The sequence below is a fragment of the Odocoileus virginianus genome, chromosome 3 (genome assembly GCF_023699985.2).
Source record: "Odocoileus virginianus isolate 20LAN1187 ecotype Illinois chromosome 3, Ovbor_1.2, whole genome shotgun sequence".
NCBI classification, from domain to species: Eukaryota; Metazoa; Chordata; class Mammalia; order Artiodactyla; family Cervidae; genus Odocoileus; species Odocoileus virginianus.
The window spans coordinates 64,932,383-65,004,471 of NC_069676.1; the positions used below are offsets into that span (position 1 = coordinate 64,932,383).

Below are 72,089 nucleotides of genomic sequence, written 5' to 3' on the forward strand. Positions count from 1 at the left end.
GGAATGATGTGTTCTTTTTCAGTAAGGATCATCTCAATGTGGCAGGGAGAGTTCATGTAGGGGTTGATCCGACCGTGAGCTCTGTAAGTCCTGCGCCGCATCTTGGGGGCTTTGTTCACTTGGATGTGCTCAATGACCAGAGAATCTACATCTAAGCCCTTAAGTTCAGCATTACTCTCTGCATTTTTGAGCATATGTAGTAAAAATTCAGCACTCTTTTTGGGCCACCGACCCTGCGTCCAGCCCCACTGTTTGGCCTGTGCACACCTACCAACTCCACGATTGTAACGACGGAATGGCACACATTGCTTCTTTAAAGTGACATCCTTCAGATACTTGGTGGCTTTTCGGATATGCATACCCTTTATGGCCTGGGCAGTCTCATGAGTGTTCTTAAAGTGAACATGAAGATTTGAACCTCTTGATTTGCATGATCTTGTGGGGTTTTCTGGGTCGAGTGAACAGCGCACCGTTTTCAAGGGTCAGCTCAGGCCACTTACCGGAAAAAGCCAGATGCCAGTCTTAAGCCAAGGTTACCACTTGTGCTTCTGACTGACCAGCTATGGACCGAAACTTTCCAGTTACCCTCTCCTAAGGTTCAGCCAATTTGCTAGAGTGGCTCACTGAACTCAGAGAAACATTCTACTTATTAGATTACCAGTTTATTATAAAATGATACATCAGGACCATCCAGATGAAGACATGCAACAAGGCAAGTTATGGGGGAAAGAGGATAGAACTCCAACATCCTCTCAAGGCATGCTACTCTCCAAGAAGCTCCACATATTCACCAACCTGGAAGCTCTCTAAACATCATGCTTTGGGGATTTTTTATGGAGGCTTTATCACAGAGGCATGATAGATCAATAACTCCATTTTCAGCCCTTCTCACTTCTCAAGACAATCAGGGGTAGGGCTGAAAACTCCAAGCCTCTAATCGTGGCTTGGTCTTTCTGGTTGACCAGCCCTCACCCAGGAATCATCCAGGAACCCACACAGAGTCACGTTAACAGAGCAAAGATACTCCTATCACTCAGGAAACTACAAGGGTTTCAGGAACCAGGGTCAAAGACCAACTACTAGACCAAAAGATATTCCTAGTGCTCTGATCACTTTGGAAACTCCAAGAGTTTTATAAGCTCTGTGCCAGAGACAAAAACAAACTCTGTATTTTTGATATAAATCATAATATTACAGACATTTCAAGAAAATGCTTGAATACATCATAACTACCAATTTATGTACTCTATCTCTGTATGAGGTTGAACCATTCCCTGGTAGACTTGATTTCTGCTCTTGAATGGAGCTCCTTGATGTGGGACAAGTCAATTGCTCCTCACTGAGTCTCAGTTTCTTCAGCTTTAACTTATGTTTTTCATGTGTTCAAAGGAGAGATCCAAGTGTACTGAAAGGCTTTATACAAATATGAGGAGGTGGTAAGTGGCTGGTCCCCTCCTAACAATTATATCATCACATCTTAAGGAAAAAAAAAAGCTAAACACTGAGGGCAGGTGAACACTTGAGTAAGATAAAACTAATTTCTCTCCCAGTCATTTTTTCCAAGTTGGCCTCATGACAGTAATTTGGAGGTTTTAAGATGGATGTCCCAGAGACATGATAGAATGGGGAGGGGGTGCTGTGTGTTGTTGCTAAAAACACAAGAGGGAAACATCAAGACACAACTGCTGCTATTAATATGCACCCAGCACTGTATATGGGCTTCCCAGGTGGCATAGTGGTAAAGAATCTGCCTGCCAATGCAGGAGACATGGGTTCAATCCCTGAGTCAGGAAGATCCCCTGAAGGAGGAAATGGTAATCCACTCCAGTATTCTTGCCTGGAAAATCCCATGGACAGAGAAGCCTGATGTGCTACAGTCCATGGGGTCATAAAGAATTGGACATGACTGATTGAGCATGTACAACACTGAGTATAGTCATTAATCCTCAACAATAATCCTATGGGACAATTATTATTTTATTGTTATTATTTAAGAAACAATTATTATTTTTATTGTTCAGAAAACTGAGGTTTCAAAGAGGTGAAGTTACTTGCCCAATGTAACAGAGCTCCAAAGTGACAAACCCAGGCCTCTTCCCCAATTATGCCTGATCCCAAAATGGATAGCAATTCTTAAACACTAGTCTCTATGGCATCACTAGAGGTAAAAACTGTGCAATGTCAAAAGTATTCCCTGGGTTTCAAGATGTTAGATGGCTCCTTGCATCCCACAAAGGTGCCTTTTTATATGTCCCCAAGTTTGTGCAGACTAATTTGCAAAATGTAGAAACCTACTACCACAGAGGGGAAAAAAAAAAAAGCTTGAACTAGCTAACTGGCTCAAGGAGCAGTGCAGGTGTGAGGTTGTGCTCTGTAGTGAAGGGAACCAAAAACTGAGTGTGGGTTCTCTCTATGTCATCCTGTCTCTACTTCCCTGTTGGCATCATGTGCTTCTACAAAAGATGGGCTTTACCCAAACAAAGAGAACATGGCCACGGTGGCTCCACAGCTACATTCTTAGAGAAACACTTTCTACAAAAAAAGTAAGGTTGCTCTATCATGTCCACTTAGAAGAATGCTTGCATGAATACAAAGCTGTGAATACAGGACTGTGTTTGTTATACTATTGGCCATCATGTATTTATTTTTCTAGTTTCTAGAATATTTGCTCTCGTTGGCTCTCAAGGAACTTAGAATATAGTGGGAGATATAAATAAAGGCGTCGTATAAAGCAGGAACAACTAACGTAGTCTTTGAGGATTAGAGAAAGCTTTCTGGAGTGGAAGTATTCTGAATGAGCTAGAATTTGGTCCAGCAGCATGTGATACAAAACACAAAATTACAGTGGATTAAACTAGCTAATATTTACTTTTACCTCACATAAAAGCCTTGAGGAAAGTAATTACCTGCTGGTATGGTGTTTTTACTTCTCTCTTGTTTTTCTACCAACCTCAGCATGAGGTCTCTGTGGTCCAAAATGGCTACTCAGATTCCAGCCATCACTTGCATATTCCTGCCAGTAGAAAGGAAAAAGGGACAAAGGAAGGGCTAACCTCTCTGAGGGTATTTTATGGAAGTTGCATATGAAAGTTCCACTGACATCTTATAGTCAAGAACCTTAGGTACTTGACACCACACCTTGCTTCAAGAGATGAAACATAGCTAAAACTACAGGGTTCTATTACTTTAAAAGAAAAGAAAAGCGGTCATTAGGAGAAAATTGACGGATATCTAAACTGAGATATGAAGAATGATTAGCAATTAAAACGGGAGGCTGCAAAAATTGTCCAGAAAGAGGTACTGTTGTGTTTCCTTTGTGGGAAGGGTCATAGTGCAGCACTTTTCTTTCCATGTGCTCTGTTCAATATCTTTTGCATTGTGACCTAAAGTCCAATCTAGGAATGAGACTGCTTGCTTTAGCCATTCAATCCTCTGATGTAAGATGACCTCTAAAATGACATAAAAACCCAACATATCACTGAAATTATGGCTGCTCAGAGTACCGGTTCCGTGAGTCTGTAAGAGTGCTCACTCTGAAATCTTATCATTGAACCTTACTAGGACAAATTACTGAAACCAATTTGGAAGAAACTGCAATCCTAACCCTTTCATGTGATTATGGCATATCTGTCTGAAGCAATATTATGCAAACATGAAAGGTCATCATTTATGAAGCTATACAGTATGAAAAACAGCTCATGATAAAATATTGAGGAAATGCAAATTTGTGCATATGCAAAATTGTGTATGTGTTGTGATTACAATTGTGTGAAAATGTGTGTATATGGGCAAATATAGAAAGACCATCATAAAATAAAAACAATTATTGGATGGATCACAGATGTTTTCTTCTCTGAAAATTCCCTTTAGCAGTTACATTGTTTTCATGGCAAAATTTTAAATGCCTTGCAAACTTTACATGGTGTCAAAGATAAGAGTGCTTAAGAATAACTTGAAGAGCTTATTAAAAATGAATATTCCCAGGTTCTAGCCAGAGAAATTCTGATTCTATAGATACAGGGAATGGCTGCAATTTTAACAAGGATCCCAGATTATTTTGTTGGAAGCAGCGTACTGACCACATCTGTAAAACACCATCATAGCTAGTATCTCAGAGATACTTTAAAAAACGATAGAGTTAGAATATTAGGTGTGCCCAAACAGCCCATATTTGCATTGTACTAAAGACTCTGGCGGGTGCTTTCCTGCTAGCTTAGATGGTAAAGAATCTGCATGCAATGCAGGAGACCTGGGTTCAATCCCTGGGTCAGGAAGATCCCCTGGAGAAGGGAATGGCTACTCACTCCAGTATTATTGTCTGCAGAATTTCATGGACAGAGGAGCAAAAGTTCCTTACGCTGGGAAAGATTGAAGGCAGGAGGAGAAGGGAACGACAGAGGATGAGACGGTTGGATGGCATCACTGACTCAATGGACATGAGTTTGAGCAAGCTCCGGGAGACGGTGAAGGACAGGGAAGCTTGGCGTGCTGCAGTCCATGGGGTCACCAAGAGTCATACACAACTGAGCAACTGAGCAACAACAAAAGACTCTGGCCAACATTCCACTATCATTCTTGGGGAAATGGTAAAAAACTTTAAAACTCCATATTCACAAAAATGCTTTCACTCTCTGGTTTATAAAGTGAAATATCACTAAAAGGTACAGCTTTGATCATTTTTGTCTTCCTGTAAGGTTGAAGCTGTCTGATAAAAGCACCCCAGGTACTAATAGCTATGTGTCTCCAGTTCTCTTACAGGCTGTATGCATCCTGGCACTTACCCCACGCCTTTCGAATAGGACTGACACAAGTTCAGCTATAATCTGCTTTTGTGAGTGAAGCTCAGTGATTTCAAACTCTACAACTGCGTAGCACAACAGGCGTTAAGTGTAGATCTACATAGATCCAGATGATCCAATATTCACTTTAATCATTAGAATGATCAGCTTATCTCAATTTGCTCAGGAATTCCCTGGTTTTAGCACTGGTCCTAGATCCTCCCCTCCCCCTCAAACTTGCCCCTCAGTTCTGAACAAACCAGGACCGTTGGTCATCCTATACATTTCCACTGCTGTGACCCAAGTGATTATGCACAACTTAAAAGAAAAGATCCTTTCCAGGAGAGGTTATCAGCCTCCACAGACGTGTCCAATGTAATACAGGCGAAAACATAGCTTTTGGAAGCTCTTCCTTTGAAAAAACAATACATATAAGATGCTGTTCATTATTTTTTAGAAACAAAACATTTCCTGAAGTGGTTTCAGAGGAGCCAGAGGTATAAAAGTATACCAAACAGTTCTCCTTCTACATCTCCATCTCCCCACTTTTCCTGCAAGCATTCATCATTTAGTGAAAAGTTAACTAAGATTCCTATGTGTTATGCATCAGAAAGAAAACATGTAGGGTTAGGTCAGGCAGTTAGAAGGAAGAAGGTAGAGATAAAGGGTGAATCTGTCTAGAGGATGTGGAACTTCTCATTAAGTAGAAGTAGAAAGTAACTTGCTTACAAGAAAAGTAGTTTTATACTTGAAGCCCTTGGAATCTAAAATCCTAAACAGATGATTCAGAACACTGGAAAGGGATGTTCCTCAGTAGAATCAATCCTAACACAAGAGGCCAGATTTTTTCAGACTAACACTGTTCACCCCAAAATTATATCTCTTTAAGATACTGCAAGTTGTGCATAGAATCCCCAGAACTTCATTTTGAAATCAAATGATAAAAGTTCCAAACTAGTACTTTCAAAAGTACTTGTATTTTTGGCTCAGAAATAATCCTTCTGACAGCTGGTTTTCACTGTGAAAAGTATACTTATATGGGAATTTAATACATTTGTCCACTTGAAGCTTTGGATGCAGTATCAACTTTCATTAAAAAGCCAGTTTAGTGGACAATCGAAATTTAAAACAACTCTAAGTTTCAGCTCTTCAATCTTTTAAGACCATCAGACACTTAATGCAGAAAACAGTTTAATGAGCCACAACCTTCTTTCAGTAAAGAACTTAAGGATTTTTCCAGTTTATGCAGAAAACCAAATTGGAAGCCAGCAATTGAAAACTGAAGCAAACAACTATAAGTAGCATTTTCCAGAGTGGATTCTGTTAGTAGACATTATGTTAAAAAAAACAAATAGAAAAAAGTATACTTAAGCTAAGGTAGAAAAGCACAAAATAAACTGAGGTCAACGTATTTCTTCATGGCAAGATTTTTGAGAAGCAGGCAGGGGCTACTCTCTAGTTGTGATGCATGGGCTTCTCACTGCAGTGGCTTCTCTGTGGCAGAGAACGAGCTCTAGGTGTGCAGGCTTCAGTAGGTTGGTGCATGGGCTTGGTTGCTCCATGGAATGTGGGATCCTCCTGGACCAGGATCGAACCAGTGCCCCTTGCATTGCACAGTGGATTTTTAATCTCTCGAACACCAGAGAAGCCCCTCCAATTTATAATAGGAATGAACAAGGCATCGAAATCTATTAGAATGCGCTTGTGGTTTCCAGCTTAGAGAATTTCACTCTGACAACTTGGAGAGGCAAATGAATTCATTCCAGAGGCAGCACTCCATTTAGTTTAGAGGGTCTCTAGTCAGAGCTAACAATGGTTTGAAGAGCTATAAATGAACAGCTATGGGCATTTGTATCCAGACATGCTTAACTGCTACTGGATATTGTTTCACCTAAGAGATACCCATATTTCCCAGCCCAAATTATACTGTAGATCTATAAACCATCTGACTGACTTCTGTTCCCAGCATTAAGGAAGAGGAGGGAGAAGATTAAAAAAGGGTTGCCCTGACTCAACAGTCATTAAAATGAAGATTGGGGGGTTAGAATTTGCAGTGCAGGACTAACCTAAAGACAGACAGTTTGGAAATACTGAACCATGTTCTATATTATTCCACTGCCTTACAAAGGCATTCCCTCAACCAATTTGTAATAACAAGTTCTGTTGGAAATACTGTTCCACACCTCTCAGAATGGCTATCACCAAAAAGTTTACAAATAACAAATGTTAGCACAGATGTGCAGAAAAGGAAACCCTAGTCAGGTGGCGCTAGTGGTAAAGAAACTGCCTACCAATGCAGGAGACATAAGAAATGCGGGTTTGATCCCTGGGTCGGGGAGATCCTCTGGAGAAGGAAATGGCAACCTACTCCAGTATTCTTGCCTGGAGAATCCCATGGTCAGAATCCATGGGGTCACAAAGAGTCAGACATGACTGAAAGCAATTTAGCACATACTACATTATTGGTAGAAATGTAAACTGGTAAAGCCACTGTGGAAAACAGTATGAAGGTTCCTCAAAAAACTAAATACAGAGGCACCGTATGACCCAGCAATTCCACTCCTGGGTATATACCCAAAGAGAATGAAAACATTAATTTGAAAAGAAACATGTACCACAATGTTCACAGCAACACTATTTACAATAACCAAGATACGGATGCAACCTAAGTGTCTATCAATACATGAATGGATAAGGATATACAAGCACACACAAAATGGAATATTACTCAGCCATAAAAAAGAATGAAATTTAGCCATTTGCAACAACATGGATGGAGCTGGAGAGTATTATGCTTTTTTTTTTTTTTTTTTTTGGGCTGTGCCATGCAGCATGCAGGATCTTAGTTCCCTGATCAGGGATCAAATCCATGCCCTCTGTAGTGGAAGCCCACACTCCTAACTACTGGAGTGTCAGGTAATTCCTTACTATGCTTAATGAAGTTAGTCAAATAGAGAAAGACAAATACTGTATGTTTTCACTTACATGAGGGATCTAAAATATAAAACAAATGAATATAGCAAAACAGAAGCAGACTCATAAATATTGAGAACAAACTAGTGGTTACCAGTGAGGAGAAGGATTGGCAGAGGGGCAAAATAGGGATGGGGGTTAAGAGGTACAAACTACCATGTATAAAATAAGCTACTGGATGTAGTGTACAGAACAAAGAATATACCCAGTATTTTATAATAACTTTAAATGGAGCATGATCTATAAAAACACTGAATCACTATGTTGTACATCTAATACTAATTAGTATAATATTGTAAATGAGCTATACTTCAGTAAAAAAGAGTAAGTTACTCTAAACCCAGTTAGATATCTAAGGTGTTATTAAAATGAGATGGGATAAAATGGCTCAAACTCACATACAATGGTGTAGACATCTGTCAGGCGTAGACATTAAATGTGCTGCAGTTCCAACATGAAGTTACATGTTCATTCTCTACCAAGAAATTCAAGTTTTGGTCTTTAACCACATTCACGTAACACTGCACAGAGTAATAATGAATATAAAATATGAAAATAAAAATTTTATTGGGAAAAGGAAATGCTATATACAATAAATCTATGGTTGATGAAATATATTACATTAACAGCCTTTGCTTAAGGGACAAATACAGGTTGAGTAAAGGAAGAAGTCGGAAGCTTAAAACAGGTTTCCATACACAACTTCCAAGCAGTTTTAAGTAAAAAAAAAAAATCTCAATTTGCATAAATCATACAGATCACTGAGGGAAAGGTGTATTGGTTTGTGGTTACATCTGATCATCAATTCACTTTGTGTCTTGTATTAATAGATCTTTTCTACCCTGATCCCAACTTTGGTGGTTCTGATCCAGTTCTAATATGGTTCTCTCTGTTCATAAATGGGTATTTACCAAGAGGTCACACTGCAAACAGAATTCTTTTGCTCATTGTGAATTAAACAAATCCCACGTGCTCTTAAATAAACTCTATGGTTTTAAAGACAACTGCCTGAACCAAATTTGGAAGAGCTCTTCCACTGAGGGGAGTGCTTAAGTCATAGTACAATCTGTAAAGAGTTTGGAAACGGCATCAGAATATGTGCACACCATCTTCGCTGATGCAGCTTCAAGTAAGCTAACAGGATCTGTACGATTCTAGAGACTATTAAGTAAAAATAAATATATGCATATGGTATGGACACCATTCTCATTTGAAAAACACTCATTTGGCTTATTTCTATCCCCTAAACAGAAAATATCTAACAAGAACAGTTTTCTCTATGTTTATTTAATTATAACAAAAGTAGAACAATGCACAGCAAATGGAAATATATCCAAAAAAGATGATAAAAATGTTTAGGAACAGAAATGACTAATTTAGCTGAAGGAATTACTCAGGTTCCATTAAAACACATTTGCAACTTATAATTGGTTATTAGTGCAAATTAAATTTAGTAACTGAGTCCCGATTTACTACTAAAAGTTATCAAAATATTTTCAAAATGTTACACAAAAACTGAAATATCCATAAGTATTACATGAACACCAAACAAAAAAAATCATATAAAGAAAAATAAAGGCGTCCTGAGATAAACTACAAATCACACTTATGACAGATTATACACTCCCTTTCCTCTCACATATAGTTGTGAGGATTTGGTATTTTTCACATTCCAAGATAAAGTAATGATAATATATGCTGATGCAAATTTCAGCCATAAAAATAAACTACTTCATATCTTAAATATTCCTATGATGAAACATCAGACTCCAGTTTCACTAATCAAAACTTTATAAAGGCATAAACTGCATTTGGTTTTGACTCCTCAAATCATGGCTGAAAACTCTCAGCAAAGCATTCTAGGCTTTTTTTTCTCACATCAAGTGACCCAGAATATATTTTAAGAAATGTTTATTTTCTGTGCATATTTGTTTTAAAATTATAAATTCCTGAGCACTTTTTCTTCTTCCTCCTCATCACTGTCAGTGACATTGACTTGCTGGATACTAGAGGGAGTTGATGTCGGAGCTGTGAAGACATTCTCCAAGGCTCCAACGTCCAGCTGAGGCATGGGATTTAAGTATTCTTCTCCACTGTGGCTATGACTCTTATAGTAAGAAGTCCCATCCATGTTCTCGCAACTTCGAGAATCTTCGCTGTGAGTGCGTTCATCTGGGTAGTCTCTAAAAGGATAGTCTCTATTTAAAGCTGAAAACATAGCCTCATGTTTTTGGTACCTGTCTTCATAATAACCAAGGCATTCTGGCATTGAACTTGGAAAATTTCCATAGCCAAAGGGAGGCCGACTATAAGGGCACGTGCTGTAGCAGAAAGACAAAAAAGGAATTATATCATACACTGCCCACATGTTGTCTTGTGTGCAGATTAACTGAGCAAGTTTAACTACATCATCTTTGGAGCCTACAGAGCTCCCAAGGTAACTTTTTGCAACCACTTCATGTATTCATCCACATGTTGCCTAGTCCTAACATGAAATAATTGGCAAAGTAAGCTTGTAACTATTATCTCTCATCAGCCTCAGACTTGTTATCTTTTGGTAGACTGGATAAAAGAAAAATTATTAACAGTTATCTGTTCCTTTCTCTCACAATGCTTTATGCCATGTAAGGTTTTAGAAATGCAGGCACCTGTTGTGCTTGCTTAAAAACTGACACTTGGTAAGCAGTGTAACAATTGTTCTTACTACCATCTGAAACAAACCTTATGGTGGGGGAAATGCGAAACTGGTTGAAACCAAGAATTCTTGGGGGTGGAGGGAGGGCACTCAGAGGATAACAATTTAACTTTTAAATTCACATTCAGTAATGAATTATATTAAAAACACTCTTAATACTAGAATGACTTAGAACTGATATTAAACTAATTTTTCAGACTGTTTCCCCCCCAAAAAAAATTTGGAGAATAAGGATATGAAGAATTGAAAAGATTATTTTGCTTTTAAAAACCAATGGTTATTCTTTTAAGGCAAATCTAAAATTCTGCCATTCAAGCTTACTTGTCAATCTTTTTTAAAAAGTATTACTCTCCACTTCAAAGGCACAAAACAGGAATCATAGGAAGAGATATACAGAAAGTCTATCCAAAATTTGCCTGTACTCATGGACTCCATCTAGTGACAGATAAGCATAATTCGCGCAGTAGTGTCTGACTGTGACATCATGCACTATATATATATAGCCCACCAGGCTCCTCTCTCTATGAATTCTCCAGGCAAGGATACTGGAGTGGGCTGCCATTTCCTCCTCCAGGAGTGACAGATAATATAAGTATAATTACCATGCTCATTAACAAAACCCAAGACAAGCTGGGTGTTTCATTTCATGCTCCCACTTCTCTTTTAAAGGTTAACTGTTTCCTTCCCTTTAAAAATGTAAGTACAACTAATAGACTGCAATCTCAAATTCTTTGGAAGTACAGGGTTTCTTCAGTGGTGGTGTTTTAACCCAAATCTTCAAGTGCTAGAGACTTTACCCAGGATCAGTATTACAAATATGAAGCATAGCTTCTGAAATGTTTCACGTTTCCATTCCTACTACCACATCCTCATTCAGGCATTTTAATTTAATATATATGTACTGAATGCATAGCACTGGAAGTTATTAATACTATGACTTAGCTCCTTAGTAAGTTCTTCCACCTTTATGTCCTCCATCTGTTGGATTCCACAAATACTTCATATTCCACAAATATTCCACAATATTTGTCCCTCAGTCGTGTCTGACTCTCTGCAACCCCATGGACTGCAGCATGCCAGGCCTCCCTGTGCATCACTAACTCCCAGAGTTTACTCAAACTCATGTCCATTGAGACGGTGATGCCATCCAACCATCTCATCCTTTATTGTCCTCTTCTCCTCCTGCCTTCATTCTTTCCCAGTATCAGAGTCTTTTCAAATGAGTCAGTTCTTCACATCAGGGAGCCAAAGTATTGGAGTTTCAGCTTCAGCATCAGTCCTTCCAATGAATAATCAGGACTGATTTCCTTTAGGATGGACTGGTTGGACCTCCTTGATGTCTAAGAGACTCACAAGAGTCTTCTCCAACACCACAGTTCAAAAGCATCAATTCTTTGGTGCTCAGCTTTCTTTATAGTCCAAGTCTCACATACATACATGACTAGTGGAAAAACTATAGCTTTGACTAGATGGACATTCGTTGACAAAGTAATGTCTCTGCTTTTTAATATGCTATCTAGGTTGGTCATAACATTTCTTCCAAGTAAGCATCTTTTAATTTCATGGCTGCAGTTACCATCTGCAGTGATTTTGGAGCCCAAGAAAATAAAGTCTGTCACTGTTTTCACTGCTTCCCCATCTATCTGCCATGAAGTGATGGGACTGGATGCCATGATCTTAGTTTTCTGAATGTTGAGTTTTAAGCCAACTTCTTCACTCTTCTCTTTCCCTTTCATCAAGAGGCTCTTTAGTTCTTCTTTGCTTTCTGCCATAACGGTGGTATCTGCATATTTGAGGTTATTGATATTTCTCCCGGCAATCTTGATTCCAGCTTGTGCTTCTTCCAGCCTAGCATTTCTCATGATGTACTCTGCATATAAGTCAAATGAGCAGGGTGACAATATACAGCCTTGACGTACTACTTTCCAGATTTGGAACCAGTTTGTTGTCCCATGTCCAGTTTTAACTGTGGCCTCTTGACCTGCATGCAGATTTCTCAGGAGGCAGGTCAGGTGGTCTGGTATTCTCATCTCTTAAAGAATTTTCCACAGTTTGTTGTGATCCACACTGTTAAAGGCTTTGGGGTAGTCAATAAAGCAGAAGTAGATGTTTTTATGGAACTTTCTTGCTTTTTCAATGATCCAACGATGTTGACAATTTGATCTCTGGTTCCTCTACCTTTTCTAAATCCAACTTGAACATCTGGAAGTTCATGGTTCACGAACTGTGAAGCCTGGCTTGGAGAATTTCTAGCATTACTTTGCTAGCGTGTGAGACGAGTGCAACTGTGCGGTAGTTTGAGCATTCTTTGGCATTGCCCTTCTTTGGGGTTGGAATGAAAACTGACCTTTTCCAGTCCTGTGGCCACTACTGAGTTTTCCAAATTTGCTGGTATATTGAGTGTAGCACTTTCACAGCATCATCTTTTAAGATTTGAAATATCTCAACTGAAATTCCATCACCTCCGCTAGCTTCGTTCATAGTGATGCTTCCTAAGGCCCACTTGACTTCAAATTTCAGGTGAGTGAGTGATCACAGCATTGTGATCATCTGGGTCATGAAGAATTTTTTTGTACAGATTTTCTGTGTATTTTTGCCACCTCTTCTTATGTTCTTCTTCTGTTAGTTCCATACCATTTCTGTCCTTTATTGAGTCCATCTTTGCATGAAAAGTTCCCTTGGTATCTCTAATTTTCTCGAAGAGATCTCTAGTCTTTCCCACTATATTGTTTTCCTCTATTTCTTTGCATTGATCACTGAGGAAGGCTTTCTTATCTCTCCTTGCTATTCTTTGGAACTCTGCATTCAAATGGGTGTATCTTTCCTTTTCTCCTTTGCTTTTCGCTTCTCTTCTTTTCTCAGCTATTTGTAAGGCCTTGTCAGACAACCATTTTGCCTTTTTGCATTTCTTTTTCTTAAGGATGGTCTTGATGACTGCCTCCTGCACATGTCACAAACCTCTGGGCTTCCCTTGTGGCACAGACAGTAAAGAATCTTTCCACAATGCAGGATACCCAGGTTCAATCCCTGGGTCAGGAAGATCCCCTGGAGAAGGAAATGGCAACCCACTCCAGTTTCCTTACCTGAAGAATTTCATGGACAGAGAAGTCCGACAGGCTATAGTCTATGGGGGTCTCAAAGAATCAGACACAACTGAACAACTAACAGATACTGCAAGGGGGGACTCAAATCAACTTCCTCCACAAAGCCTTCTTCTCTTCAGCTAGAAACAATTCACCAACTAAATAGTCTTTCAGGACTCAGTATAGGCAAGACACCAAATCACAAGATTTAGTGGACAATTTAATTTAAAAAAATCTAAAATCCAAGTAGTATATACTTGACATGTGCTAAAATGTGCTGTAATGCAAACATCACATGGCTATATTGGTGTGGTAAAACAAGTTAGTATTATATCTGGAGAACAAAGATAAGAATAATCCTAAAAGGTTACATAGATGAAAATGAATAACTGCAGAAGCATCTGCATCGTGGTGCAGTGGGAAAAGCACTACCATAGTGATAACTCAGTGTTGTTTAAATTTGCAATTCCCTAATGATACATGATGTGGAGCATCTTTTCTATGCTTGACATCTTTTTATGTTCTCTGCTGAGGTACCTGATGAGGTCTTTTGTCCATTTTTAATTGGGTTGTTCATTTTCTTATTATTGAGTTTTCAGAGTTCTTTGTATATTTATATAACAGTCCTTTATCAGATACATCTTTCAGAAATATTTTCTCCTAGTCTGTGGCTTGTCCCCTCATCCTATTGATAACACATTTTTTGACACTAAGTATTAATAGCATTGTGGAATTTGAAGCAAAGAACTGTGAATCCTCCATCTTTGCTTTCCTTTTTTAAGATGGTTTTTTACTATTCCAGATCCCTTAAAATTCCATATAAATTTTAGAATCAGCTTTTCCATTTCTGCAAAAAAGTAGTTGGGATTTTGAAAAGGATTGTATTGATTTTGCAAATCCTTTCGGGAAGTATTGTCATCTTAATAATAAGTCTGTCAATGCATATACATTAATACCTTCCCATTTACTTCAGTCTAATTTATTTCAGTGTTTTAAGGATTTCAGTTTACAAGTTTTGTACTTCCTTGGTGAGATTTATTCCTCTATATTTTACTCTTTTTGATGCTACTATAAAAAGTAATTGCATTCTCAATTTCTTTTTTGGTTTGCTTACTGCTAATGTACAAAAATACAACTGCATTTTGTAAATTGATTTTACCCCCGGCAACTTTGCTGAATTCATTCATTCACTCTAATAAATTTTTGAGGATTTTTTAGGACTTTCTATTTATAAGATTATCCATATATAGGATCATGTGTGAAAAGAGGTAATTTTGAATTAATGTCTTTAATTTGAATTTTTTTTTTTCTTGCCTAATTGTTCTGGCTAGAACTTCCAGTACCACATTGAACAGCAGTGGTAAAAGCAGACATCCTTATCTTGTTCCCCAAATTATAGAGGGAAAGCTTTGGGGCCTTCATCATTGAGTATAATGTTAGTTGTCGGGTTTTTGATAAATATCTTTTATCATATAGAACTTCTATTCCTATTTCGCTGAGTAAGTTTTGAAATCAGGAATTAATTTTTATCATGAAAAGGTGTTGGATTTTATCAGATGCTTTTTCAGCACCAATTGAGATGATCAGGTGGTTTTGCTCATTCATTGTTCTAATGAAGTGTATTGAATATGACACTGATTGATTTTCTGATATTAAACAACACTTAGAATTCTTGAGGGAAATCCCACTTGGTCATGGCATATAATCCTTTTAATACACTGTTGGATTTAGCTTACTAGTATTTTGTTGGTCATATGTATATATTCAAAAAGCATTTTGACCTGCAATATTCTTTCTTGTGATGTCTTTTCCTGGCTTTGGTAACAGGGTAATGTTGGCCTTAGAATCGTTCCCTTTTATATATTTTGGAGGACTATGAGCATGATTAGTGTTAATTCTTCTTTAAAACTTTAGTAGAATTCACCAGTGAAGATATCTAGTCCAGGGTTTTTCTTTGTGGGGAGATTTTTAATTACTGATTCAATCTCTTGATATATTCAATCTCTTGATATATTTGGTCAAGACTTATTTCTTGATAAGACTGGTTCAGATTTTCTATCTCTTCTTGAGGCAGTTTTGGTAATTCATGTGCTTGTCCATTTCATCTAGGTCATCTAACTTGGTGTACAATTATTCTATAATTGTTATCCTATAATCATTTTTATTTCTATGAGATCAGGATAATGTACCTGATTTCATTTCTATAGATTTCATTACTATAGACTTAGTAACTTATGTCTTCTCTCTTTTTTTCTTAGCTTAGCTATAAAAGTTTGTCAATATTGTTATCATTTCTAAAAGGTAATTTTTTTGACTTTTTTTCTCTATTTCATTAAGCTCTCTATTGTTTTTCTACTCTTTATTCCATTTATCTCTAATCTTTATTACGTCCTTCCTTCTACTAGCTTTGGGTTTTATCTGCTCTTCTGTTTCTAGTTCCTTAAGGCATAAAATTAGGTTGTTAATTTGAGATCTTCCTTTTTAAATGTAGGCTAGGGCAGCTATGAATTTCTCTATCAGCACTGCTTCTGTATATAATTCCTTAAGTTTGGGTATGTTCTGTTTTCATTCATCTCAATGTATTTCCTAATTTTTCTTATGCTGTCTTATATGACCAATTGGCTGTTTAAGAGTGTGCTGTTTAATTTCCAATATTTGTCAATTTTCCAGTTTTTCTTTCTGTTATTGATGACTAGTTTCATTCCATCATAGCTGGAAAAGAAACTCTGTATGGTTTCAAACTTCAAAAAATGTCTGAGACTCGTTTTGTGATCTAACATATGGCATATCCTACAGAATATACCATTTTCACTTGTTAAGAATCTATAGCCTGTTGTTGGGTGCAGACCATATATATCTGTTAGATCTAGTTGATTCATAGAGTCTTCTATTTCCTTTTTGCCCTTCATCTATTTTTAGATGAATGATCTTCCATTATTATATAAAGTATTCATAGCTAACATCATACTCAATGGTTAATAGTTTAAAGTTTTTCCTCTAAAATCAGGAACAAAACAAGGATGCCTACTCTTCATACTTTTATTCAACATAGCACCAAAAGCCCTAGCCTGGGCAGTTAGGTAAGTAAAAGAAATACAAAGAATTCATACTGGAAACAAGGAAGTAAGACTGTCTCTATCTGCAAATGGCATAATAATATATCAAGGAAATCCTAAAAACTCAACCAAAAAAAAAAAAAAAACCACCTGTTAGAATTAATTAGTGAACTCAGTAAAGCTGCAGGATACAAAATCAATATGCAAAAATCAGTGGCATTCCTATACACTAACAACAGCCAGAAAAAGAAATTAAGAAAATCAAGCCCATTTACAATTGCAACAAAATGAATAAAATACCTAGAAATAAATTTAACCAAGGGTGTGAAAGACCTATACACTGAAAACTATAAGACACTGATGAAAAAAATTGAAAAAAGCACAAATAAATGAAAAATTATTCTGTGCTCATGAATTAGAAAAAATAATATTGTTAAAATGTCTGTATTATCCAAAGCAATCTACAGATTCAATGAAATAACCTATTAAAATCCAGTGCATTTTTCACAGAAATAGAACAAATCATCTCAATTTTTTTGTGGAAACACAAAAGACAGTAAATAGTCAAAACAATCTTGAGAAAGAAGAACAAAGCTAGAGGCATTACAATCTCTGATTTCAAACTGTAGTAACCGAAACAGTATGTACTGGCATAAAAATAAATGCATAAGCTCAACAGAGCAGAAAAGAGAGCTATAAATAAACCCATGCCTACATGGCTAATTAATTCATAGCTATTAATTAACAAAAGTAGACAATGGGGAAAAGACAGTAACTTCAATAAATGGTGTTGGAAAATTAAGATAGCCAAATGCAAAAGAATGAAACTGGACCTCTATCTTGTATCATACACAAAACTCAAGTCAAAATCGATTAAAGACTTTAACATAAGGCCTGGAGCCTTAAAACTCCTAGAAGAAAACATAGGCAATAAGCTCCTGACATCAAATTGGCGATGCTTTTTCGGATTTAACAGCAAAGGCAACAAAAGCAAAAATTAACAAGTGGACTACATCAAACTGAAAAGCTTTCATACTAAAAATCAAAAATGAAAATCAACAAAATGAAAAGACAACCTACCAAATGAGAGAAAACATTTGCAAACTATACAAAACATCTGATACAAAATTAATATCCAAAATATATGAAGAATTCATTAACTCAATAGCAAAAAAAACCCCAAACAAACCTCATTTAAAAATGGGCAGAGGATCTAAACAGACAATTTTTTTCCCCACAAAGAAGTCATATAGGTAGCCAACAGGTCCAAGAAAAGGTGCTCAATATCACTATTATCAGGGAAGTACAAATTAACACCACAATGCTATCAGGAAATGCTGCCATTTGCCACAAAATGGATGGACCTTGAGGACATTATGCTAAGTGAAGTAAGTCAGAGAAAGACAAAAACCATTTGGTCTCACTTAAAAGAGCAATATAAAAACAAAAACCAAACAAACAAAAAAACCCATCTCATAGATACAGAACAGTTGGGTGGTTGCCACAGATTGGGAGTGAAAGGTGAGCAAGATGGATAAAGGTGGTCCCATTAGGCAAACTTTTTATTTAAAGAGTAAGTAAGCCCTTGGGATGTTATGTAGAGCATAGTGACTACAGTTAATAATACTGAATTCTATTTTTGAAAGTTTCCAAGTGATTAAATCTTAAAATTCTCATCACAAGAAAAAAAAAATTTACATTGTACACCTGAAACTAATATGTCAATTATATCTCAATAAAAAATAAAGTAGTAAGTCTTCAACAATTATTACATAACTGTATTTTTCCCTTCAATCCTGTCAATTTTTGCTTCATATATTTTAGAGTACTGTTATCATATATGTATTAATTATAATTGCTATATCTTTTTAATGTTTTAAAGTAAATATATGGGAGTTCCCTGGTGACCTAGCGCTTAGGTTTCCAGGTTTTCACTGCTGTGGCCTGGGTTCAATCCCTGGTCAAGGAACTGAGACCTTGCATAACCAAAATAAAGAGATAAACAAAATATGTAATGACTTTGTCTCTTGTAACAATTTTTGAAGTAAAGTTTATTTTGTTTAATATCATTGTAACCATCTCAGCTCTCTTTTGGTTACTATTTGCCTGGAATATCTGTTCCTGTTTTTTTCACTTTCAACCTATTTGTGTCATTGGTCTAAAGTGAGTCTCTTTGTGGGAATTCCTTGGCAGTCCAGTGGTTAGGATTCTGCACATTCACTGCAGGGTGCACAGGCTCAATCTCTGGTCAGGAAACTAAGATTCCACATGCCACATGGTATGGCCAAAAACAAAAAAAGTTAAAATCTGCTCCGTGAATACCATGTTTATTTAGCGTATGTGATGCCGAAGTGAGCACTACCATGTTTATTTAAATAAACAAAGTGAGTTTCTTACAGATAAGATTTTCTCCCCAATTTCTTCTAGGCTTTTACAGTCTGTCTGCTGTTTCTCCTGTCTGTTGTCCCTTAACACAGGCAGCAATGGATAGTATACACCTTTAAACATTTTCCACAGACACAAGCTAGGAGGCAACCCCAGCCCTAAGGGAGTTCTTCAGTTCAGTTCAGTTGCTCAGTCATGTCTGACTCTTTGTGACCCCATGAATCGCAGCATGCCAGGCCTCCCTGTCCATCACCAACTACTGGAGTTTACTCAAACTCATGCCCATCGAGTTGGTGATGCCATCCAGCCATCTCATCCTCTGTCGTCCCCTTCTCCTCCTGCCCTCAATCCCTCCCAGCATCAGGGTCTTTTCCAGTGAGTCAACTATTCGCATGAGGTGGCCAAAGTATTGGAGTTTCAGCTTCAGCATCAGTCCTTCCAATGAACACCCAGGACTGATCTCCCCTAGGATGAACTGGTTGGATCTCCTTGCAGTTCAAGGGACTCTCAAGAGTCTTCTCCAACACCATAGTTCAAAACCATAAATTCTTCGGTGCTCAGCTTTCTTCACAGTCCAACTCTCACATCCATACATGACCACTGGAAAAACCATAGCCTTGACTAGATGGACCTTTGTTGGCAAAATAATGTCTCTGCTTTTTAATATGCTATCTAGGCTGGTCATAACTTTCCTTCCAAGGAGTATGTGTTTTTTAATCTCATGGCTACAATCACCATCTGCAGTGATTTTGGAGCCCCCAGAAATAAAGTCTGACACTGCTTCCACTGTTTCCCCATCTATTTCCCATGAGGTGATGGGACCAGATGCCATGATCTTAGTTTTCTGAATGTTGAACTTTAAGCCAACTTTTTTACTCTCCTCTTTCACTTTCATCAAGAGGCTCTTTAGTTCTTCTTCACTTTCTGCCATAAGGGTGGTGTCATCTGCATATCTGAGTTTATTGATAGTTCTCCTGGCAATCTTGATTCCAGCTTGTGCTTCTTCCAGCCTAGCATTTCTCATGATGTACTCTGCATATAAGTAAATAAGCAGGGTGACAATATATAGCCTTGACATACTCCTTTTCCTATTTGGAACCAGTCTGTTGTTCCATGTCCAGTTCTAACTGTTGCTTCCTGACCTGCATATAGGTTTCTCAAGAGGCAGGTCAGGTGGTCTGGTATGCCCATCTCTTTCAGAATTTTCCACAGTTTATTGTGATCCACACAGTCAAATACTTGGCATAGTCAATAAAGCAGAAATAGATGTTTTTCTGGAACTCTCTTGATTTCTCAATGATCCAGTGGATGTTAGCAATTTGATCTCTGGTTCCTCTGCCTTTTCTAAAACCAGCTTGAACATCTGGAAGTTCACGGTTCACGTATTGCTGAAGCCTGGCTTGGAGAATTTTGAGCATTACTTTACTAGTGTGTGAGATGAGTGCAATTGTGTGCTAGTTAGAGCATTCTTTGGGATTGCCTTTCTTTGGGATTGGAATGAAACTGACGTTTTCCAGTCCTGTGGCCACTGCTTCATTTTCCAAATTTGCTGGCATATTGCGTCCAGCACTTCCACAGCATCATCTTTCAGGATCTGAAATACCTCAACTGGAATTCCATCACCTCCACTAGCTTTGTTTACAGTGATGCTTTCTAAGGCCCACTTGACTTCACATTCCAGGCTGTCTGGCTCTAGGTGAGTGATCATACCATCGTGATTACCTGGGTCGTGAAGATCTTTTTTGAATAGTTCTTCTGTGTATTCTTGCCATCTCTTCTTAATATGTTCTGCTTCTGCTAGGTCCATACTATTTCTGTCCTTTATCGAGCCCATCTTTGCATGAAATGTTCCCTTGGTATCTCTAATTTTCTTGAAGAGATCTCTAGTCTTTTCCATTCTGTTGTTTTCCTCTATTTCTTTGCACTGATCGCTGAGGAAGGCTTTCTTATCTCTCCTTGCTATTCTTTGTAAGTCTTAGGAGAGTTCTGAGAAGAACTCTAACGGAGTTCTTAGGAGAGTCAAATTAAGGTGCCCCCTGAGCCAACTCTTCAGGAAGTCACCAGACAGGTCAAAAAGCACAATCACAACACTCTCTTTAAGAACAAGGTCTGTGTTGCCTCCTCTAATAGCAACAAGTCACACAAGGAACATGAGTCACCATCTCCTTGTCATCACTGAACAGGATAAACAGGGATGGTTGTGGCAAAAATGCCACAGTGCTATCTTAGCAAAATTAGCAGCTTTCTTCATTAAACACCTCTTCAGATGATTCTGACACTGTTTTTGCCAATGTAATTACTGCTTCAGAAGAGAGGTAGATTCTTAGAGATCCCCATCCTGCAACTCTGTGACATTCTACCTCAACGGTATTTCATGCCTTTCAAAGTTTTGATTTATACTGTTAAATTTATTCCAAAGGTTTTTAAACTCTTCATTTTATTGTAAATGGAATTGTTTTCTCATTTTCATTTTGTTTATTCATTGCTACTGTATAGAAATATAATTCTTTTATATATATAGAGAAAGGCTATATATATATATATATATATATATATATACACATATGTCTTATATCCTGATAACTTGCTGAATTCTTATGTTACTTGTAATAGCTTTTCTGTGGATTCCTCAAGATTTCTTGTATATAAGATTGTGTAATACATAAATACAATTTTACTTCTTCTTTTACAATCTAGATACCTTCTAGATACCTTTTATACCTTTTCTTTATCATGTCTAATTGTCCTAGACTAGTGAGAGTGAAAATCACTCAGTCGTGTCTGACTCTTTGCAAACACATGACTATACAGTCCATGGAATTCTCCAGGCCAGAAGACTGGAGTGGGTAGCCTTTCCCTTCGCCAGGGGACCTTCCCGACCCAGGGATCGAACATAGGTCTCCTGCGTTGCAGGCAGATTCTTTACCATCTGAGCCACAGGGCAAGTCCAACTGTCCAAGACTAAACCTCCAAATAAATACTGAATAGAAGTGACAAAAATGTACATCTGTGTCCTATTCTTAATAATAACTGGATCTTGCTGATCCCCAGTCTCTGCCATTAAGTATAACGTTAGGTGTTTTTTGTTGACTGTGAAGGCTACTCCATTTCTTCTAAGGGATTCTTACCCACAGTAGTAGATATAATGGTCATTTGAGTTAAATTCACCCATTCCAGTCCATTTTAGTTCACTGATTCCTAAAATGTCAATGTTCACTCTTGCCACCTCCTGTGATTACTTCCAAATTGTCTTGATTCATGAACCAATGAATTCCAGGTTCCTAGGCAATATTGCGCTTTACAGCATTAGACTTTACTTCCATCACCAGTCAATCCACAAGCAGGTGCTGTTTTCTCTTTGGCTCCATCTCTTCATTTATTCTGAAGTTATTTCTCTACTGATCTCCTGTAGCACATTGGGCACCTGCCGACCTGAGGACTTCATCTTTCAGTGTCCTACCTTTTTATCTTTCCATGCTGTTCATGGGGTTCTCAAGGCAAGAATCAGTTCAGTTCACTCAGTCGTGTCTGACTCTTTGCAACCCCATGGGCTGCAGCGCGCCAGGCTTCCCTGTCCATCACCAACTCCCAGAGTTTACACAAACTCATTCCATTGAGTCAGTGATGCCATCCAACAATCTCATCCTCTGTTGCCCCCTTCTCCTCCCACCTTCAATCTTTCCCAGCATCAGAGTCTTTTCGAAGGAGTCAGTTTTTTGCATCAGGTGGCCAAAGTATTGGAGCTTCAGCATCAGTCCTTCCAGTGAATATTCAGGACTGATTTCCTTTAGGATGGACTGGCTGGATCTCCTTGCTGTCCAAGGGACTCTCAAGAGTCTTTGTCAACACCACAGTTCAAAACATCAATTCTTTGGCACTCAGCTTTCTTTACAGTCCAACTCTCACATCCATACAAGACTACTGGAAAAACCATAGCTTTGACTGGAGGGACCTTTGTTGGCAAAGTAATGTCTCTACTTTTTAATATGCTGTCTAGGTTGGTAATAGCTTTTCTTCCAAACAGCAAGCAAGAAATTAGAAATTTCTTCTAATTTCATGGATGCAGTCACCATCTGCAGTGATTATGAAGCCCAAGAAAAAAAAGTGTCACTGTTTCCACTGTTTCCCCATCTGTTTGCCATCAAGTGTTGGGACTGGATGCCATGATCTTAGCTTTCTGAATGTTGAGTTTTAAGCCAATGTTTTCACTCTCCTCTTTCACTTTCATCAAGAGGCTCTTTAGTTCTTCTTCGCTTTCTGCCATAAGGGTGGTGTCATCTGCATATCTGAGGTTATTGAAATTTCTCCTGGCAATCTTGATTCCAGCTTGTGCTTCATGCAGCCCAGCGTTTCTCAAGATGTACTCTGCATATAAGTTAAATAAGCAGGGTGACAGTATACAGCTTTGATGTACTCCTTACACTATTTGGAACCAGTCTGTTGTTCCATGTCAAGTTCTAACTGTTGCTTCCTGACCTACACACAGAGTTCTCAAGAGTAAGGTAGTCTGGTATTCCCATAGCTTTAAGTATTTTTCCAGTTTGCTGTGATCCACACAGTCAAAGGCTTTAGCGTAGTCAATAAAGCAGAAGCAGATGTTTTTCTGGAACTCTCTTGCTTTTTCAATGCTCCAACCGATGTTGGCAATTTGATCTCTGGCCCCTCTGCATTTTCGAAATCCAGCTTGAATATCTGGAAGTTCACGGTTCACATACTGTTGAAGCCTGTCCTGGAGAATTCTCTGCATTACTTTACTAATGTGTGAGATGAGTGCAATTGTGTGGTAGTTAGAGCGTTCTTTGGCATTGCCTCTCTTTGGGATTGGAATGAAAACTGACCTTTTCCAGTCCTGTGGCTACTGCTTCGTTTTCCAAATTTGCTGGCATATTGAGTGTAGCACTTTCACAGCATCATCTTTCAGGGTTTGAAACAGCTCAACTGGAATTCCATCACCTCTGCTAGCTTCGCTCATAGTGATGCTTCCTAAGGCCCACCTTACTTCAAATTTCAGGTGAATGAGTGATCACAGGATTGTGATTATCTGAGTCGTGAAAATCTTTTTTGTATAGTTCTTCTGTGTATTCTTGCCACCTCTTCTTAAAATCTTCTGCTTCTGTTAGGTCCATACCACTTCTGTCCTTTATTGTCCCCACCTTAGCATGAAAAGTTCCCTTGGTGTATCTAATTTTCTTAAAGAGATCTCTAGTCTTTCCCATTCTATTTTTTTGCTCTGTTTCTTTGCATTGATCACTGAGGAAGGCTTTCTTATCTCTCCTTGCAATCCTTTGGAACTCTGCATTCAAATGGGTATATCTTTCTATTTCTCCTTTGCCTTTCCCTTCTCTTCTTTTCTCAGCTATTTGTAAGGCAAATATCCATTCAGTATCACAGTAAATCAAGGCTATGCCTTGACAAGTAATGCTGAAGAAGGTGAAGTTGAATGGTTCTATGAAAACTTGGAAGACCTTCTAGAACTAGCACCCAAAAAAAGATGTCCTTTTCATTCTAGGCGACTGGAATGCAAAAGTAGGAAGTCAAGAAATACTTGAAGTAACGGAGAAATTTGGCCTTGCAGTACAGAATGAAGCAGGGCAAAGGCTAATAGAGTTTTGCCAAGAGAACACACTGGTCGTAGCAAACATCCTCTTCCAACAACACAGGAGAAGACTCTACACATGGACATCACCAGATGGTCAATACCGAAATCAGATTGATGATATTCTTTACAGCCAAAGATGGAGATGCTCCATACAGTCAGCAAAAACAAGACTAGAAGCTGACTGTGGCTCAGATCATGAACTCCTTATTGCCAAATTCAACTCAAATTGAAAAAAGTAGGGAAAACCACTAAACCGTTCAGGTATGACCTAAATCAAATCCCTTACAATTACACAGTGGAAGTGAGAAATAGATTCAAGGGATTAGATCTGATAGACTGAGTGCCTGAAGAACTATGGACAGAGGTTTGTGACATTGTACAGGAGACAGGGATTAAGACCGCCTCCAAGAAAAAGAAAGGCAAAAAAGCAAAATGGTTGTCTGATGAGGCCTTACAAATAGCTGAGAAAAGAAGAGAAGGGAAAGGCAAAGGAGAAATAGAAAGATATACCCATTTGAATGCAGAGTTCCAAAGGATTGCAAGGAGAGATAAGAAAGCCTTCCTCAGTGATCAATGCAAAGAAACAGAGCAAAAAAATAGAATGGGAAAGACTAGAGATCTCTTTAAGAAAATTAGATACACCAAGGGAACTTTTCATGCTAAGGTGGGGACAATAAAGGACAGAAGTGGTATGGACCTAACAGAAGCAGAAGATTTTAAGAAGAGGTGGCAAGAATACACAGAAGAACTATACAAAAAAGATTTTCACGACTCAGATAATCACAATCCTGTGATCACTCATTCACCTGAAATTTGAAGTAAGGTGGGCCTTAGGAAGCATCACTATGAACGAAGCTAGCAGAGGTGATGGAATTCCAGTTGAGCTGTTTCAAACCCTGAAAGATGATGCTGTGAAAGTGCTACACTCAATATGCCAGCAAATTTGGAAAACGAAGCAGTAGCCACAGGACTGGAAAAGGTCAGTTTTCATTCCAATCCCAAAGAGAGGCAATGCCAAAGAACGCTCTAACTACCACACAATTGCACTCATCTCACACATTAGTAAAGTAATGCAGAGAATTCTCCAGGACAGGCTTCAACAGTATGTGAACCGTGAACTTCCAGATATTCAAGCTGGATTTCGAAAATGCAGAGGGGCCAGAGATCAAATTGCCAACATCGGTTGGAGCATTGAAAAAGCAAGAGAGTTCCAGAAAAACATCTGCTTCTGCTTTATTGACTACGCTAAAGCCTTTGACTGTGTGGATCACAGCAAACTGGAAAAATACTTAAAGCTATGGGAATACCAGACTACCTTACTCTTGAGAACTCTGTGTGTAGGTCAGGAAGCAACAGTTAGAACTTGACATGGAACAACAGACTGGTTCCAAATAGTGTAAGGAGTACATCAAAGCTGTATACTGTCACCCTGCTTATTTAACTTATATGCAGAGTACATCTTGAGAAATGCTGGGCTGCATGAAGCACAAGCTGGAATCAAGATTGCCAGGAGAAATTTCAATAACCTCAGATATGCAGATGACACCACCCTTATGGCAGAAAGCGAAGAAGAACTAAAGAGCCTCTTGATGAAAGTGAAAGAGGAGAGTGAAAACATTGGCTTAAAACTCAACATTCAGAAAGCTAAGATCATGGCATCCAGTCCCAACACTTCATGGCAAACAGATGGGGAAACAGTGGAAACAGTGACAGACTTTTTTTTCTTGGGCTTCATAATCACTGCAGATGGTGACTGCAGCCATGAAATTAGAAGAAATTTCTAATTTCTTGCTTGCTGTTTGGAAGAAAAGCTATTACCAACCTAGACAGCATATTAAAAAGTAGAGACATTACTTTGCCAACAAAGGTCCCTCCAGTCAAAGCTATGGTTTTTCCAGTAGTCTTGTATGGATGTGAGAGTTGGACTGTAAAGAAAGCTGAGTGCCAAAGAATTGATGTTTTGAACTGTGGTGTTGGCAAAGACTCTTGAGAGTCCCTTGGACAGCAAGGAGATCCAGCCAGTCCATCCTAAAGGAAATCAGTCCTGAATATTCACTGGAAGGACTGATGCTGAAGCTCCAATACTTTGGCCACCTGATGCAAAAAACTGACTCCTTCGAAAAGACTCTGATGCTGGGAAAGATTGAAGGTGGGAGGAGAAGGGGGCAACAGAGGATGAGATTGTTGGATGGCATCACTGACTCAATGGAATGAGTTTGTGTAAACTCTGGGAGTTGGTGATGGACAGGGAAGCCTGGCGCGCTGCAGCCCATGGGGTTGCAAAGAGTCAGACACGACTGAGTGACTGAACTGAACTAGGTGTTTTTTGGTTGTTTTTAACTAGTTGAGGAAGTTTCCCTATATTCCTAGCTTGCTGGAATATTTCATGTTCAACATGAAGTGGTGTTCATTCTCATCAAATGCTTTTTTCTGGGTCTGCCGAAGATGGTGTAGTTTTGTTCCTCATTCTAATTTATATGGTATATTATGTTAATCAATTCAAATCTCTTGATTTTCAAACAACTCACAATCCTGGAATAAATCTAAGTTGTTTATGGTGTATAATCCTCTTGTTATTCTGCTGAATTCAGTTTGCTAGTATTTTGTTGAGGATTTTTGTCTCTCAAAGAGATACTGACCTATAGTTTTTCCTTCTTGTGTTTGTCTTTCTCTGATTTTTGCTATCATAGCAATACTGACCTCATGGAATGAGACCCTTCTATTTTTTGAAGGAGTTTGTTTATAAAGTGTTTACTGTAGATAACATGTATTAAGATCTTGATTTTTATCCAATTATACAGTATATGCCTTTTGATTATTTAATCATTAATATTTAATGTGATTTACATCTGCTACTTTAGTTTTTGTTTTCTATGTGTCTCATATTTTCCTTTTTGCCTTCTATTCCTTCTTTACTGCATGAAGTAAATATTCACGATTGTAACTTTTTAGTTCCTTTAATAACTTTTCCACTATTTCCTTAGTGGTTGCTCTAGCATTTATCATATACATCTTACCTTACAGAATCAACTTCAGATTTTTACTAACTTAATTCCAAGATATATAGAATGTTGCTTGTATATAGCTATTCCTTCTTCTTCCTTTTTGTACTATTATTGTTATATAAATTAAAGCTATATGTGTTCTAAAACCAGCAATATATTGGTATGATTATTACTTTATATAATTTTGTGCCTATTAAATAAACAGACAAAGGAAACAAGTATATATTCTGAAGTTTCTTTTTTTTTTCCCACTTTTATTTATTTTCTTAAGTTTTGGCTGCATCTCACAGCATGCAGAATCTTAGTTCCCCAATCAGGAACTGAACTCAAGCCTCCTGCAGTAGAAGTATGGAGTCCTAACCATTGGATTGTCAGGGAAGTCCCCGAAGTTTGTTATATTCACCTTCTCATGCATTACTGATGGTTCTCTTAATATGTTCCTGTGGATTCAAGTTACAATCTGCTATCATTTCCTTAGTCCAAAACAACTTTGCCTCCACCTAACTCCTTCTGCTTTTATTATCAAATACATTACATTTCTATATATTATGGTCCCCAAAATTATTTGCATATTGCTTTATATAATTGTTTTTAAAACCAGTCAAAAGAAGATTCATAATGCCTTTATGCTGTCTTTGTAAGTATTTTTTATTAACTTTTATTAGAATATAGTTGATTTACAATGTTGTTTGTATATTATAGCTAGTTTCTTCTATATAGGAAAGTGAAACAGTTATACATATATGTGTATATATATATATATCCACTCCATTTTAGGTTTCCTATACTATCTTTTGTATTTTTACCTTTACTGGGGCACTTTGGTATTTTGTTTGTTTTTATCCCAACTACCATTAAAGATCATTTACTTTCAGCCTGAAGAACTCCCTTTAGTATTTCTCATAATGCAAATGTGCTAGCAATCTCAGTTTTGGATTATCTGATAAATGTCTTTACCTTGGCTTCATTTTTGAAAAATGGCTTCACTAAATATAAGATTCTTAGTTGATTGGGGTTTTTCTTCAGTACTTCAAATGTATATTCTAGCTTCCATTGCTTTTGATGGAAAGTCAGGTGTTAATTTTATTGGGGTTTCCCCATACATGATATGAGTGTCTATCTGCCTGTCTCTCTCACTTTCTCTTTGGCTTCAGATTTCACTATGATGTGGCCCTCTGTGGATCTCTTGGATTTTAGACAATTCATAATTCATTACATTTCTTAAATGTATAACATTTTTCATCAAATATGAGAAGTCTTCAGCTATTATATCTTCAAATACTTTCTGCTTTTCCTCTCCTCCTTTATGATACTTTTATATATATATTGGTGCACTTAATGATGACAGTTCTGATGCTCTGTTCATTTTTCTTCATTCTTTTTTCTATTCTTCAGGTTGTATAATCACTACCAGTCTACTTTCAAGGTTTCTGATTCATTCTCAAGTCAGTTCAAGTTTACTTCTGAGCCCCTCTAGTGAAGTCTTCATTTTGGTTATTGTGCTTTTCAATTCCAGAACTTCCATTTGGATTTTTTTATAATTTCTATGCCTTTAATGATAGTATTTATGAAGAGATATCATCATCACAACTTCTTTACTTCATTAAAAATGGTTTCAATTGTTTGAATATAATTATAACGTCTTGGAAGCCTATGTTATATTTGAGATACGAGCCCTACCACTGGTAGCTTCTATTGCTTATTTTTCTCCTCCATGTATCAATGGCGCCTTCCTTTTCTTTGCATGTCACAATTTTTGGTTGAAAACAGTACATTTTCAGTAACTTGGGAGCAATAACTTTCAGGAACTTGGGACAATAACTCTCTTTCACTTTTCCAGGTCTAGTGTTTTTTTTTTTTTCTTTTGGCTTGTTTTTTGTTGACTTGAAATTTTAGTGAAGTATGTTTCCTCTACAGTGTAAACCCTGAGTGTCACTTCTTGGAGGGCACAGATTTGGACATGAATACAGTCACCCTAGGATGATAATGGTTTTAGCAAGAATCTCTTTCTTTTTGTGTTAAGCTCTTTGACTCATTTACCATTACATACAGCTTGAGGATTACACTCATTACTGGCTGATTGCTCCAAGGTTTCAACGTGTCTTGGGGGCAGAGATTATTCCACAGTCTGACCCAATTAAATTCAGACAGGGGTCAATTTTGAGAAGTCTCTGAGGTTTGTTCTGACTGCAGGAGGGTTCTTAGTGTTTCTTTCCCTAGTTTTTTGGTGTACTAGCTGGCATACAGTTATATTCTTAGTCTTAGTTCCCAGATCAGGAATCAAACCCTTACCCCCTGCAGTGGAAGCCCAGAATCTTAAACAGTGGACTAGCTTCTTAGTCTGGATTAAGTGATGCCCCTTTTATTTGCTTACCACCAGAATCTCCTTGTTTTCAAGAATGTCCTTAAGCATGAATTTCCCCACAGTTTCAGAAAAGTCAAATTCCTCTTGGAGAGAGTTTCTGAGCTCTCTATTCTTATGGCAAAATTTCTGGTTTTCTTCTGCCAGCATAGAACATCTCTTCTAAAAGTGACCTGGATCAAGGATGCTCAGGGTCACAGCACTCTCTGTTTGTCATCCTTAAGAGTTGAGCAGTTATCCTGTTAGTAGGTGCTGAGCAAAGGAAAGGAACCCCCAACCTCTTGGTTACATTCACCATGAATTTAACCTCTTTAACTAAGAGCTGGAGAGGATGAGAAATGCTACATCTCTCTGTAAGATATTGTATCCCTTGATTAGGAGCCGAGGGGAGAGAAAGCTATCTTCTTGGCCACTCAGAGTTGGATTCCATCAAGTTAACTGAGGGAGGGAGTAAGGGATAGTATTTTTCACAGCCCAAGTGTCATAGACTCTTGCTCTTCTTACCAAGTTTTAGGATGTATTCTTGAATAAATGTTTCCTTATCTGCTGTATGCCCTTAGGACACTTCCCAGAGAATTTAAGTGGTTGGTCTTTAAAAATAGTTTTTACCAGTTTTGTTTGTTTGCTTGGGAGTAGGTTCACAGAACTCCTCATGCTGCCATTTCAGAAATGAAACTCCCTCTCTCTCACACTTGTAATCATACTATTGCTCTTAATATCCTCAATCTTTGCTTTGGATATAGTTAGCTACTTGAAAACAGTAACTTTGATCATTTCAAGTCTTGATTTTAAGAATTTTTAGATAAACCATAGCAACATTTAGTCTAGATCTAGCTAAAACAAGACTCTCCAAGTAGTCAGTATCCCATCAATGTTTTCTAATCTGTTTGGTGAGAAAAAGAAATATTCCCAGCCTGGAGTGAGTGCTGGGCACTGCTGTCTCTGATTTGTTGGACAGTTTTTTCACCAGTCTTAGGTAATATTCCTCCTAAGCATCAGCTGATCAGCATTCAGCTGAATACTCAAAAAGGAACCTATGCAGAGATCCAGAATTCTTGCACTGTGTAACCTTCTTCTCTTGAATACTCTATCCCAAGAACTCTAGCTGACTTGGTTTCACTGGACTCTCAGTTCTATCTCCTCAACTCAGCAAGTCTACAAGGATCTCCTTGTGTTTCTCCTTCCTGTTTCCATGGTTTCCATATGTTGCTCCTTCCTGTTTCCATGTCTCCTTCCATGGTTTCCAGACCAGTAAGCAGGGAAGATTTCAAGGCTTACCTCATTTATTTTCTCTCTCTCAGAGATCTTCATATTCATTGTTGATAAACAGTGTCTTGAAAACCATATATTTTGCCTTTTTTTAAAAAATAATTTCAGATGAGGGTAGATTCAGCCCTAATCTTGGCTGGTACAGAAGTCCTCTTTAATTATTTGAAATATGGTTTTTAGTTTCTTCCTGATATTCAGTTCTGAAATCTGAAATCAGTTCTGAAATTCAGAAAGAGATGGAAATACCAGATCACCTGACCTGCCTCTTGAGAAACCTGTATGCAGGTCAGGAAGCAACAGTTAGAACTGGACATGGAACAACAGAGTGGTTCCAAAGAGGAAAAGGAGTATGTCAAGGCTGTATATTGTCACCCTGCTTATTTAACTTATACGCAGTGTACATCATGAGAATCGCTAGGCTGGAGGAAGCACAAGCTGGAATCAAGATTGCGGAGAGAAATATCAATAATGTTAGATATGCAGATGACACCACCCTTATGGCAGAAAGTGAAGAAGAACTAAAGAGCCTCTTGATGAAAGTGAAAGAGGAGAGTGAAAAAGTTGGCTTAAAGTTCAACATTCAGAAAACTAAGATCATGGCATCTGGTCCCATCACTTCATGGCAAATAGATGGGGAAAAGGTGGCTGACTTTATTTTTCTGGGCTCCACAATCACTGCAGATGGTGATTGCAGTCATGAAATTAAAAGATGCTTACTCCTTGGAAGGAAAGTTATGACCAACCTAGATAGCATATTCAAAAGTAGAAACATTACTTTGCCAAAAGGTCCATCTAGTCAAGGCTATGGTTTTTCCAGTGGTCATGTATGGATGTGAGAGTTGGAATATAAAGAAAGCTGAGCACCGAAGAATTGATGCTTTTGAACTGTGGTGTTGGAGAAGATTAGTGAGAGTCCCTTGGACTGCAAGGAGATCCAACCAGTCCATCCTAAAGGAGATCAATCCTGGGTGTTTATTGGAAGGACAATGTTGAAGCTGAAACTCCAATACTTTGGCCACCTCATGCGAAGAGCTGACTCATTTGAAAAGACCCTGATGCTGGGAAAGACTGAGGGCAGGGGGAGAAGGGGACGACAGAGGATAAGATGGCTGGATGGCACCACTGCCTCAATGGACATGGGTGAGTGGACTCCAGGCGTTGGTGATGGACAGAGAGGCCTGGTGTGCTGTGGTTCATGGCATCGCAAAGAGTCAGACGCGACTGAGCGACTGAACTGAACTGAACTGATATTCAGTTATTTCAGATTCTTGGGTATTAATCTTACTATTTGTAGCATGTACTGACTCTTGCTCTTAATGAATCCTTTCCTTGTGTTCTATATGCTGAAGCTCACCTTTAATAATTATTCTCTCCCTTTGGACATTCCTAAGTGGCTTGAATGATTGAAGTATCTCCTTTAGAATAGCTGTCCCAGGTAAGTCATCCCAGAACTAATTTGTGTGTTAGTTTATCAAGTGGATAGGGTGATTTTAGATTCTCAATCAGTGTGCAGTATAATCTGGAATTTTTATTTCTAACAGAAGACTTTTTCCATATATAGCCCTGGATAAAAACAAGTTTCCTTTGTGCTTTGTCTGGATCAGTGATAAAAAAATCTTCTATTTCTTTATCAAGGTTGAGAGGCCTTTCTAAGGTCTTAGCTTTATGAAGGGGCATCCCTGGTGGCTCAGATGGTAAAGAATCCACCTGCAATGTGGGACACCTGGGTTCTATCCCTGGTTTGGGAAGACCCCCTGGAGGAGGGCATAACAACCCACTCCAGTATTCTTGCCTGGAGAATCCCCATGGACAGAGGAGTCTGGCAGGCTACAGTCCATAGGGTCACACAGAGTCAGACATGAATGAAGTGACAAAGCAGCAGCAACAGCAGCTTTATGAAGAGGTTTTAGTTTCACCTCCTCACCTTGAGCAGAGTCAAGACCTCATTTCCTTTCCTTACGTAGGCATTAAAACCCAAGTTTATAAATGCTGAGACTAGTTCTGAATCTGCAAACTATCACCGGGACCACTGTACAGGTTTTCATCTTATTGGTCATTTTGACAAAGGAGGATTTATTTTCCTTTCTTGTGATTTCAGCTAGGTATTAAATTGTTCATATTTAGATTCAACATTTATAATAGTTATAGCAGAAGGTATTCCATATTAGCTGAATCTATCTTGTTTTGGAACTATAAATTCTATCCTCCATAAGTATTAGGCAAAATATTGTATATGTATGTAGATGTACATTATAATAGGAAATAGGTCCAAACCTCAATCAAATTCTTTAACAGGTCTATAAGCCAAACAAGGATTAAGGATAATTGCTTTGTAACTTTTGATCTGTCTATATTTGATCAGTATTTCTAAGTGCCTCTCTGTTTCATAAAATGATTCCTTGATTAAACTGCCTAAGCTCCTTGGTTTTTACTCTAGATACACAGGGAAAAATATAAAATATGTATATTTGATATATATTTACCAAATATATATATATCAAATGTCATTATAATTATGGTATTGGATTGGCTGAATAATTCCATACGTAATTTGATTAGATTAGGGAAGAAATATCTTTTTTTTTTTAAGAAATATCTTTATAAAAGATTCTGTTATTAGTTGGGAGAAGAGCCAATAGAAAAACTGAGAAAGAATCAATTAATTCTGTTATTTAGCCAGACTGGATTTTACTGAAGTATATTATCTAAACAAACATAAATAAGATTACCCATATCCTTGAGGAAATTACCATCACACACATTACAGGTAGAAGTTACAAAGGAAATTAGGCAATACTATAAGGCTGGTCTTGTTTTGGAAAATTATATTCAGCTTAATGTTTATAGCTGACATACTTCTTCGACATTCTTACATGAAATAAAATTCAGTATAATACCACTGACTCACTTCATTTGGTTCATCTAATAGCATTATTATTAATTAGCAATAATACCATTCAAGATGTGGATATACTTTTCCAGAGTTTCTTTTCAAAATGTTCTTTAAGTTATCAATGGTTTGTAAATTAACAGCCAAATCCTGTAAGTCTTGTCATGAGTCAGGAAGATAAATTTCCTATGATTTTATTTATTGTATAAAAAAAAATTTCCTGCCCAAAAGTCTACTTGACTACACTACTTTTCCATTCAAAAATACAGGATGCATTTTCCATGTGCATTCTCTTCTAGCAACTAATAGCTACCAAGCAAGAAAAGCCATCATATTGAGAAGCCTTAGTGATACAGTGAAAAAAAAAAAACGGAATTAAAAATCAGACAGCAAATCTAAGTTTGACTACTGGCTCTGCCGTTTACCAGTTGTGTGACTTTAACAAAGCTATTTATCTAACAGCTGATCGGTTTCTTTATCTGAAAAAGTAAAGGGATAATTATGCCAAAAACAAAGGATTGCTGTGAGAATTATAGATAAAAATACCAAGTTCTCAAAATGCTAAAAAGAAAAAACAATAACAACTAGAGTAAGACAGTGCTATACAACCTATTCTAAATGCCTCTTCTTTTCCTTCAATGTAAGTACTGTTCAAGTCTTTCTTGTACTACAAAATGAATTATGTAACAAAGATAAAATTTCACCAATTTTAGTTTGTGAACCTCAAGGTTCTAACTAAGGCTGATCTTTTCAAACCTACTCATTTATTAAATTCTAGCTATGTCCTTAGCACTATTCTCATACATTTAAAAAAAAAAAAAAACCCACTGTAAAATTCTCTAAAATTCCTATAAAATCTCAGGCCCTAACAGATAGCAATGAGAAGAGATTATCAACCCCTAGCCTTAGGAGTCTCTTAAAGTTTGATTTCTTGAACTAAAAGACTTCTGAAAGCTGTTAAAGAAGAGCCCACTGGAAAACAAAACAAACCACAAACAGCAGTATCTCCCTTTCTCCTAATCTGATCCCCTATTTTCACTTTTAGTTCTGTATCTAAAGACTGGAAAGCAAGCAATTCCACTATAAATTGAAGCAACATAACATATTCTGCAAAACTTCTTTGAGGCTTTGGTACACCCAAGTAGGGAGTAGTTTTACTTTCTAAACAAGTAACAAAAAATGGTTATTAAACATTCTCAACAGAAACCATCTCTGTTTATACATTTAAGAGCAACTGAAAAGTAGAGGTTAGTGCCACTCTATCAAAATGCTTTCAAAGTTAAATTCTATCACTCCAAAATGAAAAGTTACAAATCTGTTTTCCTTAGATACATCCCTGTGAAAATAATTTCTTTTACTGGTAATTTACCTAAGAAACTTTTTGGTTTATTAACAAGGGTCCTGAGAGGGTAAAATAACTTTGGACAAGTCATTTAACCTCTTAGGCCAGTGCTCTCTATATTCTTGCTATTCAAAGTATTCCACAAACCACAGAATTGACATCACTTGGGAGCTTGTTAGAAATGCAGAATATCCGGCTTACTGTAACCCTGCATAGGAACCTACTGTAACCCAGACCTACTGACTCAGAATCTGTATTTTATTAGGATCACATGTGATTTATATACATATAAAAGTTTCAGAACCACACTTACTATTCAGTAAGGGGGTTGGACTAAATGATCTTAAGGTCACTTATAACTGATGATTTTTTTCAAGAGAAAAATCAGATCTGACAACACTGGAGCCTGTATTCTCATGTGGCAACAGTAGGCGGGAACTCGGTAGCAACCGCCCCATAAGATGGGGCATGCACTCTCCTTGGCTCCCCAAGTCCTTATCCAGCCCCTCCATGTACTCAAGTCAACTGGTTGGCCCCTATCTAGCCACTGAACTAACTTAGATACCAAACAGGATTGAGGAAGTTCCTTTTTCAGTAAATAAGAGAGGCTTTCAGGGGTAAAAATTCATTAACTATGAATGAATAGTTTTAGGTGAAAGGGGAAAGGAAATAAACTGTTCCTTTACCTTGATGGGAAGTAGTGAGGTCCAGGTAGGAAGTAAGGGTGATGAAAAGAGAATCGCGGTGGTGTCCCAAACAATGCAGCTGGATGGCCAAGGGGTGGGGGCTGGTAGACGTGTGAGTGTGGGATAGGAGGAGCCTGGGAAATGGGAGTACTTCTGGGACAAGTGGAAACGCTGGGATACTCCTTGGGAGGTTGGATGGTTGAGGTTGCAAATCTGGAATGGGCAGGACTTGCACTAGTTGGAATCCTGTTGGTGCTCTCCAGAGAAACAGGAGTGGGTCTCTTCACAGAGCGACTGACTCCAGAATGCAGCCGATGAGTGTCCGTTTGGGAGGGCCCAGCAAAGCGCTGGGGTGGGAGTGCTGGGTGGAGGGGCAGACTTGGAGCCTGGACAGCCACCTGGGCAGAACTGGAGACGCTGGGCTGGAAAAGCGTGATGGGGCTTGGACGCTGGACTGCAGGTGTGGGCAGCTGGATGGTTGGTGGAGAGTCACCTTCAGAAATAAAAACAGTATAGGTCAGGCATGTATTGAGTCACTTTTTATTTTTCCTTTTTTCAGCAGAACTTAATGAACTGTATAACCAGAAGCTTCCACTAATCATCTTACCTAAGAACATCACCACTCTATTTATTTCATAACATCCTGAACAAACTGAAGCCATCTTGTTCATTTATTTTACATTCTTGTCTCTCTTTCCCACCTAGATTCTAAATGCCCTTTTCTGTTCTGCTCATTACTATATCCCCAGGGCTCAAAATTCTGCCTGACACAGAATAGGTCCTTAAAAAAATATTTTTTGGATGAATAAATCAATGAATAAAATGTCAGTGAAAGACAAATACAAATGCTGGTATATATATATATATATAAATATTTCTAAAAGAAATAATATGAAACTATTGATAGTGGTTCCTTTTAAAAAGATGGTCATCTGGAAAAGGAGACAGGGCCATGGGAAGCCAGACTTTCATTTTATACCTATTGGGACTATTTGAATTTTCTGTTCTCTAAATATATCAATTTTATGTATTAATAGATGTTTAATCATAACAGTATGGGTCATTTTTTAAATTTCTATACTCTATGATAAACTAAATTATGAATGACATTTTTAATTGAAAAAAACTAAAGAAACCATCAGTAAAATTATTTTGCTTTATTGCATCCAATGTGAATACATAAGGAAATTCCCCAAAGAGACTATGACTTGCCATAGGTCAGCAATTTGTGACAAATAGGAAAGAATATTATTGCAGCATGGCAAGATAGAGATAGTAGAATTTTTAGAGGCAATTAAAATAATCATGTATTTTATCTTTTTGATCCTGAAGAAGAAGGACTGCTGACTGAGTTACTAAGTTACTCAAAAGACACATTTAGCCTAAATTTAACTAAACTTCTCCAAAGAAATACAGAGAGAAGCCAAAGTAATAGATTCATGATCGAGTTTATTTCAGTGCAGTTACGTCTCTTAATATAGAAGATGCAGTCCAAGAATAGACTCTATGGTTAGAAATGTTTCTGTCAGAGGCCAAAAGGATTGTCAATCTTCTCTCAGTCTTGGCCAGGTAACACGTTCCTCTCCTTCCTTCTCTCCAGGTAAGTCAAATAACAATCACCCTTAAACCTGGAGGTAGGGAATGAAGAGCTATATCCATCTGCTTCAAGATGGCCTCTGACCCAGTGAAATAGAGGCAACACAGTGTACAGATAAAGCTGTCATGATTCTCAGTTAATGGGGTTAAATGGACTAGCCTCCCATATGTGAGGCACAGGCTTTAGGCCTTTCTGATTAATCAAGCATAAAGTAATCTCCTTCTTCATGTTCCCTCAGAAACTATAAATCTATCACATATTATAAAAATAGTGTAAATCTGCAGGTCTGCCACCCTTACCGCAATCACAAAACTGGGAACTCAAGAGCAGGAACAGTTTAATTCATAGTAGTAGCCCCATTATCTGGCACAGAACCTGGTTAATAACAGTTAAGAAAGGTATGTATAACTAGATGAAAGAAAAAACAAACAAGCTTACAGCTGACAGAACCTCTATCTCTGATCTTGTACAAAAAAATCTCCTCCTCTAAATACATATTACACCAGGCTGACTTGTAAAATCTCTCAAAGTTTTATTTACTGAATTATCACTGCACTCAAGACATCTGCTCCTAAAATCTACCTCTGATGCAGATTTCTTTTCCTATGCAGTATGAAGTTAAGTAAGAAGTGTTGTCTACCACGTCTGAGACTGGCCCATAAAAAAAACTCTCATGCACAATCTTCCTGGCTCTTAGTCCTCAAAAAAGAAATATGCTCTTTTTAGGCAAAGGAAACAAAAAATTATAGGAGCTGTAGTTACTTCAGTTACTGAAGAAGAAAGGGACTCAATCTTTTAGCTGATATCAAATGTCCTTTCCTACCAAAGATATTTTTTATAAAATAAAGGGAACCAATGAAGCATGAGGTCATAAAATCATGCACTCATTTACTTAAACATTTACCAAGCAACTAATATTTTTGACCTGAGGTAAAAAATCAGATACATAGAAAGTTATATGGAAGTATAATAAAGATGTCCTAAATGTCAAAATTCAGGTTGCTATACCGAGAGGTTAATGCCTACAACACCTAATCATCACTGATAAACTCAGTGAATAGGGAAGACTTGTGGAAAGGGCAGAGATCTAATACATCACACTGTAGATAAGGTATGGAAAAGACTATCCAGTCACTTGGTTTCTCTCCTACTAGCACACAGCTAGGTTACATTTTCCATCCTGCCTTGCAGTTAGGAGCGGTCATGTGGTTCAAGCTAACTGATGAAGTAAGTGTTGTATACCACTTCTGAGACTGGACCATAAAAAACTCTCATGTACAATCCTCCATGCTCTTTTCCCTCTGCAAATTCATGCACACTTGGATTCTACATATCAAAGACGGAAGAGCCATAGGGTAGAAGAAACCTGTGTCTATGAATCCCTTGGAAGAAAGTCAGAGATATTTGTTTTGGACTTTACATGCATAAAAATGTAAACCTTGATTCTGTTTAAACCATTATGTTTAGGAGACTGTTGAAGCAGCTAGCATTATCTAATTGTAACATGAGGTAAAGAGCAGAATTTTAGACCTATAGTACACTATGATAAGAACAAAAGAAAAAAATTAGTTATTAATAGCTGTCCATAGTTTCGCAAATCCCTCTCACCCATTCCTAAAGAAGACTCCACTACCTGTGCTGAATGGATGAAGGATGTAACCAGGCTTTTGTTGTGTGACTGGGATGAACAGAAAGGAGTAGGGAATGGCAGAAACTGAGGACAGATCAAATTTCTCTACAAGAAAAAGGATAGGAAGCCCAGCATATGACTAAGAAGAGAGAAACAGAAAAAGGAGGAGAGAGAGAAATAGGGTAAGAGTCGGAGACATAGAGACAGAGATGGAAAACGGAGACTTGGGAATAACAGTTAAATAACTGCTAAGGACGGTGGGGCTTTGGGGAGAGAAATGGTAAAGAGGAGCCCTAAGAAGACTTAGTATAGTTTGAGCCATATGATTCCTCCTCCTTTGCTCCACAAGAAAACCTACAATAATGAGCTACATCACTTTTCAAGGAATCTGCAAGCCCTATCTTTGTTTCTTCTGAACATAAAACTTTGCAAGAATTGATCTTAAGACAAGGACAAGATAAGATTGTTTTTGGATTACAAAAATATTAGAATGTTGGAGGTTCTTTGTTTCATTTCTGTTAAAAAAGAAGAGATGGGTAAACCAAAATGATATTATATGTCTATGACCAAAAAATTAAAATAGTAGTAAACATTTTTAATGTCAAAATTTAGAGAAAATGTATGAATTCAGAAGAGTAAAAGATATCAACTGAGTTTAGATGTAATAAGGAAAATTCATTTCAGGTTGCAGTAATAAAATGTAAAGAATGAAATAATCTCACCAGAAAATTCATAAATATATAAAACTAACATCTGAAAGCCAGCCTAAAATAAATATAGCTTCTACCAGATTTCTAGAAGCCTTTAAAAAATTAAACGTGATCAATTTAATAGAAGAATTATACAAGAAAGATCTTAATGACCCAGATAACCACGATGGTGTGATCACTCACCTAAACCAGACATCCTGGAATGCAAAGTCAAGTGGGCCTCAGGAAGCATCACTACAAAGCTAGTGGAGGTGACGGAATTCCAGTTGAGATATTTCAAATCCTAAAAGATGATGCTGTGAAAGTGCTGCACTCAATATGCCAGCAAATCTGGAAAACTCAGCAGTGGCCACAGGACTGGAAAAGGTCAGTTTTCAGTCCAATCCCAAAGAATGTTCAAACTGCCGCACAAATTCACTCATATCACATGCTAGTGAAGTAATGCTCAAAATTCTCCAAGCCAGGCTTCAACAGTACACGAGCCAAGAACTTCAAGATGTTCAAGCTGGATTTAGAAAAGGCAAAGGAACCAGAGATCAAATTGCCAACATCTGTTGGATTATACAAAAAGCAAGAGTTCCAGAAAAACATCTACTTCTGCTTTAATGCTATGCCAAAGCCTTCGACTGTGGATCACAACAAACTGTAGAAAATTCTTAAAGTGAAAGGAATGCCAGACCACCTTACCTGCCCCCTGCAAAACCTGTATGCAGGTCAAGAAAAAGTCAGAACCAGACTTGTAATGGACTGGTTCCAAATTGGGAAAGAAATATGTAAAGGCTGTATACATAAAGCCTTTATATGTAAAGGCTGTCATCTTGATTATTTAACCTATATGCAGAGAACATCATGCAAAATGCCAGGCTGGATGAAGCACAAGCTGGACTCAAGATTGCTGGGAGAAATATCAATAACCTCAGATATGCAGAAGACACCACACTTATGGCAGAAAGTGAAGAGGAACTAAAAAGAGTCTCTTGATGAAAGTGAAAGAGGAGTGAAAAAGTTGGCTTAAAACTCAACATTCAAAAAATTAAGATCAAGGCATCTGATTCCATCACTTCATGGCAAACAGATGGGGAAACTCTAAAAACAGTGAGAGACTTTTATTTTCTTGGGCTCCAAAATCACTGCAGATGGTGACACAGCCAAGAAATTAAAAGATGCTTGCTCCTTGGAAGAAAAGTTATGACCAACCTAGACAGCATATTCAAAAGCAGAGACATTACTTTGCCAACAGAGGTCCATCTTGTCAAAGGTATGGTTTTTCCAGTAGTCATGTTATGGATATGCAAGTTGGACCATAAAGAAAGCTGAGCACCGAAGAATAGATGCTTTTGAACGTGGTGTTGGAGAAGATTCTTGAGAGTCCCTTGGACTGCTAAGAGATCAAACTAGTCAATCTGAAAGGAAATCAGTACTGAATATTCACTGGAAGGACTGATGCTGAAGCTCCAATACTTTGGCCACCTGATGCAAAGAGCTGATTCATTTGAAAAGACACTGATGCTGGGAAAGATTGAAGGTGGTAGGAGAAGGGGACGACAGAGGACGAGATGCTTGGATGGCATTACCGACTCGATGGACATGAGTTTGAGCAAGCTCCGGGAGTTGGTGATGGGCAGGGAAGCCTGGCATGCTTCAGTCCATGGAGTGGCATGCAAAGAGTTGGACATGACTGAGCAACTGAACCAAACTGAATTTAATATAAAATTAAAATGCTGGCATAACTGGCATCAAAGACATTTGATAAAAGGAAGTATCTAAAAAGTATTCTGGACTATTAAGCTGTAAGTACTTTCAGAAACTGGAAACAGGAGATAAGCTCAATATGTGGGATTAAACATGAGAGACAAAATTAGATTTTTGGAACTACAAATACTGGCTAGGAAAATAAGACTGATAGGGATAACTAAAATAAAAAGTTTATAGAATGAAGGTTATTTTATATGTTAATGTTAAAAACCCAGAAGGAAAAAAATGTGCCTTAAAAATCAAAAAGTTGTTACGGCTAACTGACCAAATCAAAGTGAAAGTGAAGTCGTCCAGCTGTGTCTGACTCTTTGTGGCCCCATGGGTGGTAGCCTGCCAGGCTCCTTGTCCATGGGATTTTCCAGGCAAGAATACTGGAGTGGTTTGCCATTCCCTTCTCCAGGGGATCCTCCTGAGCCAGGGTTTGAAGCCAGGTCTCCCACATTGCAGGCAGACTCTTTACTGTCTGAGCCACCAGGGAGGCTTGACCAACTTAGAGAGTGCCCACAAATGAAGAGCTCGTCCAAATCTGTGAAAAAGAAGCCGAAGTGTCTAAGTGAGATGCAAGTACAAATTAGACAGTTTAAAAGAAAAGTGAAGAAATTACATCTGTGGGACCTTAAAATCAATAGTAAGTGACTTTTTAAATACTTTTACAGAAAGAAGAGACTCAATGGAATCAGTGGGAGAGTCATTATGGTGTAAAAGTCAACTGAAAGAACAGAGAGACTCAAAACCCACTTCCTACTAAAGAAGACCTTAAGAAGATATCTGAACCTAATTCATTTTCGCAGCAGATAGTTTAAAAATATTACATCAAATGCAGTATAATGGCAAGTTCACATAATGTTCTAATCCAAATTGATAAAATGAATATATGAGATCTTAGGTGGCATTAACCTAAGAGCTTTAAAGAAACTCAAAAGTTAGAACTGAGAAAATATTGGATGAAGTAGATACAAATGGTTTGCCAAAAATGTTAATCCAAAGCATTTTTGGAAAGTCAACATAATACCAGGTTATCAGAAGTAGTGAACTTGTCTTTGCAAGTAGTAAAGCAGAGACATTACTTTGCCAACAAAGGCTATGGTTTTTCTGGTGGTCATGTATGGATGTGAGAGTTGGACTGTGAAGAAAGCTGAGCGCTGAAGAATTGATGCTTTTGAACTGTGGTGTTGGAGAAGACTCTTGAGAGTCCCTTGGACTGCAAGGAGATCCAATCAGTCCATCCTAACGGAGATCAATCCTGGGTGTTCACTGGAAGGACTGATGCTCCAGTACTTTGGTCACCTCATGCAAAGAGTTGATTCACTGGAAAAGACCCTGATGCTGGGAGGGATTGGGGGCAGGAGGAGAAGGGGACGACAAAGGATGAGATGGCTGGATGGCATCACTGACTCGATGGGCTTGAGTATGAGTAAACTCATGAGTTGGTGATGGACAGGGAGGCCTGGCGTGCTGCAATTCATGGAGTCACAGAGTCGGACACGATGAGACTGACTGAACTGATTATCATATAACTGTATATATACCTGGGGAAAGAATTCCAAAATTTTATAGATAAAAGATAATGATCTTTTTATAATTTGAGGTCCAAGAAACAAATCTTCACTGATACTACCTAAGAAGAAATAAGAGAAATTTAAAAAGAAAAAAGCCAACAAAAAAATACCTAGATTTGATTACTTTGTATGTGGTTTCCTATTTTGCTTTTCATACTTACATAAAACATCATGAATGTAAGAGCTCTACCAATGTTTTGCCAAACCTTTGCTCAGAATTGCATAAAGTTAATATATTGTATTAAAATGTGAGCTGCCTCAAGTTAAGAACATTGATAAATGTGTTTCTGAGAAGAGAAAACATACAGCATTTATTTAACTGTGGATAGAATGACATGGAAGAAAAGCCTTAAAAAAAGGTGTAAAGAGAAGAAACATAGATGATAAAAGCGTAAATCATAAATAACATAACATTACCCAAGGTAAGTTTTTTTGTTTTTTTTAAAAAGCATAATTAAACCCAGTTTGAATATAGAATTAAAAGAGATACTACAAAATAGCAAAGGTACTGGGAGAGGAACAGGGTGATAGGATCAGCTTTCTTTGCCTGGAGTCTGGATACTCTTGATGTGGCCTTGTTGGTATTTATGACTATGATACACAGGGAAAAAAAAAAAAACTGAAAATGCCTAAGTTCCTAATAAGTCAATTTTAAAACTGGAAAGAACAGCAGTTTTAGGACAAGTGATAGTAAGCAGGGAATGTACAAAGTTCTGCCTAAGAGATGACTAAAATAGGCTCTGGAAGAACAAACTAATGATGGATAGCCCTATAAAAGTTCTTAAGATATTAAATTCTCAATTTGGGGTTCTTAAAAGCAAAAGACAGGAATGTTGTAAAGAACTGATAATAGAGGAGAAATTTTAGGGAAAAACAATATAATGAACCAAATATCTGGTAGAAGATAGATTACTTACATTGATTTTCTAGAGCAGCAAAAAAAAAAAAGGTCTTAACAGGTCAGTCACCATGATTAAATTCCAGGACAGGATGCCTCATACCTCATCGGCAAGACATTCTTTTATGCTAAAACTAAAAAACACATTCCTATTTCCCACTGAATTACTTCAGTCATTTCCTGCATTATCTGCATAATCTATGGACTTATCCTGATTTGCTTAAAAGGTCTGACATGGAATATTTACTAGTCTGGCAAACCAAGGACTTTGATGTCTACTGAAATTTTTCCTTCTCTGATTTAATGTTTTCAGTTTCTCACTTTTTGATTTTTTTTCTTAATATTGTTGTTTAAACTCTTAAGCTATAAGAAGCAAAATTTCAAGTTAAAATTATCACATAAGCCATTACAAAAATTATAATCTACAACAAAACCAACTCACCAACTGTATGAGTGATGGTGTTCTGTAGGCTGGGAATTACCACAGAGTAGGTAGGTGAGCGATAAGGATAAATTGTTGTTGGATTTGTAGAGATGATATTCTGTGTGGTACCAGAAAATACATTGGAAACGCTTAGAGGGAAGCGTTTTCGCTTCCCTGGACGAGGTTGATAAACCCAACCTGGAGAAGAAGATTAACCATTTTTAATTTGAACCTACAAATCCTATTTAGCCTTTAAATAGTTCTTTTCACATTAAAAGTCCAAAACACTTCTAAGTCTTAGTTGTCTAAAGTATCTTTTCCACTTCTATGATACTATTTCTGTGCATTTCAGCATATCTACCCACATGGCTCCTAGCTAGTGGCCAATGTTGTTAACTAATAATTCAAAGGAAGACCAAGAGCAAATGTCTTTTCTCCAAAGACACATAATGACTTTACAGTAAAATCAACATTAAAGGCACCGAGTCTAATTCCAAAGTTTTTCTTCTACCTATTAAAAAAAATGCCCCAGTAAGACGCTATTTGTCTCCTCTCATTTTTTCACTTTCTGTAAGATACAATTATCTACGTCTTACAATGAAGCAGCTACTAATGACCAGTCACTATTTTTATGCCTTCTTTAGGAAAAGTCACTCTCTTAGACTTGGCAGTCTCCAAATCCACAAACCACCCAATTCCTTCTAAACTCAGAAAAATGGAATTACGGCAGTTGTTGCCACTGTACAACCAAGAGAATCACTGGTCCCCTGTGACCACTACTCTAACCATTCCCAGCCTGAACCTCTCTGCTATTACTTTAGGAAAAAAATTCTCTTCCCTCTAAGCACAGTGTGTTGGTCATACCAACACATATTTAAGTTTTTACCAAGCTTAATAACAATGTCCTCACTGCTGGGGAGAAAGTCAGAATTTATTTCAAAATATATCATGATGAGGATAAATTTATCAGGCAGGAGGCAGGACTAGATTCTTATAACCATATAATATTAAAATGGAGCTTGGTGCTAATGCCTGCAGTGTGCCCTGCGTATTTTTTCTGTTGCTACGATCTGAACACTTCATTTTCTAATACATTTGAAATACCATAGCACAGAACTCTGAATCTTCACCTTCATTAAATTTATATTTTTAAATTAAATCAAAACCACTGTAAAACTGTATATCCCCAGGTTTGCATCAGTAGGCAAATGTAAGACCAGATCAGGTTTGCATTAGTTGGCAAATATGAGACCAGATATTGTTCTACTTTGTTCTGTTTAAGAAAACTTATGTCCAGTATCAATTCAATCATTACTAAAATATTAGCCATAATTTTCTCTATTGTACATATCAGACCATAAGAAAATTACATTTTGTCTTTCAATCTCATCCTAACCTATTCTTTACCTAAATAAATAAATTTAAAAGAAATCAGAAAGAGGCTTCGTTCATTTCATTTGATTACCAGGAAATTCCTCTCTGTGCTTTTCTTTAATCTTTTGCGCTTCATCATAATAGGGTTTCTTTTGTTCTTCACTAAGTTTGTTCCATTCTAACCCAAGCTGGACACTGATTTCTGCATTGTTGGCTGCTGGGTTAGCTTTGGCTAGTGCTGGCCGGTGGATCCTTGCCCAAACCATAAATGCATTCATGGGTCGCTTCACATGACCATTTCTGTCCTTACTGAAGGGAGTATCTGGTATTCCTACATGACAAAAATTAAAAGACTAAATTAATGTGACACACACACACAATTTTAAAGTGAAGTGCACCTCCAACTATATTTACTTTTTAAATATACGGAGAAAATATTCACTTCAATATAGCCAAAGAACTGCCAGTATTCCAGAATTCCTCATGACCCTTGAACTCAGCATTCTAAACTGTGGTTTAGAATGATTGTTCTTTTCATCAGAAAGAATATTATTATTGAAGACACTGTAAAATGCTGGCTTATTACTTCCTTGAGTTATAGTAATGCCTCTAACAACAATTAACATTTGGCTTATTTCCCATTAAAAATATTCTATTAATGGGGAACAGGAACTATAACTTATTCATGTCTATAATTCTAGCACTAGGTGGGTGTACCCTAAAAGTTTAAAGGAATTCACTTACATGCCGCTGGAGTGCTCATTCAAGCAAAAATACTTATAATACTATAATGTTAGTTATATTTCATTATTAAAGTGAAGCACCTGCCAAGGTGGGTCATTAACACTAGTCCCATGTCCTGGGAAAAAAGAGGAAAATAATAAAGGTGACTTTTTGAAAGTCACAGGGGCAACTGAAATTACAATAAAGGAAGCTGTTTAAAGTCACATTTCTTATATAATTCATCAAAAGCCACTGTATATAAATTTCATATATTGTTACTCTTTATCTTAAGGTCACTTGACATATAAAATTCTAAAATGCACAAAGGATGAAACAAGTTATTATAAAGAAAGGTTTCCCTTTCTCTCCTTTAGAAAATGAAAACAAAGTTTAAAAACTACTAAAGGTGAAAAAGCAAGAGGGTGGGGAGGGAAGGAAGAATCAATAAAGAAAATAAGAACAAATACAGTAAATATAAAATTAGTGAAATATAAAGTGAAGATTAATATGAATTTCCACATTTACTGGCATAATATTCTGTCTGAACTAAATCTTAAAGAATTTTCTAGCTATGTATTTGGAAACAATAGATAAAAATAAGATATCTACTTGTAATTGTTACTACTGTAATTATGGTCCTTTATTTGAAAACTTTTACTTTCATTTTCCGAATTTCTCTAAGTCCTTAGCTTTTAGAATACTGTTACAATTAATTATGTAGTCTTATCTCCTAGAAAATGCTTACTCTTCATTTTTAAAAAAGATAAATCATTTCTAAATCTTTTATAAACTTCCCTATTTTTTCTTAAACATTTTTATTAATACACGTAAAAATACTGAGCTACTATAATACAACATTTTAAAATGTTGATTATCTGCAGCAATATAAACTGAGAATGTTGTATTTACCTACAAAGACTATTTCTGTGTATAAGCATTAGCCACACCTAAATCTTATTTAATGGGCCTTTAAAAAAATAGGTTATTTTTAATGTTTGGGAATCTTGAACGTGTTAGTGTATTTTACTAGTATACGTACAAGTCAGAAGTGATACCTGTGCAGACTTTGCCCTGAGTCCATGATTTTATTTTTCTAGCTTAGGCTTCTCAACAGCTGATATGTCAGCTATGGGGCAACAGACGAAGCCTGAAAACCAGATTGATTCCCCTGCCGTCTAATACCTGCATCTGAGGGAAGCACCGTAAGCGGGACATCTTTGGTTTCAATTTTTACAGAAGGCTCCAATAAGGACTGCATTTTAATAGGCACTGGTGTCAACGGGACCTTGGTCAATCGTATCAGCTCTGAAGGTGGAGGTCCCTGAAACTGGATCTGGGCCCCGGGGGGCACGGTGTGAAGAGTCAAAGGGACCCTGAGGTCTTGCTGATGTGGCCCAAAGGCACTGGACGGCTGGGTCAGGATGACATCCTTGCTGCCATGAGCCAGGCCATTGGACGCGGGCTCTGTACTGAGCCTGCAGTCCTCTCGAAGTCTCTCAGGCGCCTCCGTTTTGATGACTCCTTCTCTGAGGACTGCCAGGCTTGTGCCTTCTCCGCCTTTTGCTGCGTAGCTCATGATCTCCTCCGCCTCCAACTTGCCCTTCTTCTCGTCCCCTCGGCGGCTGTTGAGGGGCCCGGAGGCTTCTGCCTTCACCGTCCTGGAGGTTTTCGGGCACGCCTCGACGGCCCTCCGAGGCCCAGCCAACAGATCCAAGCCGGATCCCGGCTCCTGCTTCTCCACCTTAACGTGCAACGCTCGGGGCTGCAACGGGTGCAACTCAGGCCTGCAGGGGACGCCCTCAGACGCTGGGGGCGGCGGCGGCGGCAGCAGGAGCAGCTCGGGCCTCAGGTGCAGCAGCCGCGCCTGCGCGGGAGAAGTGGCGGCGCCTTCCTCCCGGGCCTGAGGCAGTGGTGGCCCGGGGGGCAGCAGTAACACCTGCTCCGGCTTCACCTGCAGCAGCCGTCGTGCCCCTGGCTGTACGCCCGACGCCGAGGCTTCCCCACACGACGAGGCGACGGTCGCAATGGCGGCCGCGCACGGGGTGGGCGGCGACGGAGAGGGCTCCGCGGCCGCTGCCCGGAAGGAGGCGCCCTCGACGGGCAGCGGGGGCCGAGCAGGGCGCAGCGGGCGCGGCGGGGTCGCCCGCGGCAGTTGGCGCTGCTGAGGCGGCTGCTCCGGCCTGGCTCTCTCCATGGGGGGAGGGGGACGCCCCGGCCTGGTCCCAGGACGGATTGTGAGCTCAGCCGTTTGTTGGCGACCTTCCCCCTCCCCCTTTCAGTTAAGACCCTTCCAAGGTCTTTGCTACCCAGAACCCTACGCGGTTCAAAAAGCAGTCCTTGGTCTTGGCCTCGCCCAATCACAAGCGTCCTGGTATCCCGGCCCGCCAATCACAGGGGCGTTCTCCGGCCCCTCCTGCCCTCCGCGCTCCTCTCGTGCGGAGCCCTCGAATCACTCTTGATGGCCTGGGCCACGACACGTGCTGCCCATTTTCCCCGTCTGACTCTCCCTCTCTTCCGGAGTTCTCTTCCGGCCGTTGTCCTTAGTTACCCCTCCCCCGCCCAGAGCGCCCGACAATGGCGTTGCCCGGAAACAGAGCTGTTAGAAGCCACTGACCTCCAGGGGGTAAAATCTCGTGAGTCATTTAGTAGAGCTGGAGATCCCGGCAGTGTATACGCAGTTTGAGCTTCCGGGATAACCCATGGACCCAGACCCTCACGGGGGACTCAGGGCAAATTTTGCAACGTCTCAATAACCTTTTTACTTAATCTTGCAGGGGAGAGTGTTGGACTTAAGAGTGTTGGACTTAACCATTAGTGTTAGATACATTAACCACCACTCCTGTGGGCAAAAATACACCACTTCTACTTGCAAAACACATCCCAAATTCTTCCACCTCTCGGGTTTTCCCATTACTCCGTTCTGATCTTACATCATCTTTTTCACCTGGATGCTGCTATAGCTGTATATGGTAAATAGTTTATTTTTCGTTTTGGTACCACTACACTCTAGTTGCCAAGAATCTCTGAAAAATACAAATCTAGTCCTCTCATAACCTGCTCCATCCCCACCTCCAAAAGTCTTCTCAGGACTCTCCACAGGTCAGACAATAAAGGTTTAATGTTCTTGGCAGAATCCATAGGCCTCAGATGGCTTGGGCTCTAGTTCTCCTACTTAACCACTCTAGCCCCAGCTTCAGCTACTGCTATCTCTCATCATTTCTCCTACTTCAAAGACGTTTGAATATGCCCTCAGTTGTATTTTTCCCTTGTGTCTCCTTAACGTCTCCTGGCATTTCAAATAGTTCAACTAGCACTTCTTCAAAGACATGTTCTCTAACTCGGAAAATCAGGTCAAATCCCCTTTATGGCCTCATATCTCTATCACTTCTTTTAAAGCTCTTACCACAATTTGTAATTTTGTATCTGTTTGTCATTATTCTCCTGCCTCCCCCACTTTGCTTTACAGCAAGCCCCGTGCATAGGAATGTTCCCAGAGCACCTTTATAAATTGAATTTGTCTGTAAGTCCAGCAGAGGTACCCAGCAGAGGTACCCTAGGTACTCAACTATACATAAAACAAAAATAAAACATTTTTAATCTTATAGTAGTGTACCTTGAAAAGTATGGTAGAAGAGTGTAAAGATTGGCATACAGGGACTGGCATCAAGGGGATAAACAAGAAAGGTGAGAAATTGTAGAACTGCAGTATTGTCAGCAATAGGAAACAAAGGGTAAGCTGCAGTTTCACTTGTGCCTTCCGTGATTGGACATGCAAAAACACGTTTGCATCTTTTAAATTTTGCAACTTGAAGGTTGGTGTGTAGGGGACTTGTTTTCTCCTTGAGGATAGACTGTGTTTTGTTCATTTCTGAATTGCCAACACCAGTTATGGAGACTGGTGTATGGTAGGCATTCAATAAATACATGCTGAATGAATAAGGACTGCCATAGTCTAATAATAATCACTATCTGTATTAGGGGCTTTTATCTAGGCATTGGTTCAAGTTCTTTGTATTCTTATGCCTCTCCTTTAACTAGAATTGTGTTTGTTTCCATTAAATATCACCAAGAAAAAGAAAGAAATCTTGTATTAACATTTGTTACATTTCTAAGTGATGTCCTAACTAAAAGCTATAGATTTATCTTGAAGCAGATAATTATTTTGCCACCAGGGCAAGTTAGCTCTCAAAGAAGACCTGAACCCAGCTCTCTTTCTAATACCTGTGTTGTCAAATGTGGCAAATAGGAGTTCTTCCAACTGGAAGGTAGGTAAGAGCAGTGGTTCTCAAACTTTTATCTCAGGAATCTTTTATATCCACAAAAATGAAGATTCTAAAGAGCTTTTATTTATGTGGTTTTATTTATCAATATTTGCCATATTATAAATAAAAACTGGAGGACTTAAAAAGTTATCAATTCAAGTATCAGTAATAAACCCATTACATATTAACATAACACATTTTCATGATAAAACTATGCCCCCCCCCCAAATTAGAAGAGTGGAATTGTGACTCTAATGTTTAACTTAGGTTTTTTTTAAAAAGTTAGATTCTCATGGCTGCTTCTGCATTCAGTTTGTTGTGATTCAGGTCATACAGGTCATACAGGCTCTAGATAGCTTCATTATACACTCATGAGTGTATGAAGTAAAAAAGGCAAATATTGTCTTAAGAATTATTATGAAAGTAGTGTTAACCTAGCAGGAACTCTGAGTCAGTCCCTGAACCACTCTTTGACCAAGCTAGTTGCATAGTTGTGCCAGGCTCTTTATAATCCCATGAACTGTTGCCTGTCCACCTCCTCTGTCCATGGGATTCTCCAGGCAAGAATACTGGAGTGGGTTGCCATTTCCTTCGATGCGGTATCTTGCAGACCCAAGGATTGAACCCACATCTCCTGCATTGCCGGCCGACTCTACCAGCTGAGCCACTAGGGCAGCTTTGCACTTTGAGAACCGCTGACGAAACAAAGGCTAAAGAAAGAGGCAGAGAAATAAATCATGTTAGATTTTGTGCAAGACTAGTTCATATATCGGAGAAGGCAATGGCACCCCACTCCAGTACTCTTGCCTGGAAAACCCCATGGATGGAGGAGCCTGGTGGGCTGCAGTCCGTGGGGTCGCTACGAGTCGGACACGACTTAGTGACTTCACTTTCACTTTTCACTTTCATGCATTGGAGAAGGAAATGGCAACCCACTCCACTGTTCTTGCCTGGAGAATCCCAGGGACGGGGGAGCCTGGTGGGCTGCCGTCTGTGGGGTCGCACAGAGTCGGACACGACTGAAGCGACTTAGCAGCGGCTGCAGCAGTTCATATATTCCAGTCTGAATTAGTAATTTAAAGCAAGTGATCTGACAGTCCTCTGTGACAGCAGTGCAAACAGTATCTGCTCCCATCTTCAACCCCACACAACCACATATATGCTTTCTGTGTCTATAATTTTGTGTTTTCTAGAAATTTTATATAAATGGAATCACATAATATGTAGGCATATGTGTCTGGCTTCTTTAACATAGCATGATGTTTTTGAGGTTCATCCAAAAATAATGTATCAATAGTTATTTTATTATAGCATGGTATTCCATAGTGTGGAAATACAAGATTATACAGGGATGTTTTGTTTAAGATGTTTCCCATTCATTTTGTTTATCCATTGACTGGTTGAGGAGCATTTGGATTATTTTTAGGTTTTGGCTGCTATGAATATGATGTCCATTCATGTACAAATATTTGTGGGGACATAGATTTGCATCTCACTTGGATAGGCACCCAGAAGCAGAATTGCTAGGTTATGTGGTAAGTTTATGCATAACATTTTACAAAACTGCCAAACTGCCTTGCAAAATGTGTCATTTTAAATTCCCACTCATAACATATGAGCGTCCCGGTTTCTTTAGCTCTTCTCCAATATTTGGTATTGACAGGGTAACAGGCAGGAAGGCCAGGCATCTCCAAAAAGAGGAAATAGGCTGCAAGTGTCTCTTTTGCTATGAAGACACCTGGTTCCACCGGAACTTAACTTTTCTCAAACCTTGAGCTAACCAATGCATTTTTCTTATGGAAATATTTTTCTTAAACTATGTTAATGTGACTATGTATTTGCTTTGGAATTTGCCTTTCTTCAAAATGGTTTCACCTAAGCCTAACTTTTTTCCTTTTCTCAAACCTTGGGCTGATAATAGCTCAACAAACCAGTACTCATATCAATTGTTTTATGGCTGGGGGATGACACACCTCGTGCCATCCTATCTCAAAAATGCATGTTGTGGGAGAGGGGCCTGGTGAAACTTCCCTCAGCCTTGAGGTGTCTCTCCTATCTGATTAATAACTTCCTAACAGACATAAAACAGCTTGCTAAAACTAGCAGGGTTTGCGGGGGGGCACTCTCCATCCTCCTTCTGATGTCTATGTCAGAAGCTTTCTCTATCCCTTTTTCACTTTATACAACTCTGCTACACAAAAACTCTTGAGTGATCAAGCCTGGTCCCTGGTCCCGAAGCTGAATCTTCTTCAGAGATCGCGAATCCCACACCGTTCACCATAAGCTATCAGTATTAAAAGCCTTTTAAATTTTGTCATTCTATGTAGTATATATAGAATATATTATAGTTATAAAATATAATAGTAAATAATTGTATTTTAAAACTGTATTTCCACACTGAATAATGCTGTTGAGCATCTCTTCATATCCATCTTCATACATATTCATGTGTCTTCATTACCTAGTTCTGTTAAAGTTTCTTTTGCCAGTTATTTAGATTGTGTTGGTTTTCTTTTTTACTTTTAAGGATTCTTAATATATTCTGAATATAAGTTCTTTATTAGATATGGGTTTTGCAATTATTTTATTCCAGTCTGTAGCTTCTTTTCATTCTTAGTAATCTTTCCAAAAGCAACATTTTTACCTTTAATGTAGTCCAATATATCAGTATGCCATTATTTGTATTTAAGAAATCTTTGCCTAGCCTAAGATTACAAAGATTTTTCTCTTGTGATTTTCTCTAGAAGGGTTTTAGTTTTAGCTCTTACATTTAGCACTGTGATCCATTTCAAGTTAGTTTTTCTGTGAAGAAAGAATCTAGGTACTTACCTAACACCATACAGTTGTTTCAGTACCATTTGTGGAAAAGACTCTTTTCCCATTGAATTACTTTAGTACTTTTGCTGAAACTTAATTGAGCACATGCATGGCTTTATCTCTGAACTCTGTTTTATTCCTCTGATCAACCTCTGTCTTTAGGCTAGTGTTACATTATCCTGATTACAAATCTTTATGGTAAAAAAAAAAAATCTTTGTGGTAAATGTGGGGATTAGGTCATATAAGTTCTCAAACTTAGTTCTTTTTCAAAATCATATTGGCTAGTCTTGGTTCTTTGGGTTTTCATATAAATTTTAGAGTCAGCTTACCAATTTTTGCCAAAAACAAGCATGGTGATGCATGTAGCCTGCACTGGATCTATAGGTGAATTTTGGAAAAATGATCCATCATGGTCAACGAAAGAGTCCGAAATGCAGTACTTGGAGGCAATCTCAAAAACAACAGAATGATCTCTGTTCGTTTCCAAGGCAAACCATTCAATATCATGGTAATCCAAGCCTATGCCCCAACCAGTAACACTGAAGAAGCTGAAGTTGAACGGTTCTATGAACACCTAAAACACCTTTTAGAACTAACACCCAAAAAAGATGTCCTTTTCACTATAGGGGACAGGAATGCAAAAGTAGGAAGTCAAGAAATACCTGGAGTAACAGGCCTTCGAGTACAGAATGAAGCAGGGCAAAGGCTAATAGAGTTTTGACAAGACAACACACTGGTCATAGCAAACACCCTCTTCCAACAACACAAGAGAAGGCTCTACACATGGACATCACCAGATGGTCAATACTGAAATCAGATTGATTGCATTCTTTGCAGCCAAAGATGGAGAAGCTCTATACAATCAGCAAAAACAAGACCAGGAGCTGACTGTGGCTCAGATCATGAACTCCTTATTGCCAAATTCAGACTTAAATTGAAGAAAGTAGGGAAAACCACTAGACCATTCAGGTATGACCTAAATCAAATCCCTTATGATTATACAGTGGAAGTGAGAAACAGATTTAAGGGACAAGATCTGATAGAGTGCCTGAATAACTATGGATGGAGGTTCGTGACATTATACAGGAGATAGGGATCAAGACCATCCCCATGGGAAAAAAATGCAAAAAAGCAAAATTGCTGTCTGAGGAATGCTTACAAATAGATGTGAAAAGAAGAGAAGCAGAAAGCAAAGGAGAAAAGGAAAGATTTTCCCATTTGAATGCAGAGTTCCAAATAATAGCAAGGAGAGATAAGAAAGCCTTCCTCAGCGATCAGTGCAAAGAAATAGAGAAAAAAAACAGAATGGGAAAGACTAGAGATCTTTTCAAGAAAATTAAAGATACCAAAGGAACATTTCATGCAAAGATGGGCTCAATAAAGGACAGAAATGGTATGGACCTAACAGAAGCAGAAGATATTAAGAAGAGGTGGCAAGAATACACAGAAGAACTATTCAAAGAAGATCTTCACGACCTAGATAATCATGATGGTGTGATCACTCACCTAGAGCCAGACATCCTGGAATGTGAAGTCAAGTGGGCCTTAGAAGGCATCACTACAGAACAAAGCTAGTGGAGGTGATGGAATTCCAGTTGAACTATTTCAAATCCTGAAAGATGATGCTGTTAAAGTGCTGCACTCAATATGCCAGCAAATTTGGAAAATGAAGCAGTGGCCACAGGACTGGAAAACGTCAGTTTTCATTCCAATTCCAAAGAAAGGCAAACCCAAAGAATCCTCAAACTACTGCACAATTGCACTCATCTCACACACTAATAAAGTAATACTCAAAATTCTCCAAGCCAGGCTTCAGCAATATGTGAACCGTGAACTTCCAGATATTCAAGCTGGTTTTAGAAAAGGCAGAGGAACCAGAGATCAAATTGCCAACATCCACTGGATCATCGAAAAAGCAAGAGAGTTCCAGAAAAAAACATCTATTTCTGCTTTATTGACTACGCCAAAGCCTTTGACTGTGTGGATCACAATAAACTGTGGAAAATTCTGAAAGAGATGGGAATACCAGACCACCTGACCTGCCTTTTGAGAAACCTAGATGCAGGTCAGGAAGCAACAGTTAGAACTGGACATGGAACAACAGACTGGTTCCAAATAGGAAAAGGAGTATGTCAAGGGTGTATATTGTCACCTGCTTATTTAACTTATATGCAGAGTACATCATGAGAAACGCTGGGCTGGAAGAAGCACAAGCTGGAATCAAGATTGCTGGGAGAAATATCAATAACTTCAGATATGCAGATGACACCACCCTTAAGGCAGAAAGTGAAGAGGAACTAAAAAGCCTCTTGATGAAAGAGGAGAGTGAAAAAGTTGGCTTAAAGTTCAACATTCAGAAAACTAAGATCATGGCATCTGGTCCCATCACTTCTTGGCAAATAGATGGGGAAGAAGTGTCAGACTTTATTTCTGGGGGCTCCAAAATCACTGCAGATGGTGATTGCAGCCATGAAATTGAAAGACGCTTACTCCTTGGAAGGAAAGTTTTGACCAACCTAGACAGCATATTAAAAAGCAGAGACATTTCTTTGCCAGCAAAGGTCTGTCTAGTCAAGGCTATGGTTTTTCCAGTGGTCATGTATGGATGTGAGAGTTGGACTGTGAAGAAAGATGAGTGCCAAAAAATGGATGGTTTTGAACTGTGGTGTTGGAGAAGACTCTTGAGAGTCCTTTGGACTGCAAGGAGATCCAACCAGTCCATCTTTGGGGAGATCAGTCCTGGGTGTTCATTGGAACAACTGATGCTGAATCTGAAACTCCAATACTTTGGCCACCTCAGGGGAAGAGTTGACTCATTGGAAAAGACCCTGATGCTGGGAGGGATTGGGGGCAGGAGAAGAAGGGGACGACAGAGGATGAGATGGCTGGATGGCATCACTGATTCGATGGACATGAGTTTGAGTAAACTCCGGGAGTTGGTGATGGACAGGGAGGCCTGGCGTGCTGTGATTCATGGGGTCGCAAAGAGTCGGACATGACTGAGCAATTGAATTGAACTGTACTGAAGCAATATAGGGAGATAGTGAAGGTCAGGGAATCCTGGCATGTGGTCACAGAGAGTTGGTCATGACTTGGCGACTGAACAACAACAAAGCAATATTGAGTCTTCAATTTGCATGCATGAGATATATGTCCATTTGTTTCAGTCTTTAATTTTTCTTGACAGTGTTGTATAATATTGGTGTACAGTTCTGCCCTATTTTGTTAAATTCATTCTTCAGTTCAGTTCAGTTTAGTTCAGTCACTCAGTTGTGTCTGACCCTTTGCAACCCCATGGACTGCAGCACGCCAGGCCTCTCTGTCCATCACCAACTCCTGGAGCCTACTCAAACTCATGTCCTTCACATTGGTGATGCCATCCAACCATCTCATCCTCTGTCGTCCTCTTCTCCTCCCACTTTCAATCTTTCTCAGCATCAGGGACTTTTCCAATGGGTCAAGTCTTCGCATTAGGTGGCCAAATTATTAAATACTTTAATTTTGATGCTGTTATGAATGTAATTGTTTTCTTAATTTCGTTTCTAGTTGGTTATATACTGATTGTATATTTGTTGTGTTATTGCACTGGCTAGATGCTCTAGTGCAGCGTGGAATATAAGTGGACTTCCTTGCCTTGTACCCAGGGTCAGGGGGAAAGCAGTGTCTTTTATCTTTAAGCGTGATGTTAGTTGTAGGTTTTATCTAGCTGTTATCAAATTGAAGAAGTTTCTTTCTCTCCCTAGTTTATTGAGAGCTTTTTCAAGAAGATTTTCTGCATTTTATCAAATGCTTTTTCTTGTTATAATCACATCTAAGAATGGTTTGACTTCTCATGAATTATAAATATTAATATTTTATCAACAGCTTTTTCTACACCTTTTGAGATTATCCTATTCCCCTTTAATCCAAGTCAGCAACATTTTCCAGAAAGGCCTGTATAGTAAATATTTTTGGTTTTGTGAGCAATATGATCTTTGTTGCAGCCAATCAACTCTGCTCTTGTAGAATGAAAGTAATTATAGACCACATGTAGATGAGTGGGCATGATTGTTTTCCAACAAAACTTTATTAACAAAAACAAAAGCCATGCCAGATTTGGTCTTTGAGCTGTGGTATGCAGACTTGTGCTTTATTCTGTTACTACTATATGTATTACATTAGTTGATATTCAGATGAACTAGCCTGCATTCAGTTCAGCTCAGTTCAGTCACTCAGTTGTGTCTGACTCTTTGCGACCCCATGAATCACAGCACACCAGGCCTCCCTGTCCATCACCAACTCCCGGAGTTTACTCAAACTCATGTCCATCGAATCAGTGATGCCATCCAGCCATCTCATCCTCTGTCGTCCCCTTCTCCTCCTGCCCCCAATCCCTCCCAGCATCAGGGTCTTTTCCAATGAGTCAACTCTTCCCCTGAGGTGGCCAAAGTATTGGAGTTTCAGATTCAGCATCAGTTGTTCCAATGAACACCCAGGACTGATCTCCCCAAAGATGGACTGGTTGGATCTCCTTGCAGTCCAAAGGACTCTCAAGAGTCTTCTCCAACACCACAGTTCAAAACCATCCATTTTTTGGCACTCATCTTTCTTCACAGTCCAACTCTCACATCCATACATGACCACTGGAAAAACCATAGCCTTGACTAGATAGACCTTTGTTGGCAAAGAAATGTCTCTGCTTTTTAATATACTATCAAGGTTGGTCAAAACTTTCCTTCCAAGGAGTAAGTGTCTTTCAATTTCATGGCTGCAATCACCATCTGCAGTGATTTTGGAGCCTAAAAAAACAAAGTCTGAGACTGTTTCCACTGTTCCCCCATCTATTTGTCAAGAAGTGATGGGACCAGATGCCATGATCTTAGTTTTCTGAATGTTGAGCTTTAAACCATCTTTTTCACTCTCCTCTTTCACTTTCATCAAGAGGCTTTTTAGTTCCTCTTCACTTTCTGCCTTAAGGGTGGTGTCATCTGCATATCTGAAGTTATTGATATTTCTCCCAGCGATCTTGATTCCAGCTTGTGCTTCTTCTTGCATTACTGATACCCTTACTTGGCCATAATGTGTAATTTTTTTTTTATACATTATTGGATACAATTGCTATTCTTCATTACTTTGCCAACAAAGGTCAAAGCTATGGTTTTTCCAGTAGTCATGTAAGGATGTGAGAGTTGGACTATAAAGAAAGTGAAGTGAAATGAAAGTCGCTCAGTCATGTCTGACTCTTTGCGACCCCATGGACCATATAGTCCATGGAATTCTCCAGGCCAGAATACTAGAGTGGGTAGCCTTTCCCTTCCCCAGGGGATCTTCCAACCCAGGGTCAAACCCAGGTCTCCCACATTGCATGTGGATTCTTTACCAATTGAGCCACCAGGGAAGCCCGAGTGCCAAGAAAGCTGAGTGTCAAAGAATTGATGCTCAGAGGTTAAAGCATCTGCCTGCAATGTGGGAGACCCAGGTTCGATCCCTGGGTTGGGAAGATCCCTTGGAGAAGGAAATGGAAACCCACTCCAGTATTCTTGCCTGGAGAATCCCATGGATGAAGCAGTCTGGTAGGCTACATACAGTCCACGGGGTCTCAAAGAGTCAGACATTACTGAGCTACTTCACTTCACTTTCACAATTGATGCTTTAGAACTGTGGTGTTGGAGAAGACTCTTGAGAGTCCCTTGGACTGCAAGGAGATCCAAACAGTCCATCCTAAAAGATATCAGTCCTGGGTGTTCATTGGAAGGACTGATGTTGAAGCTGCAACTCCAATACTTTGGCCATCTGGTGCAAGAGGTGACTCATTGGAAAGACCCTGATGCTGGGAGGGATTTGGGGCAGGAGGAGAAGGGGACGACAGAGGATGAGATGGTTGGATGGTATCACTGACTCGATGGACATGAGTTTGAGTAAACTCCGGGAGTTGGTGATGGACAGGGAGGCCTGTAGTGCTGCAGTCCGTGGGGCTGCAAAGAGTCAGACATGACTTGAGCAACTGAACAGAACTGATCTAAGAATTTTAGCATTTATATTCATAATGTATTGGTTTGTAATTTTCTTGTTATAACTTTGAAGTTTTGGTATCTGGATAAAATGAACTGGAAAATGTTCCATTCACTTCTAGTTTTGAAAGAGGTTGTGTTGGATTGGTATTATTAATCCCTTGAATGTTGATAGAATTCATCAGTGAAACCATTTGGGCCTGGATTTTTCTTTGTAGGAAGATACTTTAGTAACCCAATTAAATAATTTAATGTCTTTTCTTGACTTAGGTCTTTTCATATTTTATATTTTTTCTTTTGTCAATTTTATAATCTCTGTGAATTTGTCCATTTCAGCTCAATTGTCAAATCATTGGCATAATATTTCTTTATAATATTTTAAATTTTGTAGAGTTCAGGATGTTTCCATTTTCATTCCTAATTTTGATAACCTGTATATCTTTCCTCTTTTTTATTGGTCATTTTACTAAAATTTTGTCAATTCCATGTATCTTTTTGAAGAACAAACCATCAGTTTCACTGATTTTTCCCTATTGTTTTGCTGAGTGTTTTTTTTTTTTTTTCCTTTTAATTTCTGCTATAGTCTCTATTACTTCACTCAATTTACTTTGGGTTTCATTTGCTCTTATTTTTCTAATTTCTTAAGGTGAAAGCTTAGCTAATTCATTTTTTAAAGTTGTTGATTTTAAATCTTATTTCATTTTTAATAGAAGCATTTAAAGCTATAAGTTTCCCTCTATGCACTGCTCTACCTGCTTTCCAGGTAATGATATTTTCTAATATGATTTCTTGTTTGCCCTATGATTGATTTAGAAGCATAATGCTTAATTTCCAAATATTGGGAGATGTTCCAAATTTCCTTCTGCTATATATTTTTAATTAATTCTACTGTGGTCAAAGAACATTCTTTATATGGTTTCAATTCTTAAATTATGATTTCAATCTTTATATTGTGACTTGCTCTATCACCTTGCATATGATCTATTATATAGAATGTTTCATGTGTGCTTAAGAAGAATGTATATTCTACTGTTGTTAAGTGGAGCATTCTAGCTGTTTAATAGTATTCACGTATTCTATATGCTTTCTGGTTTGCTTCTTGTCATACCTATTAGTATTATCAATTATTGAGAGAGAAATACTGAAATATTCAACTTTAGTTACTGAATGGTCTTTTTCTCCTTTGATTTTGTCAAATTTTGCTTCATATATTTTGGGGCTCTCTTGTTAGTTTCCAGTATATTTGTAATTGTATCTTTTTTATGAATTGACACTTTTATCATTATGAAATGTCCCTCTCTGTCTCTAGTGATATTTTTGGAATTAAAATCCATTTTAGTATAAAGTCTCCAGCTTTCTGTTTGCTTGGTATACCTTTTCCCATCCTATTACATTTGGTGTATTGTATTTTAAGCAAAGTATTTCTCCTGTAAACAGAATATGCTTTTTAATCCCATCTGATTGTTCTGCCTGTTAATTACAGTTTTTAGTCCAGTACAATTTAATGTAATTATTGATATGCTTAGAGTTGTGTTTATCATTTTGGAATTTATTTTTTATGTACTTTTCTTATTTGGTTTCTCCTATACAGCTTTCCTTTGGTTGTACAAATATGTTTTAGTTTACCATTTTAACAACTCTGAGGTTTAGTGTGTTTCTATAAGAGTATATGTGTGCATACACATGCATGCTCTTTGATTACAGTGTTAACCTTTAACCTATCACAGTCTTCTAGAGTCTTCCTACACAGACCTAATTCTGATAAAAATACCACATTTCACTAGTAGAGCTCCATCTCCACCTTCCTTTATGATATTACTAATATACATAAATATTAAGGCTATATATGTTATAAACCAAATGATAGAGTAATATATTTATTGCCTTAAACAAGCTTGTATTTTTGAAAGAAAATAAGAGAAAAATTATGTAGTATTTTATATTTACCCACACATTTACTATTTCCCATGTTCTTCTTTCCTTCCCACAGGTACAAGTTATTCTCAAGCATCCTTTCCTTTAGTATTTTTTGGAAGACAGATCTGCTCACAACAACTTCTATCACTTTTGTTTATCTGCAAATATCTTTATTTCACTTTTATCTTTGAAGGCTAGTTTAATTGGATGTAGAATTGGATGTAGGCTGACTTTTCTTTTTTCTTTCATCACTTTGAGTATGTCATTCCACTACCCTTTTGTTTCTGAGAAGTCAGCCAGTAATTAAACTTTTGTTTTCTCTTTACATAATGAGTCATTTTTCTTTAGTAGCTGTCACAATTTTCCCTTTGTTTTGGGGTTTCAGAAGTTTGACTATAATAAACATAGATGTGCTTCTCTTTATTTTTATCCTCGGAATTTGTTAAGTTTCTTGGATCATCTGTTTTGTTTTCTTTTAAATCAAATTTGGAAAAGTTTTAGCCATTATTTCTTCATGTATATTTTTCTACCCATTCACTTTCTTTTCTCCTTTGGGTACTCCCATTAACACATGTTGGGACCCTTATCATTATCTTGTCTCTGATATTCTGTTCATTTTTCTTCAGTACTTTTTATCTGTAATCTTTGGATTGGATCATTTCTGTTGATCCAGTCTAATCTTCTGATTCTTTGATATCTCAATTCTACTATTGAGCTATCTAGTGAAATTTTCATTTTAATTGAAGTACATTTTAATTCTAGAACTTCACATTTTAATAACTTCTGTTTATTAAGATTTCCTACTTGTTTGTTATCATATGTTCTTTAATTCTTTGAACATATTCTTAATAGCTTCTTTGCAGTTTTTCCTGCTAAATCCAATATCTAAACCCATTTACAGTTTCTATTCACAGAAAGCCATCTTTTGATTTGCTAATGGGTCCAATAGACTCTTGTTCTCTTCTCTCATCTCTCATGCAAGGGTATCAATAATAATTGTCAAATAACATAAGATATTAATTTCATTAGTTTGTTCCTTGACAGTTTATATAAGGCACAGTAGAAACTGTTGTTTACTTATTTAGGTAATGATGTAAATCTATCTGCCAGTAGTAATTTCCATCAGATTCCTTGAGGTGTGCAGAACTTCACAGTGTGACCTTATTTGGAAACAGGGTCTTTGGAGAAGTAATTACGTAAGAAGTAAGATGAAATCATACTGAATTTGTCCAATGACTAGTGTCATTAGAAGAGGAGAGGATACAGAGAAGATGATGTAAAGATTGAGGCAGAGATTGAAGGGACACATTTACAAGCCAAGAAATGCTAAGGATTGTTGAGAGCCATCAGTAGCTAGGAAGGGGCATTGAACAGATTTCCCTTCAGAGCTTCCAGAAGGAATCAGTCCTGATTTTAAAGTACTAGTCTCCAGAACTGTGAAAGAATAAATATCTGTTGTTTTTAAGCCACTTAGTTTGTGATACTGTGTTACAGCAGTCCTTGGAGACTAATTCAGTCCCTTTTCTTAGTAGAGAATTTGTAACAGGGAGTTCTGGGATTATTTCTTTTCTATGACTGCTAACATCCAATAAGGCCCAGAGGAGAAATTCAGTTCACTGATTGATTTATTCATTCAACAAATATTTGCTGAACCCCCTAAAATCTGCTTAGTTCTGTGGTAGATACTAGGAATATAACAGAGAATAAGGCAAGCGATTCCTCTTTCCATACACAATTTACCTTTTTAAAAGAAATTTTAAATTCATACCAAAACTGTCCAATGTCACAAAAGTGTACCCAAAGAAGGTTACTTAAAATGAAACCAATAAAACGATGTTATGGACTGAATGTCTGAGGGTCCCAAAACTTCTCTACTGAAGTCCTACCCCACTGCGTGCCTGTGTTTAAGGTGGGATCTCTAAGGAAGTAATTAAGGTTTAATGATGTCATAATGGTGGGGTCCTAAACTGGTAAGATCAGTATCTTTATGAGAAGAGGTATGGAGAGCTCTCTCCATTCCCCTACTCACCTCAAGAACACACTGAGGAACACACTGTGTCTTCTGTGGACATAGTGAGATGACCATCTGCAAGACAGGAAGAGAGCTCTCAGCAGGAACCAGCTCTAGTGGACCTTAATCTGGGACTTTCAGCCTCCATAACTGCGAGAAAATAAATGTCTGTTGTTTAAGCAGCCCAGCTCGTGGTGTTTTGTTAGCGCAGCCCAAGCAGATTCATACAAACAGGAATCAAATATCCATGGTAATTAGTGGAATGAGGTACTTTCATCCTTAAAAAATTATGAAATGAGTTTGATTAAACTTATCTTTTAGAAATCTTAAATTATAGGTGCCACTACATGCTAATTGTTAGAACAAAGAGAATGAACTGAGTGCTAACTGTTTATGGGGGAAGATAGACTTTTGGGGGGTGGAGGCTTTCATTCAGGGCAGAAAATTGAGTTAATTATTTTCCACAGACCCAGCAGATTATTATTTTTGGTTTGTGCAAGACCCTGTATTAGTTTCCTATTGCTGTTGCAGCAAATCAATCACCATTATCTTACTCCAGAATATTTTCATCATCTCAAAAGTAAACCTCAAACCCATTAGTAGTTACTCCCCATTCTCTTTTTCCCAGGCCCTAAAAACCACTGATCTACTTTCTGACCTTATGAAGTACAATTTTAAAAAGATCTTACCCTAGTCATTATAGGTAAGTCTGGTCTGGTTCTGAACTCTTGAGTTCTGCATACTGTGAATCAAGCACTTTTTAACTTCTCCATTCCTCTAATGATGGACTCCTAGGGTGCCTCTACTGAGCTCCCTCCACAAGCAGCATTGTTGAGGAAATGTCCCCATAAACCTGTACAGCAGAGGCTCTGCAGATATACCCAGAATTGGCATTGCTGTATTCTAGGGATGCACATACAACTCTTCACTAACTATTACTTTCCAAGGTGGCCATTTCATTCCACTTCAGACTCCCGACAGCAGTACATAAGGATTTCCTTTTTACAACTTCCTTACCAACACTTGGTTTTGTTCAATAAATTTTGCCCATCTTATCGGTGTATAGAAACATCCAACTGTTCTTTTAATTTGTACTTCTCTGATCTTTAGATAGGTTGAGCATCTCTTCATAAACTTTTTAGTCTTTCAACTTTGCCCATTAAAGGCATTCAGTTAAAACCCTATGCCACTTTATTATTGTATTTTACACTTTTTCCTTGTTGATCTGCAGGAGTTCCTTATTTATTATGGATATTCAAATATTGCAAATACCTTGTTCTCATCTGTGACTCATCTCATCTCTTCGTTTGTCTCTGACATCCTCTGTTGAACAGAAATCCTTAATTTAACACAGTTGCATCCATTATTTTTTACCTTATATTTTATGCTTTTAGGTCTTGTTTAAGAAATACTTTTCCAGCTCAAATGTCTCAAAGAAATTCTCTTATATTTTCTTCCAGTAGTTATATAATTTTACCTTTTATATTTCAGCCTATAATCTTTATGGCATTTTATGTGATATAAAAATAGGTATCCAAGTTAATTTCATATAGTAATCTAGTTATACTGACACCATCTATTGGTTCATGTTTTCTCTCCCTGTATCAAGTAGCCCTATGAAGAGGTCACATGGAGAGGGCTAAAGCTTCTTGCCAATAGTCATGTAAGTGAATCATAGTTGAAGTACATTCTCTAGCCCCAACCAGTCCTTCAGATGACTAGACACCTTGCTCACATCTTAATTACAACCTCATGAAAGACTGTGAGCTGAAAGAACCCAGCGAATCTACTGAATTCCTGACTTAAAGAAACTATTTGAGATAATAAATATATATTATAGTTTTAGGCCACTAAGTTTTGGGATAGTGTGTAACACAGCAAAGAATAAGTAATATAGTTTTAATACTGAATAAAGAGTAACTAGAGCTCTTTGGTCTCTATCATATGGTACCCTGCAGTTTTTGTTTCATCGCTATCAGAAGAACCAAAGTTAAGTGATGGCTTTTCAGTTTCAATGTTCCTAAAATAAAAATGTAAGATAGTTAATAAATGGAAAAGATGGAAAAAGAGAGAAAGAAGCTGAGGAAGGAACAAATATTTAAGACCCCTTACAGTGCCTACTATGTCCTTTATTATCTTATTTAATCAAAAGAGCATTTAGTCAGCTGGCAAAAATGTGGTTGTTGCATTTATATTATCCTCAACCTCCTACCACATATACTGGCTGTTGGCCAAAATGAGGAGACAAGAACACTGTTGGCTTTGACTTGGCTGAAGCCATAGGTCACAAAAAGGAATGAAGCAGATTTGGAAAATATTGTGAGGGAAATGCACGTGTTGACAGAAATGGAAGTAAAAATAATATCTATTAAACACTTGCAATATGTTTTACTTTTTTATTAAAGGAACACTAAAATTTCCTTTTCCTTTCCTTTTTTATTTTAGGAACATCAAAACTGAAAATCCATCACTTTGACTCTTCTGATAGCAATGAAACAGAAATTGCAGGGCACGCTGTGATAGAGACCCTAACCCTAAATTATTAGGGTAAGGACTTCGTCTTAATCAGTTCCTAGCACCTTCTATAATCTATGATTGAGAATAGTTGCTTAAGAAGTATGCAGTGAACAAATAATAAATAAATGAATGGCTAAATCTATAAATCAACGTGATGATGTTATTAGGAGATAGTGTAGAAAATGGTTAAGAGCATAATGTCAGGTATTACATTTCTGGCTTCCAATCCTACCTATACCACTTAGTAGCTATGTGACCTTGGGCAAGTCACTTAATCTCTTTAAGGCTGTTTCCTCAGCTATGAAATGTCTATAATAACAGTATATACCTAAAAGAACTGCTGTAAGGATATTAAATATTCTGTAAAAAGAGCTCAATATATAATTTCACAGCTAACAAATACTAAGGTGTTAGCCATTATTATTAGAGAAAAATAGGAAAGTTCCAGCAATGATTCCAAATTTTTAAGCCTGGTTAACTGGGAAAATAAAGATAAATTGAGCCAAAAGTCACTGTGAAAATGAAAAAGATGATGCTCATCTTCAGACATGGGTAAAACAAAGCCTAAATATAGTTAGAGAGTAAAGGTATTTTGGATATAGAGAGAGTTACTCTGTTTAGACTCTGATTTAATTGCAGTTACTCATCTGGAAAATCTATAATCACAGAATTGTACTTTTAAATATAGTAATTTAAAAGAGGATATCTACCAGATTGCATCTATAATGAGTCAAATCTAAGGAGAATCTGAGATTCTGCCTGAAAATGTGTTCTCAAGTATTATCTTCAGAAACAAAATATTACAGAGAGAGAAGATTTCCTTAAACGGTGTAAATTCATGCAGTGTCAGTATGTGATGTGGTTCAGTCTCTAAAATCCCTTGAATCTTCTTCCCAAGTTGATTATTTCTTCACAGAAACAGAAGAAAACTGTGCTGGAAATATTTAGAGGGAAAATTATGTGAATTAGTGTTCAACCACTTTTGTTCCCCTACTAGTCAGAACCAGTAATGAAAGTAAAGTGTGGGGGTGGGGTATGGCTAAGAGCAAAGTAGGAAGACCCTGAGCTCGCTTCCTGCTATGGGCACACTAAAGTTACAACTATCTATGAGAGCAAATATCTATGAGAATGACATGAAGGCTAGCAGAAAATGTTTGCCACAACTAAAAATAAGAAGGAACCAAAATGAGATGGGTGGAGGGGTGGAGTTGCAGTCGAGTGAAGACCCATAACCATGGGATGGGTGATCCACAAATGGGAGGGAATAACTATTACAGGATTCTCCCCAAGGAGCAAGGAATCTGAGGCCCATATCAGTCTCTCCAACACAGGGTTTCTGCACCAGGAAGATGAGAACCCAGAGTGTCTCACTTTGAAGGCCAGTAGGGCTTGCATATTAAAGCATGTTAAAAAGCAGAGACATTCCTTTGCCAACAAAGGTCTGTCTAGTCAAAGCTATGGTTTTCTCAGTAGTCGTGTAGGGATGTGAAGGTTGGACTGTAAAGAAAGCTGAGTGCTGAAGAATTGATGCTTTTGAACTGTGCTGTTGGAGAAGGCTCTTGAGAGTCCCTTGGACAGTTAGGAGATCCAACCAGTCCATGCTAAAGGAGATCAGTCCTGAATATTCATTAGAAGGACTGATGATGAAGCTGAAACTCCAATACTTTGGCCACCTGATGCAAAGAACTGACTCATTAACCTGAGTTAAAGAAAAGACCCTGATGCTGGGAAAGGTTGAAGGCTGGAGGAGAAGGGGATAACAGAGGATGAGATGGGTGGATGGAATCACTGACTCAATGGACACGAGTTTGAGTAAACTCCAGGAGCTGGTGATGGACAGGGAGGCCTGGTGTGCTGCTGCCCATGGAATCACAAAGAGTCGGACACAACTGAGCAAATGAACTGAACTGAACTGAAGGGCTTGCATACAGGAGAGCCAGAGGGCTATAGGAAATAGATGTTCTGCTCTTAAAGAGTGCACACAGAATTTCTCATGCTCAGAATCCCATTACAGGGACAGCAGTTTTAAAAGGAACCTTCGTCAGACCCACTTGCTGATCTTGGCAAATCTCGCAAAGGGACAAGAGGCAGCTAGGACTTCCCCTACAGACATAGTTACTGGTGGCAATCAATTTTGAGAATTTGTTCTGCCACAAGGACACTAGTGCTGGAAAGCACCATTTTGGAACTTTATGCTAGTCTATTAGCACCAGGAATTACCTGCCCACAAGAAGGCCAGCACCAGCTCAGTGCCCCAGGGTCCCGCAGCTGACCACTTTGGGGCCTGACCCTGCCCACCAATAAATCAGCAGCCACCTCATGAAGCAGGACCTGAGAGCCAGCCAGGATTGGGGTCACTCCCACTCCAAAAGGACCCATGCAGCCCATGTAGGGGCACCCCCAGAGCATATAGCTCTGATAGTCAGAGGGGAATGTACTGTTGGGCCCTCCAGGACATCTATTACATAGGTTAACTTTTCCAAGATCAGGAAACATAACCAGCTTACCTAGTACATGGAAATAAACAGAGAATTGGGCAAAATGAGTATACCCTTAATGAATTAAGACATCTAGAAACCTAATTTCATAAATAAAAAAGGAACTTATTGGCTTAATCTCTCAACAGATATTTATTGATTGCTTCCCATGTGCCAAGACACTGTTCTAGGCAAGGGGGATACAGCTTTGAAAAACATTAAACAAGGTTGATGATTTTCTGGAACTTAAAACAGTCTAGGAGTATCACTATCTCCAGGCATGGTGCTCAATATCATCAGACATTTTTTCTTCATCTCTTGGATTTTTTTCACTTTGTGTTGGCTAATTTGGAGGGAGGAGGGGCTCTTCCTACCTGAAGCTACATGGCACCAGTGCAGCAACTCTAATAGGGAGAGAGTCTCATTTTCACAGTCATTCCAACACAGTGCCAGTCTGTCTCATTGACCTGACTTGGTCTAGGTGCATATCTCTGAGCCTGATTAGCCAGATCTCAGTTATTAGTGAGGCCACCACAAGCGTTTGTGCTGGTTGTTATTCACTGCAAAGAAAACAAGCAGAAGCTGAGGTTGTAGGGCATACTTACCACAGTTTTGCCTGACACACAGCTATATCTCCTGGAAAAGAGTGCATTTTTCTAATTCACACTGTGACACTACAGTGGTTTTAGTCAAGTGCTCACCCAGGAGCAAAAGTGGAATAGGGTTATCCCCATGCAAACCAAATGGTCTGAGGGTGAGGAAAGGAGAGTTGGGGTGCCTTTGCCAAAAGAGAGTAAAAGGGATGCTGAGTATGAAAAAACAGCAGCTATCCACTTCATTCCTTTAAAACATAGAAAGGCAGGGTGGTAGGGTGGAGAAGACCTGGGCTTGGCATCAAAAGGACTGGGTTCTAATTCTGGCTTTGGAAGTCATGGGATATTGGGCATATCACTTAACCAATTCCTATAGAGTTTGTTTCCTTTCTTATGAAATGGTGAAGTGAAGTGAAAGTCACTCAGTCATGTCCAGCTGTTTGGGATCCCATGAACTATACAGTCCATGGAATTCTCCAGGCCAGAATACTGGAATGGGTAGCCTTGCCCTTCTCCAGGGGATCTTCCCAACCCAGGGATTGAACCTAGGTCTCCCGCATTGCTGGCAGATTCTTTACCAGCTGAGCCACCAGGGAAACCTAGGCCAGAATACTGGAGTGGGTAGCCTATCTGTTCCCCAGCAGATCTTTCCAACCCAGGAATCAAACCAGGGTTTCTGTGTTGCAAGTGGATTCTTTACCAACTGAGCTACCAGGGAAGCCCTTATGAAATGGAGACGATTATTTTTCTTCCTCCCCCTCAGACTCATTAAAAGGAAAAATGAGATAATAAATGAGAGTATGGTTTGGGAATTCTAAGTTTTTTACACCTGGGAGGTATTATTATTTTTTCTATTTTCCCAGTCAGTACCTTGTGCAGTGCCCTTACACATTGAAGTTTCCCCTTAAGTATTTATTAATTGGCTGGTTCATGATATTGAAACTCACATCACTCCACGTACTTTTCTAAAACTTTATACAAGCAAAATGGTTTGGTGAACCATTCATTCAACAACTCTAGAAACATACAGAGCAAGCAGTCTTTTGATCTCATTTTTTCAGACCCCAGTTTAAGTGCTATTTCCTCAGGGAAAACGTCATGGTTCATCCCCAGTCCCCCAATCAGGGCAGGGCCCCCAACCTGTTTCACAATACCTAATACAATTCTAGTTTAACAGTTACTCGTGAAACTCATGTTTAATATCTGTCTCCATCATTGGCCATGAACTCCATCATTCAGGTTGTTGTTCTGTTGTTTAGTCACTAAGTCGTGTCCGACTATTTTGCAACTCCAAGGACTGTAGCCTGCCAGGCTCCTTTATCCATGGGATTACCCAGGCAAGAATAGTGGAGTGGGTTGCCATTTCCTTCTCCAGGGGATCTTCCCAACCCAGGGATCAAACCCATGTCTCTTGCATTGGCAGGCAGAGTCTTTACCACTGAGCTAACCAGGGAAGCCTCCACTGTGCAGGTAACATGGCTATATTGTTTACTGTTGCATCCTATTGTGCATGGTACATAGGAGGAAATTAAGAAATATTTGTTCAATGAATGAGTAAATTTGTGAGAGTGGAACAAGATCAAGTGGACTATGAAACATACATTTAATTTCCCCTTTCTGTTCTAATATTTTTTTCAAGCCCTCCAGTGACCACATTGTGAAACCTCTACTAAGAGGAGAAACAATGAGTAGTTGACTAAACCTATCTCTTTAAGGACACACAGTCAATGACTATTCAGAAATGAAATCCATTCATTCTGACTTATGCAAGCTACATCTCAAAAATTCAGAATAAATGTATTACAGCAATTACAAGGCCTGTAATCATTAATTTACTCTAGAGTAATAGTTCTAAATCTCACGCTGTGTATGTCCTGATATGTCCTAATGCTTCTCTCTGCCTCCAAACTATGTCAGAACCAAGCAGTTCATTCCTGGAAGAATATACGTAACTCCCAGCCAGAAATTTGATTAGAGTGGTTCAGAGCAGGGAAGGAGACTTAAGAGCCAAATTATTCCTTCTTAGCCGGCTCCACCCTAAATTTCATTTACATAATGCAGCTCTTAGTACAAATGAAAAAAGTCAGCATTAGGAAAGACAAACTGAAATATGACTTCCATACCAAAGGCAACCTTTCTTCTGTCAGTCTTATTGAGTAAGTGACCTTCTAAGTAATAGAATGTTTTAAAAAATAGACATCAGTGTCTAGTTAGCTCATAAATCTCTGTTGTGTGCAGAATTTAACTTCTAATTTTGTAAAATACACATAAACAAAAAATTTACCATTTTAACCATTTGTAAGTGTACAATTCAGTAGTGTTAAGTACATTCACATTGTTGTGCACCCAGTCCCCAGAACTCTTCATCTTACAAAACAGAAATTCTATCCCTAGTAAACAACTCTCTCCCCCCACTCCCCTAGCCACCATCTTTCTGTGTTCTGTCTCTATGAATTTGCCTTCTCTAAGTACTTCATTAAGTTTCCAGAATCATACAGTATTTGTCTTTTTGTGAGAAGTGTCCCCTTCCTTGAAGCCCCAAAGCAGGCCAGGCCTCTTAGTTGAAAGGGCTTGGAGTGGGAGGTCCAGGGTCTGCTGTTTCACTCTGCTCGCTCTCCAACAACCTGAAGTCGAGGTGGGAGACACAGTCTGGCTCTGAGCTCCTCTGCATCACTCCCCTGTTTTCAAGGTTTGATTCCCATCGAGGGCTG

The 72,089-nt window shown here is 38.4% G+C and overlaps 1 protein-coding gene across 2 annotated transcripts; it reads right to left on the reverse strand.

Annotated features, from left to right (window-relative positions):
* Window positions 1-8,299: 8,299 nt before the first annotated feature.
* Window positions 8,300-49,294, reverse strand: SOX30 (SRY-box transcription factor 30). 2 transcript variants are annotated; one of them, XM_070465714.1, is made up of 5 exons: window positions 47,976-49,294; window positions 46,162-46,401; window positions 44,715-44,894; window positions 36,124-36,616; window positions 8,300-10,072 (listed from the first exon to the last, which is right to left on the reverse strand). In XM_070465714.1, exons 1-5 carry the CDS (start codon window positions 48,985-48,987, stop codon window positions 9,691-9,693), a joined length of 2,307 nt encoding a protein of 768 aa, XP_070321815.1. In that variant the 5' UTR covers window positions 48,988-49,294; the 3' UTR covers window positions 8,300-9,690. The 2 variants fall into 2 exon arrangements, with proteins under 2 accessions (XP_070321815.1, XP_070321816.1); XM_070465715.1 differs by lacking the exon at window positions 36,124-36,616 and having other exon boundaries at window positions 9,864-10,072.
* Between the last annotated feature and the right edge of the window lie 22,795 nt (window positions 49,295-72,089).

Bases quoted from the DNA above. Each gene is read 5' to 3' on its own strand.
- SOX30 (XM_070465714.1), bottom strand. From the start codon at position 48,987: ATGGAGAGAGCCAGGCCGGAGCAGCCGCCTCAGCAGCGCCAACTGCCG. The intron at 44,895-46,161 runs GTAATCAAATGA...CTTCTTCTCCAG, and splicing joins GCACAGAGAGGAATTTCCTG to GTTGGGTTTATCAACCTCGT. The intron at 36,617-44,714 runs GTGAGTTGGTTT...TTATTTCTGAAG, and splicing joins CACCATCACTCATACAGTTG to GTGACTCTCCACCAACCATC.